This window comes from Macrotis lagotis, chromosome 6 (genome assembly GCF_037893015.1).
Source record: "Macrotis lagotis isolate mMagLag1 chromosome 6, bilby.v1.9.chrom.fasta, whole genome shotgun sequence".
NCBI classification, from domain to species: domain Eukaryota; kingdom Metazoa; phylum Chordata; class Mammalia; order Peramelemorphia; family Peramelidae; genus Macrotis; species Macrotis lagotis.
In genome coordinates, this window is record NC_133663.1 from 31,265,075 (window position 1) to 31,337,163 (window position 72,089).

The 72,089-nt window shown below is 39.3% G+C and overlaps 2 protein-coding genes across 8 annotated transcripts; both read right to left on the reverse strand.

Annotated features, from left to right (window-relative positions):
• Nucleotides 1-23,399: 23,399 nt before the first annotated feature.
• Nucleotides 23,400-25,770, reverse strand: RPL22L1 (ribosomal protein L22 like 1). The gene is made up of 4 exons (XM_074190915.1): nt 25,664-25,770; nt 24,352-24,444; nt 24,018-24,139; nt 23,400-23,630 (listed from the first exon to the last, which is right to left on the reverse strand). Exons 1-4 carry the CDS (start codon nt 25,670-25,672, stop codon nt 23,486-23,488), a joined length of 369 nt encoding a protein of 122 aa, XP_074047016.1. The 5' UTR covers nt 25,673-25,770; the 3' UTR covers nt 23,400-23,485.
• Nucleotides 25,771-25,920: 150 nt separating this feature from the next.
• EIF5A2 (eukaryotic translation initiation factor 5A2) lies at nt 25,921-48,491 on the reverse strand. Of its 7 annotated transcripts, none has more exons than XR_012469318.1 (10): nt 48,400-48,491; nt 47,946-48,121; nt 47,768-47,872; nt 41,985-42,116; nt 38,971-40,903; nt 33,454-34,717; nt 30,389-30,546; nt 27,889-28,157; nt 26,523-26,616; nt 25,921-26,169 (listed from the first exon to the last, which is right to left on the reverse strand). XR_012469318.1 is itself a non-coding variant. In XM_074190916.1 (5 exons), the coding sequence occupies exons 2-5, from the start codon at nt 48,108-48,110 to the stop codon at nt 40,844-40,846; spliced, it is 462 nt and encodes a 153-aa protein (XP_074047017.1). In that variant the 5' UTR covers nt 48,111-48,121; nt 48,400-48,491; the 3' UTR covers nt 35,328-40,843. The 7 variants fall into 7 exon arrangements, 1 of the variants encoding a protein (XP_074047017.1); XR_012469314.1 differs by having other exon boundaries at nt 26,523-26,898; XR_012469319.1 differs by lacking the exon at nt 27,889-28,157.
• Nucleotides 48,492-72,089: the final 23,598 nt, after the last annotated feature.

Here is a 72,089-nt window from a genome sequence, read left to right on the forward strand (position 1 = left end):
AAGCATCCCCAGGTACTCATATGACATCATCTCCAGGTTATTATCATCTCTTTTTTTCTAGGTGCTCTCCTGTTTGTCTAGATGAGATGCCATTGGTCACCTTGTACATCCTACATCTACACCTACATGTGATAAAGACAAATCAAAACAGTTTAGGAATTATTTGTATTCCTATTACTCCCGATATATGTGGATAAACATGCAGAGGCAATAAATATTTATTTAGCACTTACTGTTCTATGCTGGAAATATAAATACAATAAAAAAGAAAAATAATCCCTGCCCTGAAAGAGTTTAGGAGGAAGAGAACACATAAAAAAGGATCTGAAAAGGACTGGAGGAGAGATCTAGTGAATGAAGGCATCTAAGCAAAGTATCTAACTGCTATCTCTAAATGGGAGCATCCTGAGTGTATTTTATTTTCAGAGATGCCACAGTTTTTATTCATATCATTCTTCATTTCCAAAGGTTTTAGGTCAAACAACAGAATCTGGGTGACTAGGGTTAAGTGTTTCCATGACTTTTACTACTAGAATTCCATATTTAAGTGATTCTAGGATAATACCTATATCAATCTATAAAATCTAATTTCACATTACAGTACAAATTAGGGGTCCCCAGTTTGGGAAACCTTGACTCGATCCTTAGCTTTCCTTTTTTTTAAACTTTGTTTAAAAATCTTTAAGTCAAACATTTGTAAAAAGAGCATTACTTTAATCTAATTCAGATTGTTATTTTTAAGTATATAAAAAAATTTACTGTTTGAACTATCTTATTTGTAAGTATATCCTTCAATTAAAAATGTTTCAATGGTCCTCTTCTGGGAGGTCCTTGATTAGCTTCTTACACTAATGAGGGATTCACATACCTCATGTTACAAATGATGGTTATAAGAAAATCATTTCCTTCTTATTTCTCAGGGTAAAAGCAGGGCAACTTGGAAAGAATCAGATATGCAAATTTCAAAAAAGATTCAGGAAGACCATGAAACCCAGCATGCTTCAAGGAGAATGTACACTATGGAAAGATAAGGAAAGGCACTTTTCCTCTTTGGAGACTGTAGAAATGCAAAGATGTAATCCCTTTCTTTCCCTCTCCATAAAAAACATTACATTAAAAAGATGAAACAGAAGTTGCTTCAAATCTTTTATGAAAGTAGGTGGAATGTTAAGGATATAAAATATTAGTGAACAAACAATAAGAAATAAAATATTAATGAATTAAACAATAGACTGACAAAATGGAATTGAAATCTAGGGATAGTGCAGAGGTAAGTATTATAAATAAGGAAAGATGAGCTAACCGATGATAGTTTACTTCAAGTCTTCAAAGAAAAAGCATTGATTCCTTCAGTTTGAACAATACCTCTACACATGAAGACAACAAACTTTCTACAGTTTTAGAAACTATATGATTAGGGGATCTTAAACTGAGAACCATGGCTTGGCTTTTTAAAAATATTCTTATAGCCATAGTTCAATAGAATTTGTTGCCTCTGTAATAATATATATTTTATTTAATACATTAAAATATGTGATTCTCAGAAGGGTTCCACAGACTCTGCCAGTCTGATGAAATTATTCAGGACACACAAAAAAAGATGAATAGCTCCTGTAGATGATCTTTGGGAAGTTTCTTTGGCCAAAAGCATATGATCATGCAGCCAACTTGGTAATGAGCCCCTCTGTATTTAGTTGGACTGGATCTTAGGAGTAGCTCTACCATTCATTACCTGGTTTGTACTTGAAATCTTTCCAATGGACAGAGCCTTTAAGAGAATCCAAGGTGTCCTCTATGCCAAATTAAGTCACTGGAAGAGGAAACTAAAGATAATCTACAGGTTCCAATCTATAGAACCAAATGCATCAATTCTGGGATACTGTCAAAGTTATGGAAAGAGATCAAAGAACTTTTTGATGACTTCCAAGAACTCTTTAAGGACAGGAAAGACTACTCCCTGTCTTATTAAATAATGTTCAGTAAACACTGAGATGGGAAAGGAAGAACAGTGAGATGAGCGGATAGGAAATTAATCTCAGGAATCAAAAAGATCTGGGCTCGAGTCTTGCTTCATCCTGGCTGCATGACTGGGGTCAATTAGTTAATCTCACAGGGCTTCCATGTTTTACCAAAGGGGTCCAAGGCTCAAAAAGTATCCCTAGTGTGAACAATCCCTCCACCCCTACAGACTGTGAGCTTTAAAACAGTCTAAAAGTCTGAGAGTGCAGAGTAGGTATCAATTCTGCCTTGGTTAAGGCAAATTCCTCACTGAAGTTTCACCATCCTGATGAATTCCTAGAACTAGTAAATATACAGATGTGGCATATAGTTATGTTTCAATATCATGACTTTCTCCATCATGGTTTTCATATAGCGCTAGTTGGCATAAGAAATTGAATGGGAATTGGGGGGAAGTTTTGGGGAAGCCACAGATAACACACAAAAAAGTTTAGGAACCAGAAATTCATAAAAATATAGAGTATTGTATAATATCAGCATATTTTAATTTTTTAATTTCATAAATATATGCAATTTCATTTTTAAAGTTAAAATAAGTTAAAGTTAACATTTATGAGAAGAATACAAAAGTCAGCAGACCCACAAAGTCTATTACATTTTACATGGATTTTCCAAATCATGGGGGAGTATCACACCCCTCTCCACCCCATCCACAATGTGGAAAGGAATATGACAAATATATTGGAAATATATATTTACCAGATTTAGGATTTTATTGGTATAGGATACAAATATATAATGGCCACATATATAATCATATATATAATTTAATATATATTTACCAGATAGAGAATTCCATAAATGTATAGGTATAGAACATGTGTCTACATATAAATATTTGTATAAGCATAAACATTGGGATTACATCTTTACATTTCTACAGTCTCCAAAGAGGAAAAGTGCTTTTCCTTACCTTTCCATAGTCTCCTTGAAGCATGCTGGGATTCATGGTCTTCCGGACTCTCTTTTGAAATTTGCATATCTGGTCCAAGTTGTCCTGCTTTTACCCTAAGAAATAAGAAGGAAATGATTATCTTATAACCATCATTTGTAACATGAGGTATGTGAATCCCTCATTAGTGTAAGAAGCTTATCAAGGACCTCCCAGAAGAGGGCCATTGAAATATTTTTTAGGGTTTTTTGCGTTTTTTTAGTTTTTGCAAGGCAAAGGGGTTAAGTGGCTTGCCCAAGGTCACACAGCTAGGTAATTAGTAAGTGTCTGAGGTTGGAGTTGAACTCAGGTCCTCCTGACTCCAGGGCTGGTGCTCTATCCACTGAGCCACCTAGCCTCCCCCACATCAAAGCATTTTTAATTACATAAAAGAGAATAGAAGGGTATACTTACAAATTAACATAGTTCAAACAGTAAATGGTTTTTTATATACTTAAAAAAATAACAATTTGTATATTTATAAGCATAAGCATATATTTGGTGTTCTAAAGGTCCTAGTGCAATTTGAAACCATTAAATCTTTAAATTGAACTAAGACTGGGGATACCCCATGAATGTCTATGTCCATGTGTGAGCATTTTTACATATACATGTATTTATGCATGCACACATGTGATTCCTTTCTAGGCAACACTGCTGACTCAGCTCCATAGGCTTTCTGTGCCCTCCTCCTCCTCACCCCACTCCCGCTGCCTGCCCTTTGGCTGTCTTTCCTTCTTGTAGCCCCATTCCTTAACACAGCGCATGACATACTGTAAGCCCTAATTCAAAGCTTCTTGACTGACTGACTTACATTATCTCTGAGCAGATAATCGAAGTGTATCACCAATACAATTTCCTTCCTGAACTCTAGTCCTAATCATGTGTTAGACAGTTCCACTTGCTTGTCCCAGTCTATATTTCCAATTCCAACTCATTTTTTAGTTTTTGGTATTTGGTTTTTTGGGGGTTTTTGGAAAGGTAATGGGGATAAGTGACTTGCCCAAGGTCACACAGCTAGGTAATTATTAAGTGTCTGAGGCCGGATTTGAACTCAGGTACCTCCTGACTCCTGGGCTGGTGCTCTATCCACTGCGCCACCTAGCCGCCCCTATTCTTTTATTTCTTTAATATCAGGTCCTAGTTCATCAATGTCACTAGACTGTAATAATAACCTCCTCTTTGGTCTTTCAGTTTCTGGCTTCTTCTTTTCTTTACCATCCAATCCCTATCCACATAGTCACCAAAATAATCTTCCTAAAACACTTAAATGTCTAATCCTGTCACTTCCTTTCCTCAAAAGTTTAAAGTGATTCTCTATTGTCCTTGGTACAAAATAGAAGTTCTCCAATTAAAATCCTTGACAATCTGGTTCCATCTAGCCTCTCTTTCCAGATTTATTTCATATTACTTCTGAAGATAGCCTCATTTCACTTCCCATTTCCCATTTTAAACTTTGCATATGTTGTCCATCATGACTGAAATACTCTTTCCTCAACTGTACCTATCAGAATCCTTTCTCTCTTTCAAAACTCCATTCTGAGACTGCCACCTATGCGAAGTCTTTGCTGATTCTCGCAGATATTGGTGTTGTCTTCTTCTTTAAACTATCTTATGTTTACGTATTTAGGCATATGGTACAATCTACCCAGTATATGCAAAAGGTTGACTTTTTGAGAGTAGGGTCTTCTTCCTTTTGTCTTGTGTCACTAGTAACTGGCATAGTTCCTTATATACAGAAAGTTCTTAATGGATGCTTACCGAATGAATGAATAAATAAATACCTGTTTTTAACATGTAATCAAGGTACAAACAACACAAAGAATACTAATTTTCTGGGAAATCTTACCCAGGTTCAACATACTGATAGAGTGTAACATCGACCCCTCTAAAATAATGTAATCTTCTAGAATAGTTTTTCCAAATTTAAATTTAGATTTTTTAAAAAATAATAATTTTTTTAAAAGCCTGGTAAATTTGGACCCTAACAGCAACATGGGAGTGATAATCAAGCTTAATGGACTTGCTCATTCCATTAGTGCAACAATCAGGCACAATTTTGGGTATCTGCAATAAAGAATACCATCTGTATCCAGAGAAAGAATTGTGGAGTTTGAACAAAAGCAAAGACTATTACCTTTAATTTAAAAAAAAACCCATTATCTTATTATGTAATTTTGCTATCTCTTATACTTTATTTTTCTTCCTTAAGAATATGATTTCTCTCTCATCACATTCAACTTAGATCAATGTTTACCATGGAAAACAATGTAAAGATCAACAGACTGCCTTCTGTGGGGGGTGGGGGGAGGGAAGCAAGAATAGGGGGAAAATTGTAAAATTCAAAATAAATAAAATCTTTCTAAAAGTAAAAAAACAGTGTGGTAAATTTGGAAAGAAAATGTAAGGGAACATTGAAATCAGCAAAAAGGTAAACAAGTAGGTCCTATCCAAAAATATTTTAAAGCAGTTGGAAGTTAGCACTCCTCTTTAGTCCCTGGAACCATCTTAGATCTTGGGACTTATTTTGCCAGAATCCAGGTTTCTCCAGTCCTTCTCTATACCATAACAGAGCCTGGCTGACCCTCCTCTCAACTTTCTTAAATCTTGACTTCCCCTATTTAAATGTAAATCACTTGAAGGCAGAGATCATTTTATTTGCTAGTATTTGTATTTTTATTCCAAATGCTTAGTACATAGCAAGTATTCAATAAATATTCTATTTATCTGACCAGTTAGTTAGTTCCAGCTGGCAAGAAGGGCCATGGGTCCATTTCACCAAGAGACAGTTCTGATTCCCACTGCCCTCCATGGAATTGCATTAACTGAGACATTTACTATTTTTCTATTGTTTGAAACTCCTTGCTATTCTGCTTAAATGAAAGATAGTGAAGGGAGGAGGTAGAAGAAGAGGAATAAGAGAGTGGGATTATGGAGAGAAGACAAGGGGAAGAAGAGAAGGAGAAAGAGAAGAGGAAATCTGGATTATAAAGGAAGGAGGAAGAGGGGAGGAGAAGAAAAGGGGGGAAGGAGGAGGAAAGGGGGAGCAGTTCAGGTCCAAGCAAAGTACCTAAGATGGTCTCTGGTCCCTGGTGCTCCATCCTCTATGGGTATCAATGTGCTCTGCTGGTGTCTGAGCACTTTGGTGTTCTTTATGTTGCCTCAAAGTCTCTTGTCTCTCTGGAGAGGATTGAAGTCATACCTGAGGCCTGCAAAAGTATAGTTCTGTGTAGGTGGAGCCTATAATAAATGTGATCAGCAAATGCTTTAATATCTATTGGGCCAAAGAAGACCTTTTTGATTAGGATATGACCCCAGAACATCCCAGAGCATGACATTGGATATGAATTAGCATGGAAAAATAGAAAGAAGAAAAATAATAGCAGACAAAAATGAAAGTGTTTGGTGGCAGTGGAACCCCCTTATACTTTTCATTGAAAAGTAGGGTAAGGATGTGGCTAGGCGGCACAGTGGATAGAGCACCGGCCCTGGAGTCAGGAGTACCTGAGTTCAAATCTGGCCTCAGACACTTAATAATTACCTAGCTGTGTGACCTTGGGCAAGCCACTTAACTCCATTGCCTTGCAAAAACAAACACAAACAAACCAAAAAGAACAGAAAAGTAGGGTAAGAATCAGAGCCAGCACCATAGAATGAATAGAACTTGTCCCCAGAATTCTGGAAGCTAGGCAGTGGGCCACATTTCTTACACCAAAGGCCCTTCTTCAGCAATCCCCAAACACACTGAACCTGTAATTCCCTTTTTAGTCCCAATAGATCCATGATGCCAGGAAACACAGTCCTACTGCCCAAGGCTTCATAAGAGTAGCATCCTCTCCTGAGTCCACTTTCCCCTCACTCTCAGTAATGAACAGATCCCACCCCTTGTCCCAATATAACTGCATCCATGGTCATATTGTCCTCGCTACTACCTCCATTTTCTCCCCACCCTTCCAACACACACACACACGCACACACACACACACACACACACACACACACACACACACACACACACACACACACACACACACACACACACACACTCAACTTTTTGCTCCGAGTGGAAAAAAATATCTGGTTATAGTAAGAATGAGTGAACCAACTAAAATAAAAGAGATTGAAAATAAATTAGAAAGAATTTCCTTGATCATACAGATTATGAGACCCTGGAATAAATACATTGCCAGGGGTAGATTGGCGCTCTTTTGTTAGTTTCTTTAAAAATGGAAATGAATAGATAATCATCTTTCTGGTTTAAATCCAAATGTAGTTCAGCTTAGAGGCAGAAGAATAACCCTTTAGTTCATGTACTCTATTGCTTCTTCTTCTCACATTGACTTTGCAAAAATGATGGGATTTTTTCCCTAACACAAACAAGACAAGCCACCTTGTATTTCAAGCATCAGTAGAGCTGAGTCAATTTGCTCATAGTATTACATAAAGTTGGTTTATGTACCTCCTACTCTCTTCTCTTCTATCTCAGTAATTGTTCTTTCATGGAATAGCCCACCTCCTTTGTTTTTACATAGACTGGTTCTTGTATCAGGAATGTTATCCCTCCTCCTTTATCTTGGAATTCCTAGTTCTCAAGACCTAGTCCAAGGCTAACCTTACCAGAGGCCTTTCCTGATTCCCTCAGGTGTATTGGTGTCCACTTTATGGATCCCACATTTGGAGAATGGGTCTTCAGTCATCATTCCATAGAGTGTATCTGGTGCCAAGTCTATACTCTGGACATTTTAAGTGAGTCATGTGCCCTAGAAGCCGATGGGTCTCCATTGTATCTCTCTATACATATATACTAGAGGGTTTGTATCAAAGAGAATTCACCACTAAGCAGTCAGTGATTTTCTCAGAAGACTTAAAGAAAGAGACAACATCTACCATTTTGCTCTATTTTTTTCTCTTTTCCTACATATGTGACTAGTGATTCCTATAGATCTCCACTGAAGAGTTCTCTCTCTCTCAATAGAGATTTTCCATACCTGGTAACATGGATGTTTATGTTCATCTGAGATTGCATCTCAAAGCCACAGTGACTTTTTCCAGGTTGTATTTCCTTCTCTGGGCACAGGTAACCAAACAGAAACTCTGAGATCTGAACTTTTTAAGTTCAAGAGTTTAGGACTTCTATGTGTTAAATATGTATCAATAAACGTTTATGAATTTTTGAGTTTTTAAGCTTATCTTTTGTGGCAAAAGAAGTAAATAGTTTCCCCTATAACTGATCTAAATTATGACTTCAAATAGTGAGTACTTTTCTAAAAGAGATTTGTCCATTTCTTTAGGGGGGAAATCAGTATGTATAGGGTGTTTAGGGAAAACTAGAACCTTTTGGAGTGGGGCTTGCTGAGATCTTTTTTAGGATTGTTCACCCACCTTTGATGACCACCTGTCACCCAACTCTTGCCTGTGGCTCTTAATAAAAGTAGCATGGGAAATGATTTACCCTGGTAAACTGTCTAAAATTTGGGCCAAACCTGGTTGAAGGTGTAGTCAATAAGCTTCAAACTCATTGGTGATTTGGCAGATGTCTACCCCAAGCATGAGATGACTTCCCCTGATGAAACGCGTGGATGAGAACAATTTGTTCCAACAGCCGGAAGGCAGCAGAAGCAAGTGAAGTGGAGCATTTAGAGTTTGGCAAGACATCAGCAATGCCAAGGCCATTCATTGTATCCTATGTTATCGCCAATTGTCTTGACTTTCCTCCTCCTACTGGACTTCAGTGACTCTGGAAGAAAAGGTGAGGTGATGACTTTGTGCAGTTCTGCCTCACTTAAATCCACCTCATGCACATGGCAAGACATCTCTCACATGATGCCAACGGTCCTCTTTGAAAATGAAAGACAGACAACAACAATAAGGAGGGGATCTAGACATGAGCCAAATTTGAGATTGTCCCCAGTTTTGTAGTTTTGTGGCAAAATAAGAGCATAACAAGTCAAAAACAATGAGGGAAAAGCCTGCAATTTCTTTTTTGGAAATAAGGATCCCTAGGAATGAACCTAATCTGCATGAGTTCACAATTAGAATCCCCTAGTGGAGAGGATGTCCCCATAGATTTTTATTCATAGTATTTATTTCTCTGAGTATGCATTTATAAACATATGGTATTTCTTTATGTTTCTATGTGCTTGGTTCATACACATAGTTACAAACACACGCAAAATAGCTAATGCAGTATGCTTTATGATTTACAAAGCCTTGTACATATTTTATCTAATTTTATTCCCAAAACATACCTGTAAAGTAGGTGCTATCCCCCATTGTATAGATGAGCCAACTGAGACAGAGGTTAAGTGATTTGCTAGGACTGATAGGAATTCAGATTTTCTTTACCCTAGATTCAGTTTTCTTCCTCACTGTGCTATCTCGCTGCCCATATATTATATTGTATGTGTATATATGAGGTATTTACTGATCTGTAAACAACCCTTGAATTACTTTTTTTGTGTACAGATTGTTCCATCATAAGAGAATGGAAGCTCCTTGAGGGTAGAGACTATTTTAGTGTTTTGTTTTGTAACCCAACCCAATTGCTGACACACAACAGGCACTGAATTAGTTCTTGTCATTTTGGATTGAACTGAATTACCAATTATTCTAGAAGAATATTTTTCTATAAAATTAATTTTTAATTATTATATTTAAAAATCCATTTTCTCTCCTTCCCCTCCAAAAAAATTGGAAAAATAATCTTGTAATAGTTAAGCAAAACAAATTATCTCACTGGTCATGTCCATAAATACATCTCATTCTCTAACTCGAATCCCTCCCCTTCTCATCAGGAGGTGAGCAGCATATTTCATCAAGAATTCTTTAAAGGGGCAGCTAGGTGATGCAGTGACTAAAGCACCAGTCCAGGAGTCAGGAGGAAAAGAGTTTAAAAGTGGCCTCAGACACTTTATATTTACCAGCTATGTGACCTTGGGCAAGTCACTTAACCTTATTGCCTCACAAAAACAACAACAAAAATGAATCCTCTAGAATCCTGGTTGGTCATTAAGACGATTAGACTTCTTAAATCTTTCAAAATTGGTTCATCTTCACAGTGTTATTGTTATTATATAAATTGCTGTGTCATTTCATTCTGCACCAGTTCCTACACATCTGCCTCAGTTTCTCTGATACTGTCTTCCCCTTTGTCATTTCTTAGGACACAACAGGAGGTCATTATTCTCAGAGACCATAATTGACTCAGCTTCCTAATCAATGGGCAACAGAGAAGAATCTTAATAGAAACCATATCCATAGCTATCATTTTTGGAGTAAAGATACAGTAACAAGAAGATTGCAGTGCAGGGACACTTAGTTACTGGAAAAATATGGTCAGCTAATTCTCCTCACACTCAAGGGACTAGATTGTCTTAGCAGATCTGGAAACAATAGGGTTGCATTTAAACCTGGGCATAGATGCAGCCTTGAGAAGCATCTATAGGTTGTTCCTTGTACAGGGTGGCCATGGCTACAGGGCCAGCGGATGCAAAGCCATCAGCAATCTAAAGAGTCTGGCACCACCTAACGGACAGTCAGTTAAATGACAGACAATGCCACAGTAGGAAACAGATGTGGTTTGCATTGTACACGTGTGTCCTATGATTACATTGTTTGCGTGTGTGAACATGCATTTGTGTGCTTGCATGTATGTGTGCCTGTGTGTGTTCATGATCCAACTACTATGAATTTCATAGACTAGGGTAGATGAAGGTACCAATTTTGATCTTCTCAAAAACCTTTAGAGTTCTCTGCGGTCCCCATTCCAGCTTGGAATCTCCTCATTTTCATTAAATCTCCTCCTTATCTTATTATAGGTAAAGTCACTCCTATTTTACTTCTCTATTGAAAATAGTGATACTTTATTATAGAATGATGTGCCAAGTAAGGAAGGCTCTCCTCATTCAAGCAAAGCTAAAACTCAGATCAATACTTTTCTCTAGGCAGGGTGAGAAAGTAGATGGGCTCTTGGCTTCAAGTCCTGATTCTAACAATGACTAGTTCAATTAAAAAAGCTAACAAAAAATAGGCTGCTAAATGGAGCATAGATGGAGTGTATAGAGCACTGGCCCTGAAATCCAGAGGACCTAAGTTCAAGTTTGGCTTCAGATACTTAATACTTACTTATCTGGGTGACCTTGGGCAAGTCACTTAACCCTATTGCTTTGCAAAAACCCAAACCAACCAAACCAAAATATTGTATTTCTCTTTAACATTCATCTGGATGCTTCAACCCATACTCATTGACTACAAGTGTACCAAGGATCCCTTTCATCTTGAAACTACTTCTTACCCAGAGTAGGGTGTTTGGGGTTAGTCACCATTATGCAACTAGTGCCTTTTCTATTAATAGACCAAGCAAAAAATATATCATAAAGTAAACATTTTAATTAGGACAGAATAGCAAATTACAAGGGAAAATCAAGTGAACAGAGGTGGTTTCACTTTTTGATCAGTGTACCCCAAGTATCTAACATAGATAGTATTTGATTAATGCTTATTGGTTATGTGACCATAGACAAGGCACCTAATTTTCCTTGCTCTCAGATCTAACATTTGTAAAATGGCTAATAATCTCTTAGAGTCGTTCTCTGCTAAGGTACCTCTGGTGCCTCTTTGTGATCTTAGTACTTAGTCTTCCTTACTCTTAGAATTACTGATTGCCTTCAAAGCCCAGTTTTCATGCCACCTCCTACAGAAAATCTATCCTGATCCCTCTAGTTACTATTCTTTTCCTCCCCAAATAATTACATATACACTTACCAGGTTACATGCCATATAATGCATCTTCCCCCTCCTTCTTCCAACTTCCCATTAGAACAGTTCATCATGAGAACAAGGGCTATTTTATTTTATTTTTTATCCTGTACACTTTATATGTAAACATACATACATAATACATGAATGCATCCATGCATGCATACATGCATATGCACACTCAGAGAGAAGAATAGGAATAGAGACTACACCTGTGACATTATGGATTGAGAAAACTCCCAGATAAGAACACTTCCTCTACCACTGCAGGTTAGAACTTTCTTGGAAATTTATAGCTTTGATGAGTTGCTGGGGGTGGGGGAGGGAGCCACTAAAAGATTAAGTGAATTGTATATAAGGTCACACATTTTGTTTGAACCCAAGACAGGTGAGGTCTCTTTCTTATTATCCTATGCCAGTTCTCTTGCATCTAGTAGGTCCTTTAAAATTAATAATTGGATTAGATTGGAGGGCTATGCCAGCTGAATATGAATTCTGACAGGTTCAAGTACAGACCTACAATTATTCTGAGAACCAGTCTGGTCCAGTTGAAAGAGAGAGGTTCATTGCCAGCTCACTGCAGAGTGATGAATTTTTCAACCACAGCAACTTTCAAAGTTAAATCCTTCCTTGTAAAGAGGTTGAAGTAAACATCTACATTAAAAATCTGAAGCATAAATGAGATGTACAGTGTTTTATAAACCTTAATATTCCCCACCCAAATCACCTTCTTTCTTAACTTCCCCATTGTTGCCAGTGCTCTGGCATCCTTCCAATTTCCCAGTTATAAAACCAGTATGTGGTCATTCTTGATGCTCTTTTAGCCTTCATTTTTATCTGTTTAGTCTGTTACTATATCCTATCATTCCTTCCTTTGAAATATCTTACAAATCCACTCCCTTGTCACTCTATTCCAGTTGCTAAGTTAATAGTAACTCTATGTCCATGGGCACACCTCCTCATATCTTTGACCTTCAGCTAACTCTGTCTATGTCGCTGTGAAGGGGAGAGAAATCACAAAGAAATCACAATCACAATGATACACAAAAGAACTAGGGAGATAGGATCTAGCTAAAATAAAGTTACTGTTCTGGGAGAGTTCATGTCCCAGTTTACACACAGATAAGATGAAGGTTTAAACTATACAATGATCCTATGAAGCTTAAACTGCCTTCCATTCTGCCCCAAGAACAAACAAAAAAAAGTATTCAAATGTTCACACTCATCAGATCCCATAAATGATGAACTCAGTTCTGGATTCCATTGTTTAAATTTCCATTTAGTGCCTAAGAATATTGATAAACTGACCAGTGTTCAGAGAGATCATCATATATAGAGAAAGAAACAGACACATTTAAGGCACACAGTAAATGTGGACAATGCTTATTTCCAATGTGTTGGGCTCTGAATTGCATGCAGAGAGATTTAAAAATGTGATACTGTGACAAATTATATTTTAAAGGTGAAAGCAGCTAAATTTGAGTGGCCATTTTTTTCCATTTTTGGAAGCAATTAGCTACAGCTGACTAATTTTCTATGTTCTTAGCTCAATATTAAAAAAAATATTGTATTCTTCTTTAAAATCCAGCTTTAGTCCTTGACAACAAGTATAACACAAACTCCTTTCATCTCTGAAACCACTTTTTAGGTAGTGTAGGGTGTTTGAAGTTAATCACAATTATGCATCCATCTCTCAAGCTCTCATCTAGTGCCTTTTCTATCAATAGACTAAGCAGTAAGTCAGATAGTAAAAACGTTTAATTAGAGTAGATTAACAAGGTAAATTATAGGGGAAAATCAAGGAGTAAAATCATTCTCTGCCCCATCTCCTTACACAAAGAGGTAGTATCTCTCATTGACTCACTGGTCTTTGGGAGAGAAAATGCTCACTTATCTAATGCTCCTAGAGTTATACAGTTGGTGAAACAGTTTTTATAGCTCTGTCTCACTACTATCACTGCTATTCTCCCTGACCTCCATATCTTGCCTCAATTTCAGAATGAGCAATTCACCCTATCTGATTTCATCTAGTTCTAAAATGCCAAGGTTCAATGGATTCATTTATTGAGCAATGAAATGATATTGTACATGTAGTATATTCATGGCAAAACATAAACTCCTTGAGGGAATGATGTATTTTTTATCTTTGTATACTCAGCCCCTGGCATGAGTTTTATACTTCAAAGGTGCTCAATAAATTTTATTAAAATTAAATGAAAGGGAGGGCTGGATCAAAATGGCAGAAAACAAACAGGCACCCAGCAAACTCTCTCAACTTTCCTCTCTAAAACAATTTAAAAATAACTCCTGTAACATTTTAAAAGTGAAATATATATATATATATATATATATATATATATATATATATATATATATATATATATAGTTATAGTTTCTGGGTAATTTAATCATTTTCTTAATAAAACAATCATATTTATTAATAAAAAGAAGATACTGACACTCTCTAATTCCAAAGACCCCTCATGGTGATGGGCTCAGAGTTTATATGCTCTTCAAAGAGTAGGTTTTCTTTAGGGTGGCAATCAATTCTGATTGGTTAACAATATGAAAATGTATATTACAATGAGAGTTGGCTCATTCTAATGAAGGTCTTGGGGAAATGTGACTTGGATCACCCAATTCTTAATCAAAGAGACATTAATTTCCCTATCACTTGTCTGAAAAAAGGAAGAATCCACATTTTCCCAGACCTCTCTGAATAAATACAATAAATAGTAACCCCTCCATTAGCCCCAATTAAGAATTTATTATATTGATAAAGTCTTTGAGAAAGATTTCCCACACTGGTTGAGGAAATAGAAAAGAAGAAAACCCATAATCCTAATTCAATAATTATTAATATCAGAGAAATAATCATTTCTTTCACTCCTCAAATTAAATTTTGGAGTGACAGAGCCATCAAAAGGTCAGAGTGAGACATTTTTCCTGCCTAAGACAAGTTAGAAGCTTGGCAAGAAAGGTCTGCGACCCCAGGGTGGGAGCCAGCCATCAGCAGTGGGACTTGGAGGCAACTTCAAGACTGGAGAAGGACAGCAGCAGCTTCAGCAACTCTCAACCCAAAGACAGTAAGGGGGTCAGACAGCAAGTCAGAAAGAAATTTCAGGGGAGGCTTTGCTGGCACTGGCTGCTAGTTCTGTTGTCTATGTGAAGGTCTGGGTCACAACTCCAGAGTAGAGATGAATACTTGTGGTCAGTCCCAGGGAACCAAGGGCTCTGGTCACACTTACAAAGCAAAGAGAAACTCTCGTGCTTGCGGACCTGATCACAGGTCCAGGGCCAAGAGGAACATTTGTGCTTATGGCTACAAGAGAGGATCATCCTTCCTGAGTAAAGACCGGAGTACAGACCAGGAGAGCAATGACCACACCTCTCCCAAGGTCACACTGCCTTGGAAGCATCCAAAACTTGTAGACTACCAGATCCAACTCTGAAAATAACAGTGTGAAAAAACCTAAAACTTGTCCCAACGCCTCTCCTCCCCAGCCTAACTTTAGCAGAAAGTTCAAAGTCGAGAAGTAGGCTAGGAAAATGATCAAACAACAAGAAAAAAAAAGAACTTCACCATAAAACTCAACTACAGAGGCAGGGAAGAGACCAAGATATAAAGTCAAAAGAAAAAATGTGAAAAATAGTTACAAGCAAAGCCTCAAAGAGAAATACTTATTGGATCCAATCCTATCAAAATTTGTAGAATAGTTTTTAAAGAAGCTACAAGTAGTAGAGGAACAATTAGGAAGAGAAATGAGAGTGAGGCAAACAAAATTATGAAAAGAGAATTAACAGCTTGGTAAAAGAGGCACACGCCAAAACATACTGAACAAGACAATACTTTAAAAAACAGAATTGACCTAATGGCAGTGAAATAGTGAACTGATCCAAAAATTCTAGAGAACAATTTGGAACTGTGCCCAAAGGACTATAAAACTGCAAAATTCTTTGTCCCAGAAATATCACAACTAGGTCTGTATCCCAAAGAGATCAAATGAAAAGGAAAAGAACAATCTATACAAAAATATTTATAGTAGCTTAGTGTTTGTAGTGGCAAAGAACTGGAAACTGAAGGGATGCTCATCAATTGGGGAATGTTTGAACAAGCTGAGGCATATGATTATAATGAAATACTATTGTCCTGTAATAAATGACAAAGGGGGGATGGTTTCCAAAAACAATATGGCAAGATGTGTATGAATTGATGCAAAATGAAATGAGAACCAGGAGATCATTGTGCACAGTAACAACAATGTTGGAATGATAATCAACTGTGAGAGACTTGGCTACTCTGATACAATGGTCCAAGACAATTTCAAAGGATTTATGAAGAATAAAATGCTATGCTAATTCTAGAGAGAAAACTGATGATCTATCTCTTAGTGCAGAAAGGACAATTTTCTCCCTTTTTCAGCTGTATTTTTGTTATATGGCTAATATGGAAATGTTTTGCATGATTTCACATTTATGGCTGATATCATTTTGTTTGCCTTCTCAGCAGGTAGGAAAAGGGTTAGAAGGGAGGAAATAGGGAGGGAGAGAAATGGAGCTCAATTTAAAAGGGAAAAATAATAATAGATAATATTTTTTAAAAAATCAAAAGAAAGACTGAATCTGTCTTTCGGTTGTTGGTGCGTTGGAGCTAATTTTTAAAAGTATATACCTGAATGGAATCAGAATTATTATTTCAGCTGGTAAAGTCAAGAAGAATCCAACCTTACAACAACCTTGATGGACTAAATGTATTTCTAAGTAAGCCATCAGAAACTGACCCAAATTTTTATCTAGTATAATTTGTATTATTTGGAACCCATGGAACTTTTGATGAAAGGAAAATTCCAGAGCAAACACTGGATGTATAAAACAGAGGAAGAAGCCTGGTGTGAAGGAAATGTTGTCAAAACACATTATTTGGAACACCTAAGTACTGATCCCCATCATCAGGAATGACCTAAAAGTTTGTTGAATTAGCAAAAGAATTAGCAAAAAAGTGCTCAGTTTGATGAACAAAGAGTTCATACAGGAAAAAAAAAATCTACCCATCATGATTAAATAAAATGTAGTCCAGGTGTTGAAAAAGGAGAGAGGTTAAAGGTTTGATTAGAATATTTAATTTAGTTATTTTTAGTTCTTTCATCTCTTGGAACTCTAGAATCAGACAGCTTTTGCACTAGAGAGGACTAGGATAGAAGCAGAGCCCTGGATACACGGGTTCTCTAGACTGGGTAAGATGGTGACGGACTCCACTCATCTACTTCTGCTGACTCAATACCCATTTTCAACTGCCAATGGGCAGCTAGAGAGTGCAGTGGGTAGAGCACTAGCCCTGAAGTCAGGAGGACCTGTCAAATCTGGTCTCAAAAACCTACTAGCTGACTTGGGCAAGTCACTTCACCCCGATTACCTCACATCCAGGGCTATCTGCAGTTGTCCTGATTCATATCTGGCCACAGGATTCAGATGTCTCTAGAGGAAAAAGCGTGGCTGGTGACTTAGCATAGCCACCCCCTCATTCAAATTAAATTCATGTGCTTGACATGGCATCACCTTCCTGGATGCCCAAAATGAAGGACAAACATTATCATTATTATTAATTCTTGCCAATTCTTCTTTCACAATAACGCTGAGACCTATGCTCTTTCCTCTGCTCACTCAGACAGCTACTCTTCTAACTCTGTCTTGAACCCTTCAGGTCTAAGGGCAATGATGATGATGGTGATGATGCTTATGATTGTCCTTCATTTTTGAAGAAGACCATGACATAATGAAGTGATGCCTTGACAAGTAGGTCAATTGAATTTGAGTGAGGGAGTGCTGTGTTAAGTCACCAGTCTCATTTTCTCCTCCAGAGTCAACTGAGTTGGCCAGATGTGAATCAGGATGACTGGAGATGGCTCTGGATACAAAGCAATCAGGGTCAAATGACTTGTCCAAGGTCACACAGCTAGTAAGTGTCAAAAGTCTGAGACCAGATTTAAATTCAGATCCTTCTGACTCCAGGACTGGTGCTCTCTCCATTGCATCTAGCCACTCCATGTACAAAGAAATAAGTGGACTGACTGAATGACACAAAGCAATACGGAACCAAACTTGTTTTTATTTGCAGTCCTAAGGGTAAATTTCACATGTTGAATTTATTAAGAATCTGGACATGCTAGGGCACAAAGCAAACATGCAAAGCTCATATATCATGTGCAGGAGGTGCTTCCCAAACCTTAGGGGGCACATATAAATGCCAGCTGTTGTTATTTATTATTATTATTATTATTATTATTATTGAGGTGCCTGACTTTGCCGATATCTTTTAAATACATTCATGTCATAATGAGTTTGCCACAACCCCCAGCTCCAGAGTCACTATGAACCCCATTCCTACTTTCCCTGGCCTATGGACCACTACAAAAGCTCTCTTACAGTGTCTTTAAATCATCAGACAGATATCCTTACTTTTAACTCTCTCATTTCCTCCAAAGCTCAAACTCAAGGGTTATTTGTTTCACAAGGCCTTCCCTGACCCTCCCTACAGGCTTCCTTTGGCATAGAGGGAGACTTGGGGAAGGGAGTAAACTTTGGTAATGCTCTTTCCCCACTTTCTTTTATAAAGTTTGCATTTCATTTCCTTTGTACATCTCATAACCGACAATAGAACTTAAACTCCTTATATTTTTGTATCACCAGTCCCTTAGTCAATGCTTATTAGATTGAATTGACTGCCACAAAAACCACTTTTTCGTTCAGAATTTAGAGTTAACAATTAAAAGAGAATTCTCAGGGCAGCTAGGTGGCACAGTGGGTAGAGCACTGGCCCGGAGTCAGGAGTACCTGAGTTCAAATCTGACCTTAGACACTAAGTAATTACTTAGCTGTGTGATCTTGGGTAAGCCACTTAATCCCATTGCCTAGAAAAAACTTAAATTCTGCTGCCAAGAACTAGGTCATTGAATTTAGTTTTTTTTAATTTTTTTAAAAAAAATTTATTTATTTAACCATGGAAACAATGTAAAGACTAACAGACTGTCTTCTGTGGGGGGTAGGGGGAGGGAGGCGAGATTAGGGGAAAAATTGCAAAACTCAAAATAAATAAATTTTAAAAAAAGAAAATAAAAAAAAATTATTTATTTAAGGCAATGGGGCTAAGTCACTTGCCCAAGATCACACAGCTAGGCAATTATGGAGGATCTGAAGTCAGATTTGAAGTCAGGTCCTCATGACCCCAGGGCCAGCGCTCTATCCACTGCGCCACCTAGCTGTCGCAGTTAATGGATTTATTCCATTAATGTATCTGTATATTATAAGAATGGAGATGGAGAAACCAAGACCACTGGTTGATTATAAACTTTTCTGAAAACAATGCATACCAACATGTCAGGATCCTTCTCTTAATGCAATTTGGATTCTATGTTGAGTGGATGAGAGCATTTTATTTGTTCAAGAAATCAAAAGCAATTTGTGGCATTCCATATACTGAACTATAAAATCTAAAGCCAGGACCTCAATTGAGAAAAAAAAAAAGGTTATTTGCATTCAAAGCAATGAAAGGAGTCAGAAAGGTCCTTTAGTGCTCCAAATCCACAATCAAGGCAGGAAATAATGAATTTTTTTTAAAGTATCAGGTGGGAGATATCAAACCAAAATGTTTTGGCAGACTTTGCCAGGCAATATCTATGGAACTGGGCTCTATGAGTACAGATTCATTTCTGAAGATAGTAGATACACTTGCATTAAAGTCCACAAAAAAGCTAAAAAGGAAATATATTGCATTGGGATACATTTTTTTTAACAGGTAATGGATTATGTAACCTTCAATCATTATTATTGTTTTGGCTAATCAATCTCAAGAAGTAATATTTTATCTTGGAAATAGATTAAGTTTTTAAAATACCATGTGATTAACCAGTGGTATTAATCACCTTCATTTAGAGATGGCAAGGACCTGAGAGGCCACCTTTTAATGAGAAATGAATATTGATTAATTTGATGAATAATATAATGAGATTGTTCTCATTTTAAAGAAGAGAAAAATGAGGACCAGTGAGGATAAATGATGATGACACAGGAAATGACTAACTGAGCTGGGATTTGGACCTAAGATTTCTAAATACAAATCAAAGCCTAATGGAAACAGAATGACAATAGGGTTTCTAATAGTCATGATATCAGAGAAGAGAGACTGAGGAAGTTGAAAGAACTGGGGTTGAAATCTCTCTTTCCTACTGAAGTGATGGACTACAGGTGTGGAATGTTGCCCATGTTATCAGTCATTTGATTTGTTGGTTAGTTTTGGTGAACTGCTTTCTCCCCCTCAGGCCTCTCTTGGTTACAGGTCACTTGTTAGGAAAGGAAGAGGAATGGTGATATGTTCAGAAATGAAGGCTATATAAAAACAAAAGATACAATAATCTTATTTAATGGAAGAGATAGTCTACAATGTTGCAACACATAGAGAGCAGAAGGATGAAGATAGGAAAAAAAACATTGGATTGGGTGACTAAAAATAAAAAAGTTATGACTGACCTTAAAGAAAGTTATTTTAATAACATAATGGGAACAAAAAACAGATAACAAAGATCTAAATCAGCAAAGGCAGGGAAAGTGTTTCTGAGGGAACAAATTCTTTCTAAGGGTTTGCTAATGAAAGGGGGGAAAAGATACATAGATAGTTTGAAGTCATGGTCCAGCTTATTTAGGTGGTGATGGAGCCTATCTGTAGGCTGGGGAAGTTGAAGATAAGGATTGAACATTTGTGAGAAAGAATACTTGAGGAAAGTTTTTTCCCTAGAAGGGAGAGAAAAGAGGCAATTTAGGATAGAATCTGGAGTCACGAAAACCTGAGTTGAAATCCATTCTTAGACACTAGCTACGGGACCCTTGGCAAATCACCTAATCCTGTTTGCCTCAGTTCCTTCATCTGTAAAACAAGCTGGAGAAGGAAACAGCAAACTACTCCAGTATCTCTGTCAAGAAATCCCCAAACGGGGTCATGAAGACTTGGACACGACTCACCAACAAGCATATCTTATATGCCTAACAATTTTCCTGTTGTCTCCTCCATTAAAATGTGAACTATAAATCAGGGACCAGGTTTTTTATTTTTCTTTACTCTTAGCCATTAGCAGTGCTTGGACGAAAATGTTTAATGTCTATTGTTTGACTTGCAAGTTCAGTCACTTTCTCAACATAAAATGCAACTAGAAAATATTTCTTTCCATTTGGAAAGTTCACAAGCGCAAAATGTTGCTTCCATCTGGTGTGGATGACAGTTCAACTTTAGATATTTTCCTAGCCTACGGTTAGGAAATGGTCAAGCTACTCCTGTGGGTCCAGATTCTATATTCAGATCACTCCAAGTTACTAGTTAAGAGAGTCGGAATTTGAAATGCTGTCCTCCCAGCAACAAATTCATTGAGACTTCCATTCCTGACGTCTAACATGGTGGTGTAGATTCTCTTTGATTTTCTAAGAGTGTGTAATTTTCATCTCCTTAACCCCCCAAAGTTATCTAAATAATTTAGGGGGAAAAAAACCTCTTTATTCTAGGAGAAATTTTTGTTTTTTGTTTTGTTTTGACTGTTTGTGTGTGTTCAAAGGACAGAAGGTAGCTTCCTTTCCCAGTTAACTCACTGTATAAAATTCATATTCACTCATAGAACAGCATATATGATTATTTGCAACAAATGTCCATATTCTCTTCATAAATGACTAAAAGTGGGTGACAGGAACCTATGGGCATCTAAGAGCAACTAGGAGTTACAGTGGATAGAGTACCTGTAGTCTAGAGTCTCTACTCATCTGAGTTCAAATCTGGCTTCAGACGCTAACTAGCTGTGTGATCTTGGAGAAAACACTTCACCCTATTGCCTCAGTTTTTTCATCTATAAAATGAGTTGGAGAAGGAAAACACTCCAGTGATCTTCCAAGAAAACTCCAAATGGGGGTCACAAATAATCAGATATGATTGAAAATGACTAAGCAAATACTATATAATCTAGACTTTAAAATTTATCACGTTAGAATAAATATTTGTGTCAACTACATGGCACTGTTCCCAAGTTCTGAGGATGGAGAAGTAAATAAAAAACAATTCCTAGCCTCAAGGAGTTTACAATGTAATTGGGAAGACAACATGAAATTATATAAAAAGTGATTTACAGGATGAAGTTGGGGAAGGTTTCCTGGAGAAACTGTAACATTAAATAAGATTTAAAGGAAGCTAGGGAGGTGGGTAGTCAGATGGGAGGAGGGAGAATATTCCAGGTCTAGGAGATTGCCAGAGAAAATGCTATGGCTGAGATGGTACATTTTGTTCACGAAACAGCTGGTAGGCCAATGTCACTGGATCAAAGAATATGTCAGTGAGTCAAGTGTGAAAAGACTGAAGGGATGGGAGGGAGGTTCTGAAGGACTTTGAATGCCAAATAAAGCATTTTTCCATTTGCTCCTGGTTGCCAATAGGAAACTACTGGAGTTCATTCAGTGGGAGTGACAAGAACAGACCTGTATTCTAGGAAGACCATGTTAATGGCTGATGGAGGGGAAACACTAGCAACAGGCCAGCCCACCAGGAGGCTCTTGCAGTTAGCCAGGCAAGAGGGGCTGAGGGTTTGTAGCAGGGTCAGAGATGCTGCCTCACTGAAATCAAGAGGCCTTGGCAACAGCTTGGTGAGGGTGATAGTGAGGGATTCAGGATGAGCCTGGGGGAGTGGAAAGGTGTTACCCTGTAAGAGGGAAGTTAAAAGGGGATATAGTGAGTTGTTTTGAATAAGGATTTTAGGAAAGATTTGATATCTAAAAGGATGAGAAGTGACAAAGATCAGTATATTGGAGAATCATCAGTGGAAATGATCACTAAATTCATGGGAGTTGGTGAAATCAACAAGTGAAAGAATGGTAGTGTTCTTGGGTCCTTCTGGCTCAGGACCAACTTGCAGGAGTTATTTATCAGAGCCTCAGGACTCCTGCTACCCTTTATCTTCAGGGATGGCTATCACTTTCTAAAGTAAAAAGGGAAAGGATAATAAGATTGGACTTATTCAATATTAAAAAAGTCCAACTTGCAATCCTACAAATACCTCTGTGCAGTATTACAAAACATGAATCTTGCCCTCAAAAAATTCAACAAGGGTTCTTTTTTTTCCAGAGTAACTGGCATGAAACCCAAATGAAGACATAATCTCCCAGTATGTCTTTCAGTTACTCAGAATCAGTCTGTGATTTTATTTGGGGTTTTCCAGTAGACACTGCAGGGATTTGCTTTCCCTGGCTATTGAGACAAATGGGATTCAGTGACTCACAGATTTGAACCCGGGAAGACTTGTCTCCCTGACCAGGCCTGGTATTATGGCACCACCTAGTGGCATGTTTCAAGCTCTAGGTTTGGTCAGTCAAGGTGCCTACCACCTTTGGGGGTCATCCTACACATACACTACCCCCCCCATTAGAATATAGTCCTTCCACTTCTGTAAAACTAAGCTTCCTTGCCACTTTTGAGTTCCCCTGCCCCAGGTATCCATTCTACCAAGTATATAAGTTGTCATAAAGACCCGTACAGGTATTATCAGGGAAGTGAAAGCTTAGGCAAGACACCTTGAGCAGTCTTTTCTCTCAATTCAAGGAAAAAGTTCAGGATACTTTTTCTGAAAGTTCTGAGAATTTTAGTAAATAACAACCATCAACTTTAAATACACAGGTTTTAACATAGTTGTTTTATTTGCCAATAAATTAGTGTATTCATGTTTTATTCTTTTGAACACTTGACACCCTTCTTCCCACTTAATCTTCAGATTCAGAACCTTCTTCATCTTGACTAATCTGGAAATAACGAAGTTCATAAGTCTCCTTATCAGATGCGACCACTCGAAGCCAATCACGAAGATTGTTCTTCTTCAGATATTTCTTGGTAAGATATTTTAAGTATCTGTGAGAAAAAAATAAGTTTAGTATCATTATCTTACAAAACCAAATGGAATTAAATAAAAAAAAAGCATTAAGATCCATTGTAAATACCTGCCTCTGGGAACTTCTCCAGGTCTGTAATTACTAGTGACTTGGAGAAGAGAATGAATCACTACTTGAACATTCCAATATATATGAATTAATCAAAAGATAAATTACCACAGAAGGGCATTTATAACAATAACCTTAATGTTGGCATATGGTCCTTTTTTGTATCACCAGTCTATTGAAGCAATTTTAAGGTGGGAATAACATCCAGGTAGTTATACATTTGTTCAGATTTGCAGGCTGTCTTAAATGACATCTTTCTACCATGAAAATTAGTTAAGGGAAAAAAGTATGTTCTTACCTTTTAGAGAACTGTTTCTCAGACACAACTGTGATCTTATTCTTGAAGCGTTCAATATGAACAACATTCCCTAGGTTCCCAGTTTTCCCATTGACTTTAACTTTCTCCTTCAAGAATTGCTCCTATTTTGAAAAATATAGAAAAAATACAAGACTAGGGAAGGTAACCCTAGACAGTCACTAGGGAAGGTACCCTAGGAATACAGCTTAGGTTAAAATCAAAATAAAAAATATTTTCCGATATTAAAAAAGGCAGTTTTTTCTTATTTACATGTTGTCTTAAGTTCTAGTAAAAAATTTAAATCCTCTAAGGATGTATGTAAACTGCTACTTACAAAATTTCCAGAATCAAAGATTCCATCTTCAACTGGATGAGTAAGGTCAAGGTTAAACTTCCAAGTGGATCTCTTAGCTTTCTTATCTTTTGGCTTAAAAAAAAAAAAAGAGAGTTTTATTCATAGTTATTCCAACAAATTAGTCTATCCAACAAAATGCAGTAGATCTTATAGAAAGAAAATGGGGTGGCTAGGTGGTGCAGTGGATAGAGCACCAGCCCTGGAGCCAGGAGGACTTGCGTTCCTATCTGGTCTCAAACATTTAATAATGACCTAGCTGTGAGGCTTTGGGCAAGCCACTTAACCCCATGAGCCTTGCAAAAAAAACCCCAAAACAACAACAAAAGAAGAGGAAATTAACAGTCTGGGAATGTTCCTCATCTTATAAACTGTTCTTAAGAGTATAGTATATGCATAACTTTGCCCAAAGGTCATTTCAGTTCATTACAGCAAAAAAGAAATTAAGTCAATAACACTGTGGACAGTTTAAATCCAGGGTTGGACATTATTTGCTTCCATTTAACCAATACTCAGAATCAAAACTTCTGTTAAGCTAAGTTCTTTTTCTCAACAGAAAAAGAGCAAGTTTCCCCTTAACAGTTGGGGAAAACAGCAAGTCGGGAGGAACGTTCCCCCCTATCGTTTTTGACATAGCTCCTTCTCAAATGAAATTCAATCACGGCTGCAAAAATGAGCCTTCAGCCCTGGGTTTCTCGAAGCCTTGCTGCTTTCTCCGACAGAGTTTTTTTGGTACGGCCAAGGGGGTGCTAGCGTGGCCCAGGCACGGGGCTTATCGGACGCTAACCCCTAAGTAAGGAGCACAGGAGCCCGTAGCTGTGGAGTCGTGCAGGCCGGGGCCGGGCCGCGCGGGGCTGGGGAGCGGGCCGGGCTGGCCGGGGCGGGGCGGGCTGGGACAGGTGGCTGGGACTGGGCTGGGCCCGGGCCCGGGCCCCACAAGGCCGGCTCGGGGTGCGGGGGGCCACACGCCCCAGGCGCAGGGCCGGGCGGCCCGCGGCAGCTGCGGCCCCGAGCGCGGAGACGCCCCGCTCCCCTCCGGCCTGGCGGCCCCGGGGTGCTTCGTTTCAGGTTGTGGCCGGCGGCGGGGCCGCCCCCGGCACCCAGGCGCTCCGGGGCCCAGGGCCGCCCCAGTGCCGGCACCCCCGCCCGGGGCCCGGGGCGGCCCAGGCAGTGCGCCCCGCGGCGCCGGGGCTCGGCCTCCGCCGGCCCGGGGGGGCCCCGGCCGTGGGGCGGCTCCGGGGGTCTGACCGCGCGCCCCTCCCCCACTGCCGCGCGCGCCCGCAGCCGGACTTACCGGCGCCATCTTGAGCACACGACGCGGAGAGGGGCCCGCGCCTGCGCGCTCCGCACTTATAGCCCGGCCCCGCCGCGGCACGCACGCGCGACGCCAGGCCGCCGCCGGGGGCGGGGCCGGGAGGCGAGAGCCGGGGCTGGTGGGCGGGGCGGGGAGCCGGCTGGTGGGCGGGGCCGGGAGCCGGCTGGTGGGCGGGGCCGGGAGCCGGCTGGTGGGCGGGGCCGGGAGGGCGGGGCCGGGAGCCGGCTGGTGGGCGGGGCGGGGCGGGGCCTGGGCGGGGCCCGGAGCCCCGGCACACATGCAGGAGTTTCCCGCGTGGTTGATTGCAGGCCGCGGGGTCTCGGGGCCTGGCCCAGGCACTCGGGCCCGCGGCCTCGCGCCGCCTCCTCAGGGCCGGCTTTCCTTGCTCATCCTCTGCGGCTGTGGGGCCCGCACTGTCCCGGCCCGGCCCGGGCTGCGCTCCCTCGGGTTTCCGCATCAGTCCTGCTCTGAAAGAAGAATCCGGACTAAAAGGGGGAAAAGGACGGAAAGGGACACTGAGGCAGGCTGGCGGGGGCGAGCGCAGGATCCCCTCCCCGCCCTCTGCGGGGGGCCCGGGGCGTCCTGGGGGCGTCCTGGCAGCCCCCCCACACACCGCACCCCCCCCCGGGCCGGGAGGGGCCCGGCCCAGCGCGGGTTCCCCGGATTCGGGGACCCCGACATCCCCTTTCCCCCCGCCCGCGCCGCCCCTCAGGACAAGCCCCTCCGGCCTCGCCCGGGCCCCAACGGAGGCGCCCGGGCATTGCCCTTGACCGCCCTCTCCGGGCAGGGCACTCGGGGGGAGCTGGTGAAGGGGGCCCGGGGCCCCCAACTCCCTTACTCCAAGGCTTCCATGTGCGACGCGACTGGACCCATTCAGTGCGGTCCCAGCCCCGCCTCGCCCGCCCTTGAACTTGCTTCGACTCGGTTCTCTCCTGTGTAAAAGGGAAAACCAGCATTTGCGTCCTAGGGCGGCACCGAGGTTTCCAGGCCTTGGGACTTGTGTGAGCTGGACCACGGCCAGCCTTGGGCGCCCGGGCCGGGCACCCTCTCACTGTCCAGTAATGACACAACTCGGTCACAGCTCTTCCCATCCGCCTTTCCCAAGGAATTGGGCCAAACGGAGTCTCAACTATTCAGGGACACAGGTTTCTTCTTTTCTGCCTGACCCACTAATTCAGGCTGATTTCCACTAAGGTGAACGGAAGGGCAGGAATCTAAAGAGGGAAAGAGGCTTCTCAACGTTTGTGTAAACTGGGAAGGTTTTTGCTATTCTTAAAGCTATTGACTTTTTTTTCAGAATCTAGGACTCATCTGTGGAGAAATGATAAATAGGTATCTCCTCGTGCTGTCACTAGGGACAACGGAGCCAGCAATACTGGAATATCGGTTGGATCTTGCAGTTAGAGAACCTGGCTTAGTTTTGGGGCTCAGTTATCCGTTACTTTTGTGGGACTTTGAGCGAGGGATTCACTCTTTTCTTGGGACTTCAGTTCCCTCACCTGCCAAATGTGGATATTAGACAAAACGACCCTTAAGGTCTTTCTAGCAGTGGGCCTTAAGATCCTTCCCCTTGCTGGACTCCCTATATCATGGCAAATGACTACCCGATGAAGCTTTTTAAACAAGGGAGACTTAAAGGCAACTTAAGAAGTAATTCTAAATAACCAAGGACATCCAGTTAACCTTACAAGGTAGGAACTTTCAAAGAGCTCAGATCACACACAACTTAACTGAAGACTCCTTCAAATCTAAAATGTGCTGTTCATGGAAGAGGGGGTATGTTTGCAGTAGCAGATTCACTTCAAGTTAATTTGGGAAGATGAATAAGTATGTTAACCAAATTTTATAACATGGTGTATTATCATTTTCATTTCAAAGTTGGGAGCTAATAATAAAAATAATATTTATATTTTTATTTGTTTTAAATATATTAGGTCATTTGATCCTCATAACAACTTTCAATATGAAGATAGGCTAAAATTTCAGAAATTATCTTTAATACATTCCAGTTTTGTACCATTGGACAACTTATTTCTCTGTACCTTGGGCTCCTCTTCATAAAATGAGGATGATAATATCTATGATCCACAGGATTGGTTGGTTTTCTAGTACTACAGTTTATAAACCCCCACTGATGTGCTCTTTCTGATTATCCCTTGATAACAATCAGCCAGACTTAAAAAGTGTTTAGAAAGGTTATTTACCAAGATACTTTAGTAAGAAGAGTTGGTACAAGCATTCCCCCAAAAGTTTGTGACACCGTCTTTCACCACCAGTACATATGAGTTCAGAGGTGAGTGGGCTGAAGGGCAGAGAGCACATGTGGCCAAGGGGTAAAATTAAAGCTCCTGGATGCCAAAAATTCTTTTCCTCCCTTCATAGAGTTTACCAGTGTGGTATTTTTACTGGGTTTCTTGGAGAATTGTGAAGTTGACTTTCCTCATCGTGCCTGGGGTTGTCCTGTAAGATGCTCCTATAAAATGATAAAAATTACAAACCCTCTGGCACTTATAAGATCACAAGGCCATCTTCTAGTCAACTAGGGGGAACAAGAAAATAATGTTTATCCCTTCAAAAGCCTTTCCCTTCAGGGATTTAGCTGAGACAGCCTTCTCTGCTATCAGAAACTAAAGTCCCCGATTCTAAAACTTGCTGGCTTTATACAAGCCCTGAAGGATATCACCATCATCATCATCATGCTCAACATCATAGATATAATTTTTATATAGTGCCTACTATATAAAGTACTATGCTAGGTGATTTATAAACATTTCATTCGAGTCTAACAAAAAAATTTTTTTCAAGCAATCTAAATGTTCTTCATGTGGATAGAACATCACTTCATTCTATCCAATAGCTTTCAAGGACTTCTAAATTAATCAAAGAGTTGTTTCACTTAATCTAAACTCATTTGTTGACTCAATATAAATGCTCTCACCTGACTAAGGTGTCAGGGCATAGTAATTTGTTAGTTACTTTAGGCTAGGGTAATTGGGTCATTGATTAACTCAATCCCCACATTTCCTCTAGTGTTAAAACATTTTAATAAAGATGCATAAGAAAATAATTCAGAATGTTCATTTCAGCATGATTTTGGAGACCCACTTTAGTCATTATCTATCTACCTCTTTCTGGTTTACCAATTCCTCATTCAAGTTTCCAATAACTCAGTAAGAAAAATCTACTTGAAAAAAATTCTTTTTCTTTTCTTTATCACTATCAGATAGTTGATTGTATGGAACACAAACTCTGAGAAGTCCACAGATAGGGCTGCACATGTTATCTGATTTAGGATCTTATAGAATATATATATGAAAAGATAGATTTTCCTTTGACCATTTCAGCTAAATTTAAACTTGAATCAGACCCCAAGGGTTTGTTAGGGAGGGATAGATAGGAGGTGGAATGATCACTCAACAGCAAATCTCTTTTAGGATAGAAATTTTATCTCCTTTGGTGTCTTGAGCATTAATCCTGTCTGGAGCCTTAAATTCTCATATTCTGGCTTCTGTGGAGTGAAAGCTACAGAATGTGAGGAGGCACATTTGATACCCCTTCAAATTGGCAGAAACATTGATCCTTTAGGAGATCCTGGATCCTATGGTTGGATCGAGACAGTACCTTAATGATAAATAAGTACAATTCCAAAAAGAAGGTTGATTTGGAGTCAAAGGGGATTGGAATCCTGGTTTTGCCAACTGTATAACTTTGAGAAAGTCAATTAACTGAACCTCTCATTTTCCCCATCTGTAAAATACGGGGATTGGAAAGAATGACCAAGAAGTTTTCTTCCAGCTCTAAATGTTTGAACTTCTCTCCTCCTTTTTGCAGATGAAGTGAAGCCCAGACAAAGATAATTAATTAGTCCAAGGTCACATAGCTGGTAGTTTCCATGGTTTGGTTTTATTCCAGAACCTCTGAGTTCAGACTGTCAACAATAGTTCCTTTATAGGGCAATGCTTACAACCTTACATGCCTCAAGGATTTTGCTGTCAGTAGACATTAATTAGAGCACCTTCTTTAGGCACTAATTCCATTAGTCTGAAGCAGTCTTTCTAATCACTCTGAGCTTCATGAGGCATTGCATGAATTTACAGTGATCCTCAAAGACATCCCAGGCCCACACCCAGCCACCTGACTCTATTTGACCCTTCATTTCCCCTCTGAACTGAGGAGCTAAATGTGAAGCAATTATGAAATGAATGAGTATCCTCTTTGGAACTAGTTGTATTTAACAGATCGCTATTTTTCTGCTATTTAATAAGAAGATAAGACCTTAATTCTGACCTTAATATTTGTTCTATTGTATAACAACATATTTTACTTGGTCCTGTAATTTGTTTTATCTCACACTTGACCTGATTACCCCTTGACCCTCCTGCCTGGAGTGTGCTCCTTCCTTGGCTCCCCTCCCTAGCATTCTTAACTCTGTTTAAGGATCAGTCCTCATGGCAACCTTTTTAGACTCCCATAGTTGTTACACATAGTGAAGAGAGTCTTCAGCTTGGGAGTCAGGTAAGTCTGGGTTCAAAATCTCACCCATGACACTGACTAGCTATGACCTCGGGCAAGTCACCGAGTCTCATTTTCCTTGTCTGTAACATGGGGATAACAGCACCTATTTCAGTGCTGTGCAGCTCAGATAACAAGTGTCATATACTATGCAAGCTTTAAAAGCTCTATATTATTTTCTTATTACTATACCTTATCTGGTATATGTATTCCAGAATGCAAGCTTCCTGAGGACAGGAACTTTATCATGTTTTTCTTTGAATTCTCAGAATTTTGTGCAGTGTCTTGCAGAGAGTTTTATTAGGTGGTTAATAAATGCTGGTTTTTGATTGAATTAATATATTTCTTCCCTATAATTTAAAAAAATAATTGGAAAGAACAAAAAAGTGTATATTAGCCGATGATTAGTCTCTTGGATCCATTTAATCAGTTAAATACCTTAGCTTTTGCAAAAGTATATTACTAAGATAGAGCAAGAACTAGTTACAAATATTCCCCAAGACTTGAGGAAACACTTTATTTCTTTCTTCTTTCCTCCAATCTTATACTGTTTTAAGAAGTAATCTTCCTAAAAGTATCACTTCATTGATTCTACTCCAGCTCCTTATTTTAACTTTGTTTATCTGTTTCAAGTATGTTGCTTGTAAACAATATAATGTTGTATATTAGTTTCTAATCCATCTGCTTTCATTTGATAGTGAGCTCATCCCATTCACATTTATGGTTAGGATTACTATGTATTTCTCTCCAATCTATTTTCCTGTTTATCCTTCTTGCTGTTTTTATTCCATTCATCCTGTAAAATCTGTTTTGCTTTGGACCACTTGTCTCCCTTTTAGCATTCCCTTATCCCACTCCTCCAGTTCTTATGACCTTCCTCTATTTCCTTCTTTGCTTAGAATTCTAAAGCCAACTGAGTATTTTTATATTCTTCCCTCTTTGAACCAATTCTGATGAAGTTTGAAGTATAATGTGCCACTTCTCTGCATTTCTCCTTCAGCATAAAAGCTTTCTTTTTTATGAGAAAATTTTCCCCATTCTTCTTCTTTCCCAGTGCATCCCTTTTTCTCACTTCCTTCTTTTTTTTTTTGAGTTAATACCAATATAATCAACTCACACTCATACTCATGGCTTCTAGATCTATGTAGACTCCTTCCAACTACCCTAAAAGTGATAATGTCCTTAGGAGTTACATGCATCATTTCCCCATATAGGAATGCAAACAATTTAGCTTTATTGAACCTCTTATTACTCTTTCATGTTTATCTTTCTATGTTCCTCAAATCTTATTTTTGAATGTCAAATTTTCAATTCAGTTCTGGTCTTTTCATCAGGAATGCTTCAAAGTCTCTATTTCATTAAACATCAATTTTTCTTCTTGGAAGATACTATTTTTCTAGGTAGAAAACTCTCATTTTTTTTGCAAGGCAATGGGATTAAGTGATTTGCCCAATGTCAGTCACACAGCTAGGTAATTATTAAGTGTCTGAGGCTACATTTGAACTGAGGTCCTCCTGACTCCAGGGCCAGTGCACCACCTAGCTGCCCCTTAGAGGTACTTGTGAAGAAAAAATGGAAAAAAGTCACTATGGTCTTCATAATATAATCTGCTATGACTAAAATTAATTTTTTCTATCATCATTTCTTATATCAACTACATTTCTAAGTATGTCCCAATTTATCCTTCACTTTTTTTATTTAGGTTTTTTCCAAGGCAACTGGGGTTAAGTGGCTTGCCCAAGGCCACACAGCTAGGTAATTTTTAAGTGTCTGAGGCTGGATTTGAATCCAGGTACTCCTGACTCCGGGGCTGGTGCACTATCCACTGTGCCACTTAGCTGCCCCAGGGTAATTATTCTTGATTGTAGTCTTATTTCCTTTGCCTTTCAGAATATTATTTTCCAAGTCCTCTGTTTCTTTAACATGAGAATTTGCTAAATTTTATATATTCCTGATGGTTATTATTCAATCGTTCAATGTGTGCAACTCTGTTACTCCATAGATGTGTTCATGGAGTTTTCTACTAGAATGGTTTGCCATTTCCTTCTCCAGTGTGTCCCCATTCTACAGATGAGTGAAGAAAATAGTTAAGTGACAGCTTATGTCAGGGCATACAGATTTGAGCTCATATCTTCCTGACTCAAGGCCCTGGCTTGATTCACTGTGCCATCTAGTTGCAAATCTTGACTCCATTGTACTTGAATGGCTTCTTTTTGGCTGCTTGCAATAGCTTCTCCTTGACCTGGCAGCTAAATGCTTGACTACATGTATTAACCAAATGCTCTAAAACAGCTCTCATCAGTATCGTTGTACTGCTTCATGTGATGTCGGCCCTTCATTCTTGAAGAGGATCATGATCATGGGAGGTGATGTCATGACAAGCACATGAATTGGAGTGAGGAGGGCTGTGCTAAGTCACCAGACCTCAGGTAACCTCCTTAGTTCCTTCAACTGACTTTCATAAAGCATCAAACCGTGGCCCTTCATCATCCTTGTGGCCTTCTCCCACTCTTCTCAATGCCTTGAAGCTAAATGCTCAACTACATTAACTATTCATTATTAATAAACAATTATTAATTATATGCTTTAAAACAACTCTAATCAGTATCTCTGAACTGCTTCATCGGGTAATGTTTGTCCTTTCTTCTCTGAGAATATAGGACTCTACCTATAATTTCTTCTGAGAAGAACGGGAGCTTTGAAGTACACGTGAAAGAACATGTGCTGTGCTTCTAAGATCTTCAACCAGGGTCTGAAGTGACCAGTTTTAACTTGTCTTGTTTTATTCAGATTTGCAGTTTGGATATGTTTCTATAACACTGAAACATGATTGATTCAATTTTAATTTCCATCATATCTAACACCACTCCCACTCAATATTCTCAATACTACTGTATTGTACTTTAGTGACTCAACTCCCATAATCCCTAAACTGGGACCTTTATATCAAACTCTTGAGTCACACAGATTAAGTGTGGCTCCATTTAATCCTATAAAACAATAACAGGATATCATTGTATTCAATATCCAGCAAGGAACTGAAATATTTGAGTTGTTCACCAGGTAATGGGGTCTTCCTAGAAGCCACAGTATCACCACTAGCCACCAAAGGATGCTCAAGCTGCAAATATTTACTATTCACTTTTACTCCACCTCCATCTCACCCACTAAACTCAATTTTATGTGTTTTTAATGGAATATTACTCAAAATATTTAATATTTTTGGTTTGTACAGAGCTTGTGAATCCCCAACCCACCTAGTCCCGACCTTTTCTCCATTCATGTTGTCCTGTGTTCACAGATTCAGAGACTTGGCATGCTGAGATCAGTTTAGTGCCCGTAACATAAAGCTAAAAGTATCAATCTAATTCTCCTCTGGCCTCTAGTAAAACATCCTATACATAGTAGGGTCTCAATAAACATAGTTGAAAATAATTCAATTTTACATATTCTTTTGTTTCTTAATGTTTTTAGAATGCAACATATCAAGTGCCCAGAAGGAAATAGAATATAACAATACATCTTTCAAATAAATTATACTGGGTCAAGAGAAAAAATTTTCACTATTAAGGCTCTTCTAGCCCCAGAAGCATACACAGACCTGCTCCAAATGACATCACACTGAGCTTAAGAGGGGCACGCACGTTGGCATAGAGCGAGGGTAGCCATACAAAAGCTTCAGTCCTGAAACAAAGAACAAATGAGTTTCCAGTCTGACATTCTAGTCTAAGGATAAGGATCTGCCACAGTTTGTAAACTAATATGAGGCCACCCTGGGTTTAGGCAGAAAAAAGAGCCAAGGCTGTGACAGTTATACTTCAATTTCCCTGGAGGCACAGTTCAAGCTACAGAAACAACTACTTACTTTGGGATACCACCCTACATCTTTTGCTAAGTAGCCATACTCTCTCCTAGTCAATTAGGAACTAGTTATGGGAGAATACCCATGTAGGGATATAGAATGTTTTAAGAGCTAGCGGTAAGGGTTTTTATTCTATTTTTTCCCCTAAATGGGCCAACCTAAGTGTCTTTGAGCCAGCTACCACATACACTCTAAAAGCCCAAGTTACAAAGAATTTATGACTATACCTCAGTATAGACAAGTGAGATAAAAGACTGCCTACTACATTTCCAAATAATCAAGTTAAATTCTGGTTTTGCCTTTCCTAATAACCATTGTAAACCTAAGTATTTTAATTTCTTTTCTCCCTCAATTGCTGTTAATTTCCCTATTAGATATTATTTTTGTATTAACCTACCTTGGTGAGCACACTGGTTCTCAGTAGTATTATTCTACAGCACAGACTACTTTTACTGGAAGAGATTCCATCTTGTTAAAAGATGCTTGGCAGACGACTTAACATCCAAGAACCAGATTTTGATAGCCCATTACACTGAGTTCTTCCAGAGCACCAATGAACTATTTAGTTGCCTAGAACGGGCAGTTTATAAAAAATGACACCAGCAGAAAAGGTGCAGAACTGCCCTAGCTTCCCTCCACATCTGTTCTGGAACAGGCACCTAGGAAATGGAAAATCACTATCTCAACGAACTCCCTGGAATAGCCATCTTCATGGACCTTAATTTCTAAAGCTAATCACTTTTGTTAGTCTCTATTAGGGCATCATTGGCCTGTTTTTCACAATATTTGCCAAACCTGCCCATCTCCTCTCTACTTTTAATATCCCTAATGTCATCCTGGCCTTGCCTTCTTTTACCTGAAATAATTTAGCCCACACTCTGCAGTTTTTCTGCTGACAGGCAGCAAGCTGCCCAGTTGATGCCTATTGGCATGGTTAAGAACTTTATTTTTGCTTTTAATCACTACTACTTTGACTACATCAACCTCTACTTTGGGGGGCCTTATAGCTCCCAATTGAGCTAAGGATCAGACCCAGAATCCTCACTTTTGGCCCCAGATTTCCATCAGATTACTCCAAAGATCTTACTTAGCCTTAAGAGGATCATATTTGGAAATTTAAAAAAGCATTAAAATTCAGTAAGTTAATTTTCTCATGAGTTATTTTATCTTCAGTATAAAACATAAAAGAAAATGAGATCAAGTTACTTTTTTGTTATTATATGGTAAGAATTAACAATTGATGAACTGAAAAATCCACATATTAATAAATTACAATTTTAAATGGAGAGCTATGTTTACAAAATGAAATGAAACAATTCAATCATGGAATCTGATACAGAAGTTTAAATACCTTATCTTTCTAAATGTTTTAAGCTGAAACTTATGCTCTAAAAGGTATGAATTAAAAAAGCAAATGGTTTCAGTTTTCCGACTTTACTGAGTAGTCAATCACTGTATTAGTACTTTACAAATGAAGCATTAATTCTTTCTAATCTCTACTCAACTAATTGAAGAACACTGCTCTCCTTTTAATGAAAAATTACTATTTGAATGGTCAATATTGCAAAGACAGGATTTTCTGAGTTAATAAATTATATTATCTAATCTGTTTTCTTAGTTTCAAAATCTGAGATAAATTTAAACAAAACACCAGATATATGAAAGAATACAAACTTGTTAATTGTTCAATCTTGCATAACTTTGAATTGCAGGGCTAGTGCATTTAGATCATAAACCAAATGCAACTAAACTTTGAGTGCTCATTTCAGAAGGTCTTTCTGGACTTAGAAAAATTCTCCAGAATCAGATGATTTAGAATACTTTTAGAGATATTGGGTAACTATGTATGCAAAGGTAATATAGCCACTGTTATAGGAAAAACTGTTCAGAGAAAACATCCCAATTTTTTTCAGTTAGTGATGTTACACAGAGTTCTGATCAGACAAGCTCACTCTGTATAAGTCCAAGGAGGAATGTGAAAACAGGTTAATTTTCGATGTGACAATCTGTCAAAGGATGAGCACTAACAATGTCAGGGACACATCAGAAAAGGTCTCATGATGAAGGGAGCACCAGAGTTGCCCGGCCAAGCCTTGGAGGAACTCAAGCATTCAAAAATCCTTTCATAACTCCTAGGATACCTTCAAGTATGGCTATAAAGTAAAAACAGCATCTTCAAGTCAGTGTAAAATATTTGTTCCTGAGTTTGAGTTTTACTTTTTGACAATGTTGTAAATCATTATTTCATTTCAACTTCTATAACCAAGCCCTTAGTTTGAACAGTTTTAAATTTGGGAGATACATACTAATCAAGAAGGAAAAAAAGTAAACACAAAGAAAACCTTCAGTTTTGCTTTATTTTTACTTGTCATAACTTAAAAAAGTAAAAATGGAACAACAATATAGATATAAAATTATAGTTAATGAGTTCACCACCTATATTTCAAAGGATTTCAATAATTTTTGTGAGTTTAACAAAAACACTAACATTGCAATTATTGGTGAAACATAAAATTCACAATTGTGATTTTCATCCTGATGACCATATGATATTGAAAACATCTTAAGATAAAGATCTAAAACACATTGATGCATCCAGTTCAAAGTCAAGATTCAGTTCTTTTAAGACAAACAACTGTTTGTACCAGCAAAATCACTGTGGTCATTTTAACTAGTATCTCCCTCTGCCTCTCTGAAAAATGATATTTATGAATACATGACAAAACAGAATTAATAGTTTTAGAACATGAAGCTATCTTATCACTACAGAGTTATAATAAGCATTCTGTCTTCACCTGAGTGCATCCTATTTATGGTGAATATTAACCATAATCCAAAGAACCAATCTTAGCAGCCCCAAAACGGTAAACAAGAGAATTCATGAATGTTTTTAATAGTTTTATTAGGTGATACAGTCACCACACAGGATCTTTCCAGTGATGTTCTCAAAAAGCTGCTTGAGACTGAAGATTCCCAACATGAAAGCAAAGCACTGGGAACTTATCTCACCAAGGGGGGAAATGCACAATGTGGCAACTCGGCATCTTTCCAGTCGCATAGAGTGGGCATGTGCCCAGCTCAGAGGTGCGTGGGTCCTCCACGCTATGGGAAACATGCTCATTAGAAAAGCACAACATTTTTGAGGCACTTAAATTTGCCTTGATAGGTTATAAGTATCTTCTAAAAGAACTGACGGATAATGCTTTCGTCTTACTTATCCCTCAGAAGAACAAGCTAAATTTCGAGGCCACTTTATAAATCATCCCTCAATCTAACAGTTCTAATCTCAGAGCCACTCAACACAAGAGCTTTGGAATTTACACTACAGATGAGTTCCCTCATAATTAAGTGCTCTAGATACTTTAGGAAGTAATCTTCCTTGGAGAGGGTCCAAAGCAGAATTCCCTTATATTGAATTCCAACCTAGAGTAAATACTATGAGAGGTGAGGTTCCAATACAGAGACTGCCACCTTCCAAATGCAATTCCTTTCTATTTTAGAACAGAGTTTATAGCTTGCTAAGGTCAAACACTTACAGCATACTGTGAACAAATGAAAGGAATTCTGATTTAGGGAAATTCTGCAATGTACTTGCAGTTATTATAAAATAACTAAACATCAGCTAATTAGCAAAAGAGCCCTGAGAACAATGCACTCCAAATAAGTTCAAACTAGAAACATTCCAGTTGAGAAACCATCAAGACCAAAAATACAAACAAAGACTGGAAAGGCTATATAAAGGAAAATTTACCAACATTTGAGGCACTAACAGACTACAGTACTTTAGAGTGTTGGAAAGACTTGAAAAACAACAAAAATACACAAGGTGATGTGTGTGAATGTATATTCACACATATCGTGCCATAAAATGGCAACTTTCAGAATGACAATATATCCATAATTTTATAGCCTATACAAGTTTTACTTTATTGCAGCATCTATTAAAAGTTTTATTAACATTGTGCCCTGACAACAACAGTTGGTTGAGAGTGTAGAGTATTTAAAAATTAGTGCTACAAATGAAAAAAAAATGTCATGTAAGTACAATCTTGGATTTGACTGATGGCTCTTGGGGAGTGGGAGAAAGAGGTATCACCATTATGTTTATTATGTCAATGCTACATCTGGACAGCCATAGTTTCACCTGTGCCACAGGCAATCTTATAAAAATTTGAAGCAAATAATAAAATTTGATTTTTAAAAAGTCATCTAATTTGCTCTATGAGGAAACATTCACCTTCAGTTTACTAAGTTCATTGGTTAATACTGCAAAACCAGTTGATAAATACCTATCGAACTAGGCTATACCACACACTGTGTAAACTGTCGACATGGCAGCTGATATTCTGTACATGGGACATCGAGATTTTTAACCAAATGCTGCCAATAGTGCAACAATTCAAAGAAGAGTTAAGAACTCTTCCACAACATTTCTCATTTCAAAGAAAGTCATTTCTGTTCTTTTAAGTTAAGTCATGATCTGTGCCCTCTTTTCAACAGAGGTAACATTATTGAATAATGAAATACTTTAGAGTCTCTTCTCTATCAAGGGATACATGGAAAGAGATGGTCCTAATGCCTTCAAAATAGCCACATGGATTATACATAAAACAGTAAAAAGTATTTATACTTTATAGAGCATATTTCAAGGAAGTATTATATTAAAAACTAAATGTCAGCTGCATAAATATAGCTTTTGCCATTCAAGATACTAAGTAAGGAATACAGAGGGGGTGTGATTTTTTCACCCTTACATTGCTATTAGAAATACACTTATGTGAAGTTTAACATGTCAGAAAAAACTACAGCATGCCAGTTTAAAATTTGTGCTAAACTAGTTGATTTTCTACTTGGAGTCTGACTTGCCATTTGCGTAACCAGTAACACTAACAGAGCATGTTTGATCACTTACCATTTTTCTCTACGGTAAACAACCATGGAAACTAGCAGCAAATTGGGAAGGTGGTAGACAGAAGTATCAGTAGGTATTGAAAACAGAAGACAAGGAAGAAGTAAGCAGCAACACTTATCTGTGCCTTGGCCAGGGAAACAAAACTCAAGTTCACATTCAGTTTTTGGTCACAAGAGTCAAGTTTCCTTCCCGCCATCCAGGTTCCTTCTCTACACATCTGCTAACCTTCTGCTTGCTTTCTTTTGAAATGGATGGGCAGAATCGTGATGAGGATTTTCTGAAAGTGCACAGAATGAAGCGAGTATCCCCAATAATTTGGGGGAAATAACTGCATCTGAAATAGAATCTTAGTGCTGAATGAATGATCTTATTGCTATTTCTCATAGTTTCTTAGGTCAAATGAAGCAGCAGCAGATCCTATGCAGACAGTAAAGGACAAAAATAGGGTTTCTGGGAGGGAAGAGAAGAGGGTCAGGACAGGAAAAGGGCACTGAAAAGGAGGGATGTCATAGAATCAGTCTTTAAGACAAACTCTGATTTATAAACAGTTACTGGATTTAATTTCTCTGGCTTTCCCTTCCCTCACCTCTAAAAAAAGTCCCAATTTTGGGAACAAGTCTAAGACACTAAGGAAATGTGGTAAAGGTAATTAATCTAACCTAAGCTAAACCATTTTGCTAGTCCTACAGCTCTTTTCTAGTTAGGTTTTTGATCTGTTATTGAATTAAATCATACAACAGTCAGTCAAAAAAAGTTGCTACAGAAATGGCAGCTGCTAGCAAACCAGAATATATATGTAATGATCACTAAAAAGAAAAAAAAATTAATGTATACATCTGCATTGGATGCATGATTTTGATTTTGTTTGAAGAAATGTATGAAATGTCAGTAGCAGAAGATAATCAATTTTTTTTTCATATTATGTTATAACAAGTCCTGGCATTTTGTTTGACAAAAGTTTCATGCCAAACATTCTGCTTTAAAGTGGGCAAAATTTTGTTAGAAGCCAAGCATTTACTTAATGCATGAGTTCTGCAAATATTATCTTAGAATGTTGCTGGCTCCTTTTAATATTATTTCCAGAAAAAAAAGAAAGCTAAAAGAAAAAAGTCAACTATAATGGCATTTTTCTACTTTTCAGTCTGAAGAACAAGGCCTCGTGTGAAAATCTCCAGATTTACCTATTTCCTCCGTCCCCATTTTATAACCCTGCTTTGGAATAACATTTACCCAACATTCTGAATGTCCCTCCTTGACCATGAGCAGGGCTTTGACAACAGCAGAAGATTATAATAAGGATGCCAAAAAGGTGGCAAAGAATAGTCTAACAGAGGTAATACAGTTAGTTGCACATGGCCAACTTTTGAAAGGCAACCGGCAATTTTGAATCACTGTAATTTTTTGTTTCTTAAGAATTGTGCTTGGCACATCTGGTTCTAAACTGGAAGACTTTAAATGACTAAGTCTGGGGTTGGACTGCATTAATTACTTTCACCAACATCTCCTATTTCAACACTACATGATTTCATTTATGACCTTGGATTGTCTTCCATCACACTAAATTTCAAGCAAATTACAATATGCCTGCTTACTGAGTTTCTTGGACCCATAAATAAACAGTTACCAGGAATGTGGAAGGAAAGAGAGCTGCAAAATACAGAGTGAATTACAAATCAAAGTGTTTTGTTTTTAAATTGCCAGTTGTCTTCAAAACTAATTTAGAATCCAGCACTATTCTGAAAAAACCCAAAAAAACCAAACCAAAAAAGAGATGAGGTTGCTTGGGAAGGCCAGAGCTTTGGTAACACTAAGAACCAAAGTGAAGACCTGGGTTAGCCAGACCAAAGCAGTCTGCTTTAGTCTGAGGGTTCCTTTACTTGCAGGGCTTTATGGCTACAGCATATTCTTCACTCATTGCACACATGACAGAGACCTGGAAGGACAAAAACATAGGTTGGTTAGAGCCATGGGTGGTCTAAAAAAAAATCACGACAGTCCCCAACAAAAGCGGTCTGATAGTATCTTGCTTATAGCATACTGAAGAATCAATCAGGTATTTCCAACACCGGAGAAGTGACTTCCAAGAAGGTAACTGCAGAAATGGCGTTTTCCTCAGAAGAATGTTTTCACTGTCATGCCAAGCTTTCAAGTGGAAGAGCTGCTTCAAGGTAGTGAGTGGGCAGAAGGATCCAGCAGTTCCTTTGGGGGCTATGTTTGAAAACAACATTCTACTTTGTGAGGGATCAGTTACTTCAGCTGTAAAGAGAGGGGTGGTCCCTTCCAGCTCTAAATCTTGATATTTGAGACTAAATTCAGGGAGAGAAGCAGTCATCTTGAGGCTTAAAGGTTATTCTTTTCCAGTTCTAAAATCTATTAGATACACAAAGCTCTAAATTGCGTTTTGTATTTGGCAGCAACTATCCAGTTTTTAAAAAAAGGTTTTTGGTAAAGGGCGTACTAACAAACAGCCAACTTGTTTTTAAAGGGATTGAAACCAAGTTGTTTTTCAAAAACTCACTTAGTTTTCAGGAAAAAATAATAAAAATGTCGAGAAAAAAATTAAGCTTTATAACAACATCACATCAAACTATACTTCAACACTTTTTCATCTGTGCACCCTAGGACACAGTCTTCCTAAAGTACTGGGTCAAAGCTTTTGTCCCCTGGTGGTTAATCTTCCCTCTAATGAAGAATCTCCCTGACCTTAGTCAAAATGGTTGATTCAGACCCTCAAGGTTACTGATGGGCCTAGGCTAGAGACTATTTCTGTCTAGGACAGTGAGAGCATGCCTTACAGCAGATGGCTGAGGACTAGGATGAATTCCATGCAATAATTAGACACTTGAGGAGGATTCAGTGCGTGAGTTTCAGGTTAATGAGGATTAAGAGACTTTTTTAAATAAAGACAAATCAAGAATACGCTACAATATATGTGTCAGTTTGTATAGAATTGGCTTTTTAAATATCCCTTAATTTCAAAAACCTCACAAAAATAATTGACCATTTATCTTTACCTGCACATCTTCACCTGCATTGTATTTTCCTTCGATTTCTTTGCCCAATTCACCTTCTGGAACCTTAAGATCCTCACGAACTTCCCCAGTTTCTGTCAGCAGGGATAGGTAACCATCCTGAATGCAAATCAGCTGTAATCAAGAAGGTGGCGCTTTCATTACTTCTAAGGGAAAAATCATCTCTTTGCACCCTTTCCAAATTTTCAATTAAGAAAAAGAGGCAAAAGTACAACCCAAGTCATCATTTATGGTCTCCTATTACTCCTGGTAATTACAAATTTCAGTTGAGACTGGCTTTCCCCAAAGCAGCTGAGCCAACCAACTGAGCCAGAGGAGGTAGGCAGATGCTGATGAGAAGCCCAGTTTCTCCTGCAGGGACAGGGAAAACAATCTACCCCAATGAGAGCAGTGTAGCCAGTGCAGCAGCAAGGACTGCCTACAAATCCTGGTGTGATTTGAGCTGCTTACTCTTCCAAATGAGGCAATTGGGGGGGGGGGGTACGGCTTTCCAACACAGTGTGCCTGACACACCTTTAAACTGCTCCTGAAGGGATGCCAGGGACTGGCTACACAGGGAGAGAAGCCATTGCTGTCTGCAGGTTTTCTGGCTGCTTTACTCTATTAAATAATGTCAGGACGCTCATGGCCAGGTGATACAATAAGATGAGAACGCAGGGTTCAGAGGAGAAAAGAAATCACATATGGGATGTGGACAGTGTCAGGGAAACACAAAGTATTTTATAAAAAAAAATTTTCTAAAAGAAAATACCTGCTTCTACAAAAGCTTCTCTTGATGCAAAAAACAAGAGAGAATTGTGGGAATTAAACTGTGGGCAGTGCCTCCCTGGTGGTAAGGGGCTGACTGTCTGCAGTACTGGAAGCAGGGGTGTCAGCAACATCCCTACATGCCTCTTCGTTCTGACCTCAACTGGTCTGGCCATCTTAATATGTTTTCTTAGTATACTTCCTTATTAGAAAGTGCAATTTTCCATTGTGAACCATTAAATTGGCTGTCTGAACTATTAAATTAACTTTCTGATACAAATTAGTCTCATGGGTTAGAGCCAATTTTCCTGGAGCCTGATCAAAAGTAATACTGAGCTGAAGAATACAGAGCTACACAACAAACCTGAGAGCATGGAAAGGTGACAGTGACTTTGATGCCTTTTGTGGTCATCACAAATTTCCGTAACAAAAGGAAAAACAACTACACATATTTAAAGAGAATCACTTTTTCTCTACTTCAGCTTTGTTCCCTTCCACTCAGACATTCTTAATCCCAGATGACTAGTTCACAAGAAGTAATCAAGTAATGTTTTAAGACCGAAACAAGATGAACCTATAGTCACAGTCAGCACACATAATTGCACAATATAAAAATGACACAGTTGATTCTTAAATCTCTTTAGAATCAGGACATCATGACAACTGACAAAAAGGACTACAGGCAACTAACTAATGCTAAGAGAGTAGGATTGCTGATTGCTGACTTGGAGATGAGCAGTTCACTTAATGCTCATTTTCAGAAGAGCTGAGACTCAGATTAAATAACTTGTCCAAGGCCACAGGGACATTTCTTAGCCTGGAATATAGTGCTACATTTCATATCATTAATACATTCCAGAAAATCCATAGCAATTAGCAATTCTCTCCCAAGCCAGCTCTCATCCCTAATGGAAGGTAGAAGAGCTACCTTCCATTAATAAATTAATTACACAAACCACCAAAGGAATATTTCACAGAGTTAGCCAAAATAATGATACAATTCATTTGGGGGAACAAACTCTCTAGAATATCATGGAATATATTGAGGAAAAAAGATAAAATGAAGGGAGAATGAGTAGTTTCAGATTTTGAACAATATCAAAGTAGAAATCATCAAAATCATTTGACACCATTAAAAATGAGAAAAGCAAATCATCATTGTAACAAATTAGACAAGAAAGAATCATAAATAACTGAAATGAATGACTCATTTGATGAACCTAAAAATTGGATTGCAATCTGGTAGGGATTAACTTTATGCCAACATGCTACCGCATATTCCATGATAAATTCAAAATAAATCCACCATATAATTAAATGATTAGAACAAAATATCGCACTTTTCATATTTATGGAATGAGTTTTTAACCAAACAAGGGATTACTAATAATTATAAGCAATAAAAGAGATAATTTGATTATGGGAAATTGAAGACTTTTGCAGAAACAATATTAACATATCTAGGTTTGAGAAAAAATGACTGACTGGGAAAAAATCTTTGAATCAAATATGATGGACAGGTTTGACATTCAAGACAGAAACATAGTATATATAATCTTACATCTATGAGAAAGATCAAAAGCTATTTACTAATAAAGTATTCAAATGATATGAATTATTATCACAAGAAAAATAACTATAAACAAAAGATGTATGTATATAAAATTATTAAGAAAAAATGCAAATCAAAACAACCCTGAGGTTTTTACCTCACCTCCAATAAATTGAAAAAGATAGCAAAAAAAAGTGACAGTCAAATGTTTGATGAATTGAGGAAAGACAGGTACACTAATGCATTGTTCATGGGGCTATGAATTGGTACAACCATTCTAGAAATAGAAAGTACAACTCAAATGACTAAAATGTTCCTATCTGTTGACTCAGATCCCACAGTCCCATGAGGAGATCACTGACAAAAAGGAAGACTCCATCTACATCAAAATATTAACAGCATTCCTTTTTGGGGTGTTAAAAAAATCCTGGAAAGAAACTAAGATACCTTCCAATTGTGGGATGTGTAGAACGCAGTTTCTGAATATAATAGAGTATTACTCTGTTATAAGAACAATGAATGTGATAAATAGAAAAGAACATGCAAAGACATATACATTGCAACCAAGTGAAGTAAACAAATATACAATGACTAAGAAAAAGAAGTACAAAGAACAACAGCAAAATGACTGAAATCAAATTTTATGGAATCCCAGTGACTAAACTTGGCTCCCAAAGATCCGAGACAACACCTCCTCTGCTCCTTTGCAGAGCTGGGGATCCATAGGTGTGGTATATGCTTAGAACAGATCTTTTCTATGTGCTGAATGATTCTGTGGTTTTTGTTAACCATTCCTTCCTCTTAAAAAAATTATTTGTCATAAATAAGAACTTCCTGGGAGGCGTAGAGAGGATTCAGAGAGCTATGTATAAACACAATGCATCAACAAAATCTATACCTTAAAAATAGAATTCATAGCAACTAGCAATCCTCTCCCATGCTATCTTGGAACCTAACAGAAAGGAGAATTGACAGGAAATGACAATTAGCATGAAGCTTGAGTCTACGCTTTAATCACTGAAATGGGCAGATACTTCTCACTCTGGAGAATGAGTCGACCCACAAATAAGGTCTGCACTAACTGCTGAAGAAAATACCAAGGTAGATTAGCTACAAAATGCAATTCTGTAATAAGGAAGGTACAGAAAGAAAATTCCTCATTTTCAACCAAACTACCCCACTAGGGCTGAGATTTTTATCTGAGTGTGTTACATGATCTTCGTAAGTACAAGTGAAGGATGGGGTGAATAAAGACAAGTCCCGGGGATCAGGGCAAAAATGATCTGGAAAGATCCAAGTCTTTAGTTAGCTGATGTGAAGTAACAGAAGGTACATTCTATGCTCTCTAACAACCCACATCAACACAACCATTATGAAACTGTGTTAACCTAAACTTTGGTCTTTCTCCTTGGTGATCTGAGGATTCTACCATCTCACCAGGAGCCCAGACTAATGATATTCATTCCCCTCTCCCCACAATTCTTGCAATGAATAAGCAAGTAATTCTTTGTGGATGTCCACCCTACAAAGTCCAAGTTAAATGCCACCTCCTGCAGGAAGTCTTTTTTCCTTGCTCCCCTATTTTTTTTTTTTGCAAGGCAATGGGGTGAAGTGACTAGCCCAAGGTCACACAACTAGGCAAATATTAAATGTCTGAGGCTGGAGTTGAACTCAAGTCCTCCTGATTCCAGGGCCAGTGTTCCATCCACTGCATCACCTAGCTGCCCCCATCACTCCCCATCTTCTTCAACCAGATTCTGCCTTGGCCTTCACCTATTGCTTTGTTTTGTCCCTCTCCATATAACATTTTATTATTAGGTATGAACAGCATTGCTGTGGCCATGTCCTCTCTCCTTTTCTCCCCTTAATGTTGCCCCTCCCATCCTGATGGATGACTGTAAACTATCTTTTTAAAGCTATCTTGTCTAATTTTACAGCTCCCTAAACCTCTTAGCACAGTCCTCTCCTCTCGCTGTGGGAACCTATAAATCTGTTGGACTGACCTGATTTGAAACAAAAGCAAAATGTACACACAACTGTCATCTCCATTTAGAGGGGATCCAGAAAGGTGAATGATTAAAGAAGTTATGTTAAAGAAAACAATCTTTTTTCCACCTTTAGTGTTCTTTTCTAGATTATGTTCTTGTCACTCTATAAACATACATGTGTATATAATGATACCATGGAAAGATATAACGAGCAATTACATCTGAAAAGGAAGTTAGTGAATCTAACAACCTGAATTTAGACTTTCTTCTGTGCAATGTAATCAGCACTCATTTCTATCTCCCTCCTTGATATTCATAAATATGAAAATGAAATAACTCATCTATAAGCAAGAGTGGTCTTTAGACCACTAGAATACCAAAGGTTGAAAAAAGACAAGATAGAAAGTACCTGATCAAATGGATATCTTTTGAGGTTCTTTTTATTTCCAAGAGGAGCAAACATTGTGACTCAGGGTTAGAATTAAATGCAATTAAATGTAAAAAAAAGTAATTAAAATTGAAAACCAAGAGCACAATTGTTTGCTTTGCCAGTGACAATTTGGTTGATGAACAGTAAGGAGACTCAAACTATATGATGCTGTTAAGCTACTGTTTTCATTCCCTTTCACTCAGTGAGACTATTTTTTTAAAAAATAATCTTTTTTTTTATAAAAAAGACAACACATTGAAATGCAATGATCTAGTTAGAAAAACTTGTCTAATTTCTTTTTTTAAATCAATTTTATTTCTCAGTTTCAGTTTCAAATGGTTTCCCCTTTCCCTCCTCCTCAGACCCATTGAGAAGTCATAATTAAACGTACTAATCACTTCACATATGAAGTCATGTACAATCTATTTTTCATTATTATTCCAAAAGAAAAAGTCAAGAAAAAGGAAAAATATGCTTCTGTCTACACCAAGTCCGTCAGTTCTCGGTGCAGGCAGATAGCACATTTCATTATGAGTCCTTTGAGATTGCTGTGGACCTTCACAGGGGACAGAGCAGCTAAGTCCCTCACACACCGGTGCCACTGCATACAAGTTCTAGCTCTGCTCATTTCATTCTGCATCAGTTCAAATAAATCTTCCCAAATTTTCTGAAACGACCCGTTTGTGGTTTCTCCTAGCACCCCAGCATCCACCCCCCCCCACCCCCGCCTGGCAGCTGCCCACTCCCAGAAGAGCTGCTCCAAGCCATGTTCTAGCTGGGGCTGCGGTGCCCTCCCTCCAGCCTGGTTTCCCAAGGCTCTACCTGCGGGACACAATCATGTGTGTTCACGCGTGGCGTGAAACGGGCTGCAGCCCGGGGCCAGCTTCTGCTTGTGATTGGCCAAGCGGGTCGGAAATCAACCACCCGTGGGGGGTGCCAAAGTTCCCAGAAACCCGGACTTTTTTGCAGCAAACGGTAGTCCCATGGACCTGATGGCACTCTGGCCCCGCTTGTGCCAGGCCCCCGCTGCCCCCTCCCCCGGCCTCACCTGGTAGTCGCTCCTCTTGATGTTGGGCACGTCCATGTTGTGGGTGGACGGGCAGATGTCCTCGTACTTCTTGCCCGTGAAGATGTCGATGCCCACCAGGTGGACCTGCGGCACAGGGGAGCGTCAGCGCGGCCCGGGCCCGCCGCCCCGCGCCCGCCCGGCCCGGGGCCGCGGTCACCTTGGCGTGGCCGTGCTTGCCCGTCTTGGAGGTGGACATCTCCACGATCTTGCAGGGCCGGCCCTTGAGCACCACGAAGCCGTTCTTGCGCAGGGCGGAGCACTGCATGGGGTAGGTGCTGGACGCGCCCGCGTCGCCGCTGGTGAAGTCCAAGTCCTCGGCCATGGCGGCGGGGCCTGGGGGCGGGGGGGCTGCCAACTTCCCGGCCCCCCCCGCCGCGCATGCCCCGTGCGTCCGGCCCCGCGCGGGGCGCTCCCCTCCCCCCGCCCGGCCCGGGGCGCAAAAGGCAGCCCGCAGCGGCCCCGCCCCACCGCCCCGCCCGGGCCCACCGACCCACCGCCCGGGCCCACCGCCCCGCCCGGGCCCACCGCCCCGGCCCACCGCCCCGCCCGGGCCCACCGCCCGCCGCCCGCTCGGGCCCACCGCCCCGCCGCCTGCCCGGGCCCGCGCTCACCTGGCAGCGGCCGGAGGAGCCTGGGCCTGCGCTCCGCGCCCAGGGCCCACTGCGGCGGCGGCGGCGGCCGGGATGCTCCGGAGCCCCGCCCCGCCCCGGACCCGCCCCGGCCCGCGCCCCGCCCCGGACCCGCGCCCCGCCCCGGACCCGCCCCGGCCCGCGCCCCGCCCCGGACCCGCGCCCCGCCCCGGACCCGCCCCGGCCCGCGCCCCGCCCCACGCCCCGCCCCTTCCCCTCCCGCCCGCGCGGCCCCGCCCCGCGCCCCGCCCCGGACCCGCCCCTTCCCGCCATAGGTCCCGGAGCCCCGCGGGCACCGCCCCCTGGGCCTGCCATTGGCTTAGGGGCCGCAGTCCCGCCCCGTCACGTGAAGAAAGCTGGGCCACCCCACGTGCCTTCCACCACTCCTGTCCGGCCTGCCGGCTCCCGCCCCCCCCCCCTCCGCGGCCCGGCCCCCGCCCGCTGCCCCCGGCGTCCACCGCCCCGAGGAGCCACGCCCCCCGAGTGAGGTAGCTTCCGCGCGTGACAGCGCTGCCATGGCAACGGCATCCCCGGCTCCTCCCTGTGGAGGCGTGGCCCGCCCGGGGGAGCCACGCCCCGAGGAAGCCCCGCCCCGAGGGAGCCCCGCCCCGAGCAAGCCCCGCCCAGCCTCACACCTACCTCCGGGAGACCCAGACAGAGCCACCTGGATGTGCCCCCGCCCCGCCCCCTCCTCCTTCCCCTCCCCATCTTCTCCTCCTCCTCTTTCTCCTCCTCCCTCCTCCCCGTCTTCTCTTTCTCCTTCCCTTCTCCATCCCATTTCTCCCCCTCCCTCCTCCTCTTCCTCCTCCCCATCTTCTCTTCCTCCTTATTTCCCTTCCCCTCCCCCTTCTTCCTCATCAGTTTCCAGTGCCAGCTAAAATCCCACCTTTCCCGCCCCCACCCCCTTTCACCCCATGCCCCCGGCTCGTCCTTGCTCCCCTTGCCTTCCTCCTCAGACTGGGAGCTCCTCCAAGGCTCCCTGGCGCAGCCACCTGCCGCTGGTTGACCCACCTGCCTTCCCTGGCCCAACCTCCTCCCCCTCCCCACCACGTGTGGCACTGCCCCCTCCCCACCACGTGTGGCACTGCCCCCACTCACCGCTGGTTCCCCAGTAGGCCATAAGCTCCTGGATTCAACAAGCACTCACCCAGCCTAAGACCTAGGACCACCTCACATGTCTACACGACTGCCCTGACCTCAAAGAGCCGACGGTCTAAGGGGGGAGTGACGGACGTGCAAAGCCTGGCCACCGAAGATACTTGGGGGGAATCTGCTAAAGAAGCGGCTCCCTTGAGAGGACCCCCCGGTGCAGTCACACATTCACTGAGCATCTAGCTACCTCCCTGTGCTGTGACTCTCGGACCCCAACTTGCAGCTGGGGGCTCCTCCTGGCCTTTAGTCACCCTCTTCACATTTTCCTTTCAGAACCACCAAGCTCCGTTCAAAGCTTAGGAGCTCAGAGCCGCCTCCCATCCTTAGGCACAACATGCCTATTTCCAAGTTTCAAAACTTCCCTCCACTCTCCCTTCCCACCCCCCCTCCCCTCAGCAGCAAACAGTCAGACTAGCATTTTACATACATGTTTTGTTAAATATGTTTATAAATGAGTAATTTTTGGCATGAGGAATTAGAATGAAGGGAAAGAGACACATAAAAGATCATTTTTAAGTGTTCATCAGTTTTGGAAGGATTTTTTTTCTGTGTGTTTTGTTTTGTTTTTCTTCCTCTGTTTAGGGATAATAAAGGCCATAAGTAGTTTAATATACATGTCCTAGCTCTCTGCACTGTTGAGAGGAATTTGTTCATCTCCTCTTGGTTCTGCTCCCTTCACTCAGCATCAGATCCCGTGGATCATTACATGCTTCTCTAGAGTTCCACCATTTATGATTTCTTAAAGAATAGTAGTATTTCAAAGTATTTATGTACCATAACAACTTGTTTAGCCATTCCCCAGTTGATGGGCATCCCTTCAATTTCCAATTCTTTGCTACTCAAAAAAAGCTGCTATGAATATTTTGGAATATGTAGGACTTTTCCCATTTGTATAATTTCTTCTGTATCTATATAGACCTTGAATTGGAATTACTGGGTCGAAAGGTATGAACAGTTTTATTGCTCTTTGGGCTTAGTTCCATATTGCTCTCCAGAAAGGCTGAATCTTTTCACAACTCCACTAGCAATGCATCAATGTCCCAATCCTCCTACAACCTCTCCAACATTTATCATGTCCTCTTTTTCTCATCTTGGCCACTTTAGTAGGTGTGAGATGATACCTCATTTTTGTTTTAATTTGCATTTTTCTAATCGATGCTCAATGGAGCATTTTTTCATATGATTATATATCTTTAATTTCTTCACTTGAAAACTGTTCATATCCTTTGGGGAATGACTTGTAACCTTATAAATTCAATGCATTTATGTATATATTTTAGAAATGAGATCTTTATCAGAACTCTTGGTTGTGAAGATTGTTTCCCAGTTTTCTGCTTTCCTTCTCATTTTGGCAGCAGCTCTCTGAGTATTTTCCTAATGTTAGTTTAATATAGTCAAAAATCATTCATTTTGCAGGTTATGATGTGCTTTAATTCTTGGTTGGTCATGAATGTATCCCTTTTCCATAGGTCAGATAGAGTAGTTTTGATCTATTAATTTATCTATGATATCACTCTTCATGTCTAAATCCTGTGCCCATTTTGACCTTATTTTGGTGTAGGGTATGAGATGTGGCTTGATGCCTAGTTTTTGCCACGCCATTTTCCAGTTTTCCCAACAATTTCTGTCAAATAGTGAGTTCTTATCCCCGAAACTGATGTCTTTGGGTTTGTGAAACAGTAGATTACTGTAGTCATTTTACTGCAGTTTCTTTGGAACCTGTCCTAACCCACTGGTCCATTACTCCATTTTTTAACCAGTACCAGGCAGTTTTGATGACTGCTGATTTATAGTATAGTTTGAGATCTAGGTCACCTTCCTTCATGTGTTTTTCAGCAGTTTCTTTGCTATTCTTGCCCTTTTGTTGCTCTAGAGGAATTTTATTACTATTTTTCTAGCTTGGTAAAGTAGTTATTTGGTAGTTGGATTGGGATGGCACTGAATAAGTAATTTAATTTGAGTAGAATTGTCATTTTTATTTTATTCGCTCTACCCAACCATGAGCATTTAACATCTTTCCAATTGTTTAGATCTAACTTTATTTGGGTGAGGAGTGCTTTATAATTGTGTTCATACAGTTTCTGGGTTTGTCTTGGGAGATAGATTCCCAAGTATTTAATGTTGTCTATAGTTATTTTAAATGGAATTTCTCTTTCTCTTTTTATTTTGTATCTTGCTACTTTGCTGAATTTGTTAATTGTTTCAAGGAATTTTTAAGATGATTTTTCCAGGTTCTCTAGGTATATATATCATCTGTAAAGAGTGAATGTTTTGCTTCCTCCTTGCCAATTCTGATTCCTTCAATTTCTTTTTCTTCTCTTATTGTTACTGCTAGCATTTCTAATACTATACTGAATAGTAATGGTGATAATGGGCATCCTTGTTTCATCCCTGATCTTATTGGAAATGCTCTGAGTTTATTCCCATTAAATATACTATTTGTTGAAGGTTTTTAGATAGATACTATTTATTATTTTAAGGAAAACTCCATTTATTCCTAAACTTTCTAGTGTTTTTAATAAGAATGGATGTTGTATTTTATCAAAGGCTTTTTCAGCATCAATTGAGTTAATCAAATGATTTCTGTTGCTTTTGCTATTGATATGTTTAATTATGTTGAGTATTTTCCTAATGTTAAACCATCCCTGCCTGCCTTGTATAAATCCAACCTGATCATGGTGTATTATTTTGGTAATAACTTGCTATAGTCCCACTGCTAAAAGTTTACTTAAGATTTTTGCATCAATATTCATTAGGGGGGCGGCTAGGTGGCGTAGTGGATAAAGCACCGGCCTTGGAGTCAGGAGTACCTGGGTTCAAATCCGGTCTCAGACACTTAATTACCTAGCTGTGCGGCCTTGGGCAAGCGACAACCCCATTTGCCTTGCAAAAAACTAAAAAAAAAAAAAGTATTTAAAAATATTCATTAGGGAGATCAGTGTATAATCTTCTTTATCTGTTTCAGTTCTTCCTGAACCATAATGATGTCATAAAAGGAGTTTGGCAAAACTTCTTCCTCTCTTATTTTTTTAAAATAGTTTATATAGAATAATTGTTCCTTAAATGTTTGGTAGAATTCATTTGTAAATCCATCTGGACCTGGAGACTTTTTCTTAGGGAGTTTATTGATGCTTTCTTTGATTTCTTTTTTCTGAAATGAAGTTATTTAAGTAATTTATTTCCTTTTCTGTTAATCTGGGCAGTTTGTATTTTTGTAAGTACTCATCCATTTCACTCAAGTTATCTGATTTTTTGATATACAGTTTGGCAAATTATCTCCAAATTATCTCTCTTAATTTCCTCCTTATTGGTGGTTAGTTCACCCTTTTCATTTTTGATAGTCAATTTGGTTATCTTTCTTTTTTTAAAATCCGATTAACCAAAGGTTTGTCTATTTTATTGGCTTTTTCATAAAACCAACTCTTAGTTTTATTTATGAGATCAATGGTTTTCTTGCTTTCCATTTTATTATTGCTTTGAGAATTTCTAAGTTGGTATTTAATTGAGGATGTTTAATTTGTTCTTTTTCTAGCTTTTTTAGTTGCATACCCAATTCATTGATCTCCTCTTTCTCTATTTCATTCATGCTTTTGGAGACAGAAAGTTTCTCCTCAAAACTGCCTTGGCTGCATCCCATAAATTTCGGTATCATGTCTTGTTATTATCATTTGCTTGGATATAATTATTGATTATTTCTATTATTTGCCCATTATTTAAGATAAAGTTATTTCCAATTAGTTCTTGGTTTATCTTTGCTTTATCTTTCCCTGACCCTTAATTGCATGTCATTTTTATTGCATCATGGTCTGAGAAGTGTGTATTTATTATTTCTGTCTTTCTGCATTTGATTATACACATAAGGTCTTTCTTGTCCCTCAGTTCCTCTTCTCCAGTTTTCAGCCCCCCTTCTCCACCCTCTCCCAAATTACTTTGAGTTTATTTTATATTTAATTTTCTGGGAACATGTTCCCTTCCAGCCCCAACCCTCTCTTCCCCTCCCCCAGATGGTGAACTCTGTGAAGACAAGGGCTATCTTTCTGGTTTTGTCTCTCATGGTCCCTGCCAAAAGGTATGGTATTTAAAGCAACTTAATTTCAAAAGTTGTTACAAAAGTACATTATGACCCAGCTAGAGTAGATGTCCACTGTACAGGGACACAATTCTCAATTTTCTATCAGTGAAGGAAGACTACAAAAAAGTAAAAGTAACCACTGGCTATTATTAATCATTTACTATGTGCTACTTAAGAAACATTTAGTAGGGGCTTGATATGTACCAGTGGGGATCCAAAAAAAGGCAAAAGATAGTTCTACCTTGATGAGTGAGACAACCTGAATATAAGTAAATAGATATACTTTCTGTCCAGAGCAGAGAGAAGGTCCTGTAGAAGGCATTGGAATAGAAAATCTCCAGGACTTCAGAATGTGGTAGCAGTCTTTTTGATAAATTTGAGACCATTTCCTCTTAGAATTGAAAGTGATCTTAGAAGTCATCTATCAAGACTTCAATGCAGGAATTGCCTTCTACAATGCACCTATCTTTTTGGGTGATTTGGTTCCAGCTAGGGATGGAAATTTCCACTTCTGGAGGAACTCCCTTTCCATTGTTGAACATCTCTGATTATATGTTCTTCCTTATATTGACCCAATGTCTGTTGTTTTATAATTTTCAACAAGCAGTGCTAAAATTTTTTTTCTATCTTCTGGAACATCTTGGGAAGATTATCTTCTGCATGTTAGTCCTTCAGATATTTTAGGACATCAATTACCTTTTCTTCTCCAGGCTAAACCTCCCCACTTCAACTTTTTTGTTTGTTTCACCCTTATATTGAAGTGATCCAAGGCAAGTCTCAGCCTCTTTGTGTTTCATCTTCTCATCTGGAAAAGAGTGATAATACCTGTAGTATCTACCTGCCCAGCTGGTTGTGAGGATGAAATGAGATCATGGATGTAATGTACTTCCCAAACTTTAAAGCCTAATATGTCAGTTCCCATTCTTGGACCTTCTTTTGGGGAGGATTGATGCTATCATGAGGTGATGATTTGTCATAAATTATCAGATTTAATTGAGGCTGAATGTCACAGAGTCATCAGGCTCTCTCTTTCTTCATGAAAGACCAGTGGCAAGGCAAAATCCGGATGACTGGAGATGACCCAGCATGCAGTGGATGACCTTGGTGTCTTCAATGACTGACTGAGCTCTAAGCTCTCCTACTACCTGCTACAGCCACCTTCATGGCCATTGGAACAAATTGCTCTCATCTACCCATTCTACTGGGGGAAGTCTTCACATGCTTAGAGCAGACATCCCTTAATTTACTGATAGGTTTGCGACATGCTGGGTTAACCACAGACTGGGTTTTCCTGTTTTCTCTACAGTTTTACTGGGATACAGCTTCTTAGAGCCACAGGTGAATATAAATGAAGGTGGGCACCAAATGTGAATGAGCAACCTTCACACCAGATGTTCCAGTTCTCCCTGAACATCCCATATACCCCATGTCATGAATCATGAAGTTCAAAGTCTAATAGGATACTCCTGAATATAGGCTACACCACTAACTTAAGAGCTCTCAGAAAGGATAACACACAGGCTATATTCAAAGAAACCCATTGATTATATAAGCTACGCCCAAGTTTTGTTCAATTCAGATTTGGTGGGGAAATGCAGCTGATTGTCAGACCATAATATGTAGATAAGAGAAGGGGTATGTGGGGTCTCTTGTGGGGAAGGAATAAAGGGAAGACTTCATAGAGGAGATGGAATTTGAAATGACCTTTAAAGAATGGATGGGATTTCCTTGGGCAGAGATGTGAAAGAGAGGGCAATGCAGGCATAGGGATTAGTCAGAGGAAGGTAAGGAGTTGAGGCCACATAGGTTGCCTTTGGGAGATAAATAGCCCAGTTCAGCTGAAGGCCTAGTGCCAGATTGTGGAATGTCTTAAATACCTTAGCAAGGGAGTTAGTGATTGAATCTATGAACTTTATTTCTCTGTAATAACTGCAACCTTTAGAGGGATCTAATGAGATTATTCTAACAGTGACTGGCACAAATTAGGGCTATATCAAAGTTTTTTTCCTTCCTCTTTCCTTTCTTCCCCTCATTGTCACTGCATTTCTCCTTTCTATCCTTCATTCAAGTAGTCCCCTGCCTCTCCTCCCATCCTCTGCAATGTATGGGGTGTTCAGGAGAACTCGAACCTCTGGGTTGTTCTTGCTGAGCTCTTTTCAGGAGTGTTCCTCCATGAGGCCACAGCTCGGTCAAGCAGAATTTCAAGTGATAAATCACAAAGACTTGGCATAACCTCCTTGAGACCGGGGGCAATATTCTTTCTTTCTTTGAATCCTAGTGCTCAGCTTAATGTTTGGTATATAGTAGGCACTTAATAAATGCTTATTATCTAACTCACCTACACTCTTTAAAAAACTGTCTACCTGTTGGCTTCCATATCTGTCCTCTCATTCCTCAATCCTTTGTACATTGGCTTCTGATCTCATTATTTAATTGAAACTCCTTTCTTTGAAATATGTTGTTTCCATTCATGTCCAACTCTTTGTGACCCCATTTGGGATTTTCTTGGCAAAGTTACTAGAGTGATGATTTGACATTTCCTTCTTTGATTCATTTTCCATATGAGGAAATTGAGACAAATAGGGTGAAATGACTTGTCCCAATAGCTGTTAAATGTCTGAGATTGGATTTGAACTCTAGTCTTCCTGATTCCAGACCTGGCGTTCTAGCCACTATACCAAATCTCCAAATCCAATGGTCTTTTCTCAGGCCTAATCATTTTAAACTCCTCAGCTGCATTTGACACTGTTGACCTGATCTCCATCTAGATACTCTGTCCTCTTTTGGTTTCTTTTATAGTACTACTAACTGCTGGCTCACCTCCCTATGACCAGATCTCTTTTGTTAGCTCTTCTCCATAGTGTCCCCTATTTGTGAGTATTCTTACAAGATTCTGATAGCCTCATCAGATTTCCTATGCAGATTCCTCCCAGATATCTAGTCCTGCGCTGCCCACTTGCCTATTGGACATGTCATACTGGGTGACCTCAAGGCATTCAAAACTCAGTGTATCAGAGTATTGTCTTTCTCTCCAACCTCACCACTCTTCCAGATTTCTTTATTTCTGTCAAAGGCATATCATTCTTTTAGCCTTTCCCACCATTATTTTCCAGTCCACCCTTCCTTCCATCTCACATATTTGATCAGTTGCCAAATCGTACCATTTCTACCTCCACAGAACCCCCTGAATCCAACCCATCTTTCTGGCCATACAGTGACTGCCTCATCTCAGCCCCTCATCATCCCTCTCTAGGATTATTGCAAAGGCCCCTCCATTGGTAGCTGCCTCAAGAACCTTCCCACTCCCATCCGACTTCCAGTCATTTACCAAAGTGGATTTCTGTAAGTACAGATTTAACCATGTCAGCTGACACCATTTACATGATGCTATTGGTCCTCTTTGAACATGAAGGACAAACAACAATAACAAAGGGGGGAACCTAGTAATTCCTTGTTGATTTCAGAATCAAATAAAAAACTTTGGAATTTTAAATCCTTTACAACTTGGTTCCAATATACTTTTCAATCTCATTACACATTTTTTGGTTGTTTTTCATGCTTTATGCTCCTGCCAAGCCCCACTTACTCCTTCACATACCTCTCTGAGTCAGAAGCCCTTTAAGAAGTCAAGGAAAATAAGGATTAATTTAAGCCTTTGGATTTAGTGTTAAGAGGATAATCAGTGTTCTGTGAAGAAGGGGTTTTCCCAGTTCTGTATCCATAGATTAGATTGAAAAGGATTGAGAGGTGAGTGGAAGGGAAGGCACCAAATTCCCTTAACTTTTTTCAGTAAGTGTGGCCATGAATGGGAAGAAAGCAAAGGCAGTGTAGTTTGTCAGTATGTCTTTTTAAATGCAGAAACAAAGCCTGATCACAATTCTCTAGACATGGTCTGACAAATACCCAGTAGAATGAAATGACTTCCCTTTAGTTTAGCAAAAATAAAAGAAAGCACTGTTATTGACTCCTACTGAATTTGGGATTAAGCAGAATTTCAAGTGATAAATCACAAAGACTTGGCATAACCTGCATTTGTATGGTTGATTTTTATAAAAAAAAAATTTTGAATGATTTTATTTCAATTAAATTCCAGCTTTTTTGGTTTCAAATCCAATATTCCAATCTATTGAGTTCATCTTGTATGTGTACATAGTCATCTATCACATAGTTTTGTACTTGAGGAGAAGAAAAAAACTGTGATATAGCTCCAATTTGTGCCAGTCTCTGTACACTTTTTAGAATAACCTCATTAGATCCCTCTAAAGGATGCAGTCATTACAGAGCAATAAAGTTCATCTTCCTTTTGCATAGATTCAATCACTGGCTCCCTTGCTGAGGTATTTAAGACCTTCCACAATCTGGCACTAGGCCTTCAGCTGAATTAGGTTGTTCATCTCCCAAAGGCAACCTATGTGGCCTCAACTCCTTACATTCCTCTGACTAATCCCTATGCCTGCATTGCCCTCTCTCCTACATCTCTGCTCAAGGAAAGCCCATTCATTCTTTAAAGGTCATTTCAAATTCTATCTCCTCTATGAAGGACTTTAAGGTTTATAAAGCACTCTAATTAAATTCATTTAAATTTATTACATTTTCATGCTGGTCCAGATCCTGGGTTAGGCACTAAGGGATACAAAGGCTAAAATCAGTATAGTCCTTGCCCTTGGAGTGCTTATATACTACAGGGAGGGAGAAGAAGGGGACAGGGAGCAACATTTTACACAGATAAATAAATGCAAAATATGTGCAAGCTAAAAACAAAGTTATAGCTTACCATGACCCAGGCTCTTGGCTCACATAGCAGACCAGGTCATATCCGAAGGGTTAGCCCATCAATGACCCCAAGACACAGAGAATGAGGAGTGGGTTGAAATTAGAGGACCTCTGGTGAGTTCTCAGCTCCACCACTTCATTGCCATGTGACCTTAGGCAAATCACTCATTGTTCTCATTTCAATATGATGAGGGTGCATTTGATACCTTTTAAGAACCATCTAGGCATAGTGGATAAAGCACCGACCTTGGAGTCAGGAGTACCTGGGTTCAAATCCGGTCTCAGACATTTAATAATTACCTAGCTGTGTGGCCTTGGGCAAGCCACTTAACCCTGTTTGCCTTGCAAAAACCTAAAAAAAAAGAACCATCTAGCTCTAAATCTTTGATCTTACAAGGGTGACTCTTTTTTTCTTTTTAGTTCTACCTAGAGTTGCTCAAGAAATTTTTTAAATAAAGCTTGGGAATAACTCTTGGCTAGGTTTCCCTAAATATGGGTAAAAATCTTTGATTGCACTCAGGGTGGCATATGAGAATTAGGTATGGGGTCCCTTCAAAGGACTGGATTCTGCTCAATGCATTATATACGCATAAAGGTTTTACTATATATATGTACATATGTATGTATGTATGTATATATATATAGTATATATGTATATGTGTGATTTATATTGTATATATATTAGGTATACATATGTGATATATATGTATATATATATATATATATTAGGTATATTGAGCAAACTCTATAAGGCTAGAAGTTTCAGCAGCATAGGCACCAATTTGCTTTGGTACTAGAATTTCCTTTCTGGTGTTACTGAGACTGTTGAAATCATAGGTTCCATCCAAAGCTTATTATGAGTCAACAATGTGGTTATTTTTTTTTCTTAGTTAGATGTGTGATTACCCTGGCATGGAGAAATCCTGGTAAGGAAACTCATTCTCTCAATGGAGGTTGACACCTCCTCTGCCCAGAGCACTGAGAATTCTACAGGACGTGCCCTGGCTTCCACAGCCCATGTGAGTCAGAGCTTGACTCACTCTTCTGACTCTGGGACCCTCTTGCTGCTCTTGCCTCCACAGTGGCTTTTAAGCAGTATACTGTGGCATTCCTTCTCCCTCTGCCATCTCAAAAGCCATAGTTGTCTTTGGTCTTGGCATAATCATGTAGTTTATGATCTGTTAAAGATAATGCCATGTGTAAATAGTTAAGTGTGATTAAACGTACAGTACATGGGGCTGGGGGGGTGGGGAGAAGAGTTATCCAAACATAGGACCTCAAAAAATCTGAGGAGGGAGAAAACTTGTTCAGCTGGAGTGGAAAGTGGAAGTGGGAATCTGAGGGCCTTCAAAGAGGAGGTGGCCTCTTCAGCCTTGAAGGAAGAGAAGGATTCTAAGAGCAGGAAATGCATTCAAAGCATGCTGACTTGTAAAATACTCAGAGATAAGTGATAGTGAGTCAAATTTAGGGAACAGTCAGCAAGATAGTTTGGCAGAACGTAATATACAAGAAATAAAAGTGTTTTAAAAAATCTAGAAAGGAGGTTGGAGCCATACTGTAGAGGGTCTCCAATACTTGTGTAAGGAATCTTTATTTTATCCTAGAAGCAATGGGAAGTCCCTAAAGACTTGTGTGTAAGGCAATAATATATTCAGTTCTGTGCATTTTAGGAGGACTGTATTGTATCTGAGTGGTAGATAGATTGGAGGAGGGGAAAACTAGAGGCATAATGACCAGTTAAACGTTAATACAATGATCCATATGAGAAGAGACGAGAACCTGAACTAGGGAGCTGGGTACTGTGAGTGGAGAGAAGAGGAAGGATGCCCAGAAGTGTGAAGGGAGAATCAATAGGACTTGACTCTGAATTAGAAATGAGAGCGAGAGAGGAAAGAGTCAAAAGTGTTGCCAAAATTGTGACCTTGGGTGACATTTTTATCATCAGTGGGAACAGGGAAGTTGGAAGAAAGGACAGGTTGTAGGGGTAAGATGAAGAGCTCATTTTAGGCAGATTGAATGTGAAATATCAGGAAGTCATCTCTGTGGAGATATGCAGATTATTAGAGATATGGAACTAATATGCAGAGAAGACATTCAAATTAGATATATCATATATTTGAGAGTCATCTACATGGAGATAATGGGTAACCCATGAGAACAGTTGAAATTATTGAAGAAGGAAGTCCAGGAGAATACATAGGACTGAACTTTGGGGAATACTAACAAAGTAAGTGGAAAAGGAGCAGTGAAGTAGTCAGACCCATAGGAAAGGAACAGGTAGATAAGAAAATACAGTTTCATGCTTGACAAGTTTTGTCAGAATTTTACTTTCAATTATTAATATTACATTTTGTTTTTTAGTAATATCTTCTTTGGGTCTTTTGTTGATTTAAAAAATTAAAATGGATACTCATCTACTCTTATCTTTTTTGGTAATAAAATTCTTCATAGGTATAAATTTACTTCTGACAACTGTATTAGCAGCAACTCATTCATTTTAAATGTTGAAATTACTGTTTTCATTATGCCTATTTTGGGTATTTCTATAATTTGTATCTTGACCCAAGTATTCTTTGGGAAAGAATTTTTATTTTTGATTCAGATTGATATATCTTGATTAAATTTTCTTTCTGGAGGTATCATTTAACTATAAGTACTAGGTCATGCTGACTGTTACTCACTGGGGAACTCATACACTATTCTGGCAGTTTGTATGTGTCTTGATAGAGCAGAGGGGCTTAGTAAATACCCTGCTTTCTATGGTTCCTAGAGATTCTGAGGCTTCTAGCCTTTAGTTCTGCCTTTTTCAGTGACTATTTTTCTAGGAGTGTGTGAATTTGTATATTTGTAAATGACATTTTAGCCGTGAACTCCCACTCACTGGGCAATCATCTCCTTTTGGTAATCCTTTAGTTCAATGCACACATTGTGGTTTTGGTATATTGGAGTTGGTTACCATTAAAATGGATATTGAGATGCTACATATAGTGTTTTTAATATTATTGATAAGCAGGGATCACAAAAATATTTCCTGATAACAAGGACCCAATACATAATAACAAACAATAAATATTTACTAAGTTGTCTACAAACTGTTCATTCCTCTAGACCCTGGAGGTCTCTTAAAGATATAATGAACAGACTAAAAAATTATTGGATATTGATCCAGCTATCCATCTATTCATCAAAAAGCTTTATTAAGTCATTATCACATTCCAAGTACCATGCTTCTATTGAGTATATATAGAGAGACAAAAATTAAACACTTCTTACCTAAGAAATTTACAGTCCATTGGGGGAGCTGACGTGCACATGTGGAAATATATAAAATATGTACAAAACAAATAAATGTTCTTTCAGCAGGGAGGCTCTAGTAACTTGAAGGATGAGAAAGGGACTTTATATATGTAGAGGGTGATGCTTAAATTGATTTTTGAATGAAGCTAGGAATTCTGAGAAGTGGAGATGAGGAGGAGCAGCGCCTCCTAGGCATTGTTGACAGTCTATGGAAAGAAATCCCTTTGTGAGGAGTAACAAAAAGTCAATTCGGCTGTTCCCTAGAATATAGGAGATTGTGAAAAAACTTTAAATGCTACATATGGCATTAGGGAGCCTCTTGACTTGGGAAGTAACATAATTGAACCTATGACTTAAGAATATCAGTTTGTTGGTTGTGTGGAGGGTGAATAGGAGAGCAGAGAACAATTGTAGAGTCAATTTGCAGTCTTGCATAGTCAAGTCCAGAGGTGATGAGGATCTGAACCAGGGTGATGTTTATGTAAGTTGAGAGAATGGACAACCTGAGACAGAGAGATGGGATGAACAAGACTTGGCAACTGATTGTATGTGTGTGGAGGGAGAAGAGTTAGGCATCAAGGAACACTGGAAAATTCTGAACCTGGTCGGACTGGAAGGATAGTGGTGTCTGGGGCAGAAATCCAGAAGTTCAGAAGAGGGGATGGATATGGAGGTAAAAAAAAATTAGTTCTGTTTTGGACTTGTTGAATCATAGGTGCCAATTTTTAGTAGCAGTTGGTGATTTGAGGTAGGATAGGGTAGCATCACCTCCTAAGCATGCCTGTCATGAAGTGGGGTCTCTGATGTCCCTAGGACACAGCAGTATTGAGGACTGTGCTGAAACTTCTTTTGTCAACAGATCTCACTGATATTCTGTTTGAATTATTTTTCCATTAATCAACACATTCCTACTTCCTCTTACTCTCTTTATTCCAGAAATCCAGAATCCATGATCAGCAAGAACGATCTATTCTTCCCAACTAAGGTTGAGAAGGAAACAATTTTCCCAATTCCAATTTGTCCATCTCCTCATTCCCACACCTCTCTGTTACCTTTTCAATCTCCTATTGCAGATCTAACCTTCCTTTCCATTATGCATCCTGGAATTCCTGCTTCATATCACTTTTTATTTTGTACCATTTCCTTATTTCTTTTTTTATGTGAATGCCCACAGTTTCCAATTCGTTTTTTCCAATGAATTTATTTATTTTTAAATTCCCCCCCCCAGCTACATGCAAAAGCAAGTTTCAACATTTACTTCCAAAACCTTGAGTTCCAAATTATCTTCCTTCCTCCCACCCTACTCCCCCCTATCAAGAAAGTAAGTTACTTGATATAGGTTAAATATATGTAGCCATGAAACACATTACTATAATAGTCACGTTGTAAAGTAACTCCCCCTTCATAAAGAAGGAGAACCTCAAGAAAAAGAAAGTGAGGGAAAAAAGTATGCTTCAGTCTATATTCAGAAACCATTAGCTCTGTCTTTGGGATGGATAGCATTCTTCTTTTTTCTTTTTAAGGTTTTTTGCAAGGCAAATGGGGTTAAGTGGCTTGCCCAAGGTCACACAGCTAGGTAATTATTAAGCATCTGAGGTTAGATTTGAACTCAGGTACTCCTGACTCCAGGGATGATGTTCTAACCACTGCCCCATGGATAACATTCTTAATCAAAGGTCCATCAGAGAAATTGTTTCAACATTTTTTCCCCACAGTTGCTATTATTACCTGTTTTTCCCTCAATTCTATTCATCCTCACCTCCATTTATTCTATTCTCTCTCTTTTATTTCACTCTGACCCTTCTCATAAGTGTGTTGTATCTGATTACCCTCTCCCATGATCTTCCTTCTCTTCTATCACCTACACCCACCTTCTCCTTCCCCTGTCCCCTTTCTCTCATCCCTTTCCTCTCCTATTTTCCTCTAGGATAAGCTAGATTTCTATACCCAACTGAGTGTGTGTGTTAAATCCTTCTCTGAGCCACATCCGATGAGAGTGAAGGCTTACTCCCCCTCACCTCTCCCCTCTTCCATTTCACTGCTCATTTCTTGCTTCTTTTATGTGAAATATCTTAGCCCATTCTACCTCTCTTTACCCTTTCTCCCAGTGCACTCCTCTATCCTGCATTAATTCCATATTTATAATATATTATAACTTCAAATTCAACTCTCTTCTCTGTCTTGTATATACATATATATATATATATGTATATGTATGTATGCTCCTTCTAACTGTCCTTATAAATGAGAAGGCTCATATGATTATCATTATCATCTTCCCATGCAGGAATACACACAGCACAACATCAGTAAGTTCCTCATAATTAGTTCTTCCTGTCCACCCCCTCTATGGTTCACCTGAGTCCTCTACTTGGAGATCAATCTTTCTGTAAACAGGAAAGTGTGAAAGTCCCATTTCATTGGAAGTCCATCTTTCCCCCTGAAAAAGAATGTTTAGTTTTGCTGGTGATTCTTGGTTGTAATCCAAGTTGTTTTTTTTTTTTTGCTTTCCAGAATATCATATTCCAAGCCCTATAAGCCCTTAATGTAGAAACTGCTAAATCTTGTGTAATTCTGACTGTAGCTCCAGATATTTGAATTATTTCTTTCTAACTGCTTGTAATATTTTCTGCTTGACTAGGGAGTTTTAGAATTTGACTGTAATACTAGAAGTTTTCCTTTTTGGATCTCTTTCAGGAGGTGATTGTTGAATTCTTTCGATTTCTATTTTACCTTCTGATTCTGGGATATCAGTGTGATTTTTCTGGAGAATTTCTTAAAAGATGATGCATAGGCTTTTTTTTTTTTGGTCATGACTTTCAGGTAACCCAATTTTTAAATTATCTTTCCTGAATCTATTTTCCAGGTCAATTGTTTTTCCAAAGAGATATTTCACATTTTCTTCTAGTTTTTCTTTCTTTTGATTTTGTTTTATTCTTTCTTTGTTTCCTCACAAAGTCATCAGCTTCCTTTAGCTCCATTTCTACATTTGAAGAAATTATTTTCTTCAGAGAGCTTTTGTATCTCCATTTCCATCTGGCCAATTCTGCTTTTTAAGGCATTCTTTTTAAGGCATTGACTTTCTTTTTCCATTTGACTCAAGCTGGTTTCTAACATGTTATTTTCTTTGGTATTTTTTGTATCTCCTTCATGAAGATGCTTACTTGGTTTTTCATGATTTTCCTGCATTGCTCTCATTTGTCTTCTCAATTTTTCCTCTATCTCCCTTACTTGATTTTCAAGAATCATTTTGAGCTCTTCCACAGCCTGAGACCAATTCATATTTTTTCTTGGAGGCTTTGGATGTAGGATCTTTGACTTTGTTATCTTCTGAGTGTGTATTTTGATCCTCCATAGAACCAAAGTAGTTGTCTATGGTCGGATTTTTTTTTTTCTGTTGTTTGCTTATTTCCCCATCTTATGGCCTGGTTTTAACTCTTTGTTAAGGTGGGCTCTGCTTCCAGGGTGGAGAGTCTTGCCTCAGGGATAGCAAAGAAACCTCTGCAACCTCTCCAGACCCCCTTAACATCCTGAATTGAGTGCTCTGGAAGCAGCAGCCAAGTGGCTTCCCAGACCCGCTCCTGGTCTCCAGGGGCTGGGTCTGTGCTGAAGCCTGCTCAGGACTAGGCTCCAATCTCACTTTGGGGAATTTTCCTGCTTTTCTTCCCAATTTTCCTTGGCAATCCCTGGGCTGAGAAATCTGATAACTGTTCCGCTGCCATGGACCCAGGTTCCCCTTGGTCTGTTCCCGGATGGCTGGAGCCAATTTGCTTCCACATGACTGGGCAGACCCTTCTTGTAGATCTTCCAAATTGTTTTGAGCTAGAAACTTGTTTCACTTAGTCTTTTGGGGGTTCTGCTACTCTAGAATTTAGTTAAAGTTATTATTTAAAGGTATTTGGACTGGCTTGGGGGAGAGCTTGTGGGAGTCCCTGCCTTTACTCTGCCGTCTTGGCTTCACTATCCATTTCCTTGTTTCTTTAATCTTTTGTATCCCACTGAGACTTGTTACCCTTCAGATGCCACTGCCTGCCTGGTCATATCCCCCAATACTGACTGCAATTTCTCTCATCCCTACCAATTCACTGGTTAAAGTAAGGGAGTCAGAATTCAGAATTCTCTTTGTTTCCCTCTGCCACAGTGGAATTAATAAGTACTAGTTGATTGATTAATTAAAACATACAGAGAAATTACATGAAATGAATGAAGTGTTAAATAAGTTAACATATGTAAAATGCTTTATAGACCTTAAGGTGCAAAATAAATATTAATGATGATGATGATGGTGGTGGTGGTGGTGGTGGTGATGATGTTGGTGATGATGTCTATAGAGGTAATATGGTACTGTATTGTAAAGTATCTTGAATGCTTAGCAAAAAGTTCAAAGAATTATAAATATGAGTAATTTGTTCAAATCATGAAGTTAACTTAGATCTCAGGCAGATCTTTATTGGAGATCAGTCTGTTCAAGAACTAAAGGATCCTATAATTGAAAGGGAATCAAGAGGTCATTTCGTCCAACCTCCTCATGTTGCATTTGATGAAACTGAATCCCAGGAAGTTAGATGTCTTGCTCAAGGTTACCCACATAATAGACATCAGAGATGATATGTGAACCAGGTTCTCCCACTGCAGAACTAAGGTTATCCTTTGTTGCAGATTGCTAAATTGGGAATTTTACTTGCCATCTGTTCTTTCAGCAGCAGGTGGTGCTGGTGGCTTTCAAATATTAAATTCCAACTGTTTAAAGTTAAATAAGCACATGGCTGCTGATAAGTATTTAGTGTGGGTTGAAAAACAAATACACCAGAATGTAGACCAAATTAGCAGTGAATTAATAAATAATATTCTTACCTATGTGTTACATTTTATATTAAAATATAATTACTTAGAGAATTAGGGCATTTTTTTTGAAGCCTTTTTTTAGTTCAGGACATCAAGAACAAAAGTTAAACAATCACTATAATACCTAACCCTGGAGAAACAAATATGCTGTAAGTTGCCAAAGAGTACTGAGAATGCCATAGGTCATTAGCATCATCCTCAACTATGGATACTACTGTGATATGAGGCAGAAAATAAAATGACCATCTCAGATTCTGAGACATAAATCTCATTGTCTTAGAATCCACCCAGTGTGTGGTAGAGGCTGCCAAGATCTTTTGGATCCTGAATGTCAAATGACATCTTACCTATCCCTCCCAGACTGGGGCCATTTGTAAATATTATAAAATTCAAATTCAAATCATCGATAAAAATGTTGTATGGCACAAGGTCAAGCACAGCAACCTGAGGTACTCTACTTTCCATTGATATCTTTACATTAATGGTTAAATTGGTGGGGGGTGGGTGGGTGGAGAAAAGAGAGAGAGGGTCAAGCCATTACATCTGTTTCAAGCCTATGCCTCTGTCTTGCCTAAAAGAATATGTAGGACTTTGTTAACTGCTGAAATCTAGGTAAACTAAAACTCCAGAATTCTCTTGACCCATCTAATAATTTTGTTAAAAAGGAAATTGTTACTTTTGCTCTTTTTACATCTGTGTCTCTGTCTTTGTCTCTTATTCTCTCTCTTTTTATTAAATTCGGAATTTTATTAATGAGAACTTTCCATTTCTTCTGGGCTGATCTGCCTATTTTTTCCTCCAAACTAAATAAAACTTCCTCCAGATTTACTATGCTTGGCCTTTCTTTTACTTTCCCAAATTCTAAGAGAAATTGGTCACTTCTCCCCACCTACACACCTACCTAAGTATCATTCTAGCAACCAGTTCCCTCCTTGTTGGTCATAATAAATAGAGAAGTTCCCCTCATTTATTTCCTCACTTTTTTTAGGTTTTTGCAAGGCAAATGGGGTTAAATGGCTTGCCCAAGGCCACATAGCTAGGTAATTATCAAGTGTCTGAGACCGGATTTGAACCCGGGTACTCCTGACTCCAAGGCCGGTGCTTTATCCACTACACCACCTAGCCGCCCCTTATTTCCTCACTTTTGCAATAATTGAGTGATTAAAATAAGCCAATAATTTGTTAGCTACTCAGCTTTTAGCAGAGAATTTTCTAGCAGCTGCCTTGATAACTGAAATTCCCCCCATCACTATTTTATCTTGCCTTTCTTATTTGCTTTATGAAGATGTCCTATTATTTAGAAGTTCTTTGCTTTCTCTTTTAGGTCATATTCTTCCAGTCTATATCTTCATCACCATCATCATCATCACCACCACCACCACCATCGTCATCATCATCATCATCATCATCATTGTCATCATCACTATCATCTCTTTTTTTCTCCTCCCTTAGAATAATAGATTTTAAAGTTGGAAAGGACTTTGAGGTTCAGACAGACCCATAGACAGTCACTATTCTGGGCCCTGAGCCCTAAACAAAAGCAAAACCATCCTTGCCTGGAAGTTCTTATAGTTTTTCTGGATATCCACTATGGGGTATGTATGGGTATATATGCAAAATAGATAATTGAGGTTCAGAGCGGTTATGTGATTGGTACAAGTTCAATGAATAGTAAATAGCTAATTCTAGCCCAGATCCTCTGACCCCCAAGTCTAGTGCTCTTCCCAACACACCATAATGCTCTGGATTTCTTTCTAATCAGTCCCAGGAATGCATCATGCTCTGTTCACCAAGTCATTCTTTATTAGCCTGGTTTACTAAAAATATTTAAGACTTGTTGCTAAAGAGACCAAGATGATAGGTTTGATCCTATTGTTAATTCCCCTTGGTGGTCTTGCTGATAGGCATAGAAATTAAAAATAGTGAATGACACTGTAACAAGGGGTGCTATGCATGTCTATATGGGTCTGTTTAAATATCACTCTTAGAGAAGCAAGAATAGCTATCTCTAGTGTCTCCTTCCTTCCGCTCTTCTCCAGGAGACGAATTCCTGCTGTCCTAAGGGGAGCTATGTGCTCAATGTGCTCCCTTATATATCATTAGTCTAGGATCAAGCTGTAACTCCCTGATTATTTTTCTTTAACAAGAAGGTGGGTCCCAAGCTATACTCTTAAAACTTGACCTTCTTCCCAAATGTACCAGTTCCACAGTGAACTCTCATAGCAAATAGCAAAGAAATCTATCCTTCCAATTTGGGAGCAAAAGAAAATCAAGCAAGCTGGGAATGGGACCTGAGTGAAGTTCTACATTTCAGCTTCTTTCCAGTGACCTGAAGAGAGGTTAGAATGAGGTATCTCTCCCAGCACTTGAAATAGAGCAGATCTAGCTTCTCTATTTCCTACACTCTCTACCAGTATGGTAAGAGACTCATACAAATTGCCTTTCAAGTTAGGGTTTACAGCACATTTATAAAACACACAAAGGAAAGTAACAGGGACTCAGAAGGAGATGTAGATAAGCAGAGGGGATATTTATACTGCTAAATTTAACATGCATTTGAATTTTACAGATACAAAAAACAAGCTGTAAATAATAGATTGAAGATAGTACTTTTTGGACTTTGTTTATGAACATGTTTGTGTTTATTGATGATTTTCTAATTAATAGAAAAATTAGAATGACTGAAAAAAAAACTCATTGCCATTCCTAGAAGGACTTGATCTGTTTGAGAAACATAGACTCAAAATTCCATTTTTGTTCTCAGGATATCATATTTATTTTATAAAACCAATTAGTTATTATTTGTTCATCTTTCAGCTAGGTGAGACTGTGGTTATTAAGACTCAATTTCTTCAGACAAGACTTTTATTTTAGGATTCTTCTACCATAGACACTTCTGTTCTGAATGTGGCAAATCTACATCATTCAATCACAAGCATTTATTAATCACCGACTTCAGACAGTCACTATTCTGGGCCCTGAGTCCTAAACAAAAGCAAAACCATCCCTGCCTGGAAGTTCTTATAGTTTTTCTGGATATACACTATGGGGTATGTATGGGTATATATGAAAAAGAGATAAAAGGCAATTTTGGAAGGTAAGAACTGAGGGGATCAGAAAAAGATTCATGTAGAAGGTAGTGCTTGAGATAAACTTTAAGGAAAATAAGAGGTCTTTGTGAAAAGGGAGTGCATTCCAGACATGAGGAATGGAAATGAAATAGGGAAGCAATGCAGAAATACTCATTTTACTAGACTACAATGTGAATGAAGGGAAGTAATGTCTAAGAAGGTTGCAAAGTGAGGCTTGAGCCAGGCTGTGAAGGAGCTTGTCCTAAAGTCATGAAATATTGAACAGGTATGTCTTCCCTCATGCTAAGTGAAGCAACTTTAAAAAGGACAGTTAATTCTTTTTTTAATTATATTTATTTTATTTTTGTACAAATGATTTTTTTATACATTACTAAATATTCTTGTTTAAAAGTAAACATAATACCCCCTCCCCTCCAAAAATATAGACCCTCATGAGCAATAAAGGAAAGAGGAAAAAATTAAAATTAAAATTAAAGAAATAATAATAGGGGCAGCCAGGTGGTGCAGTGGATGGAGCACCAGCGCTGGAGTCAGGAGCACCTGGGCTCAAATCTGGCCCCAGACACCCAACAATCACCCAGCTGTCTGACCCTGGGCAAGTCACCCCAACCTCATTGCCCTGCAAAAACAAACAAAAAAACAAAATAAGATATAATAATGATAATGATAATAATAACAATGATGATAATAATGATGATAATAATGGTGATGATAATAATGATGATGATAATAATAATAATAATAATAATAATAATAGGGGCGGCCAGGTGGCACAGTGAACCGAGCACTGGCTCTGCAGTCAGGAGCACCTGGGCTCAAATCTGGCCCCAGACACCCAACAATCACCCAGCTGTGTGACCGCTGGGCAAGCCACCCCAACTCTAGTGCCCTGCAAAAAACAAAAATAAAAGACCAAAATAAGATAAAACAATGTTAATAATAATAATGATGATGATGATGATAGGGGTGGCCAGGTGGCACAGTGGACAGAGCACCGGTCCTGGAGTCAGGAGCACCTAGGCTCAAATCCAGCCTCAGACACCCAACCCCATTTGCTCCCCAATCCCCCCAATGATAATAATAATAATAATAATAATAATAATAATAATAATAAATAATGCTTCAGTCTGTGTTCCAACACCACCAGCTCTGTCGTGGGTGGATCACATTCTTTAGGATAAGTCCATCACAAAAGCTACTTCCATATTTTTCCATTGTTGCCATTGCTGATTGCTACTCCTTCCATTCATACTTCCCCATTACCATACACTATATTTTTTCTCTCCTTTCATTCTAGGACAGTTAATTCTAAGGAATGATGTTATGAATGAAAGATAGTTTCTAGGAGGTCAAAATAAAGAATATAAAAGCATAAAACAGAAATCTGAGACATTATAATGAGTTTCCAAAACTGAGTTATAAAAAATGAGAAATGATCATTCGGACTAGGTAGGAAGACTTGAGGCACAGAAGACATGAAAAGCTAGACTGGTAGGGAGACTTGAGGCAGAGGAGATATTAAGTTGGTTTTGGGGGCTAATAAGAGCTGAGCAGCTGGGATGGAAAGTGTAGGCTTGAACTGAATTTTTCTCAGATGATTGGACCAAGAATATCACAACATAGTTCCATGACCTTAGAGTGTGTCTTGCTTATGATATATTTGCAATATTGATGGAAGCAAGTGTTACATGGGGTTGGGGTTGGTTGAAGCTTAACAAGACTATGAAGTTATTACAGTTTATCTTTTGGTTTACTGCCTCTAAAAGGTCTTTTTTGAGTTCCCTTTTGCATTAGGTTGCCAGGTCTGGAAAGTGAATTTATGAGCTAATTTCAATTTGTGTTCCACTAATATGAATTCAGATATGTTTGCTTCTAAAAGTATTTAAATTTTATAGTGGTCTTTTAAAGAAAGAAAGCCTCAAGACTGAAAAACAGGAATCTTTTAATAGTAGAAGTTGGGAGAGTGTAACCCAATTTTCCTCTACCCCCCCCAGCAATGGAATTTCAAGACTGAAGAAGTCCAGTTTTATTATGTATATCTAGAAATTGGATTGAGAGCTGGCTGGAGTTGGAAATCCAGGATGAAGGATGGATAATAAGACAAAGGCATCAGTTTATTTATTTTTTATATAAATATTTTATTTTTGAATTATATACAATAGTAGTTTCTACTTACCATTTTTTGGTAAGGTTTTGAATTTTACACATTTTCCTCCACCCTCCCTTCCCTTCCCCTTCCTCCTCACAGAAGGCAGTCTGGGAATCTTTACATTGTTTCCATGCTGCTATACATTGATCAAAATTGAATGTGTTCAGAGAAAAAAATCATATCCTTGAGGAAAAAATAAAATATTAGAGATAGCAAAATTATGTAGTGTATATAAGGCAGCTTTTTTTAAAAAAATTGAAAGTAATAGTTTTTGGTCTTTGTTTAAACTCCA

What these genes read in the sequence shown, in the direction of transcription:
- RPL22L1 (XM_074190915.1), bottom strand. An exon ending in TCTTTGATTCTGGAAATTTT is followed by an intron (nt 24,140 to 24,351) that starts GTAAGTAGCAGT and finishes TTTTCAAAATAG; the next exon opens with GAGCAATTCTTGAAGGAGAA. An exon ending in GAGAAACAGTTCTCTAAAAG is followed by an intron (nt 23,631 to 24,017) that starts GTAAGAACATAC and finishes TTTTTCTCACAG; the next exon opens with ATACTTAAAATATCTTACCA.
- EIF5A2 (XM_074190916.1), bottom strand. Translation starts at nt 48,110, where the DNA reads ATGGCCGAGGACTTGGACTTCACCAGCGGCGACGCGGGCGCGTCCAGC. An exon ending in TCAAGAGGAGCGACTACCAG is followed by an intron (nt 42,117 to 47,767) that starts GTGAGGCCGGGG and finishes TCTTGATTACAG; the next exon opens with CTGATTTGCATTCAGGATGG. An exon ending in ATGCAGGTGAAGATGTGCAG is followed by an intron (nt 40,904 to 41,984) that starts GTAAAGATAAAT and finishes TTGTCCTTCCAG; the next exon opens with GTCTCTGTCATGTGTGCAAT.